We start from the raw sequence: 70,346 nt of genomic DNA, 5'->3' as shown, positions 1-70,346 counted from the left end.
CTGTAATGCTTGTAAGGTCATGTTGCAGACTTTCTGGGGAGTGGATTCTCCCCTAGTATTTGCTTGCAGAGTGCCCTGATACCTTTGAAGTACTATATAAATTATACAATAACAAAGAAGAGTGAGACTTACTGGCCTGATACGCCTTTACCCTGGTTTAAAGACCACTCCCTCTATACAGATACTCACATGCACTTCAAAAAAAGCTGGCATCCATTCATTTTTCCTACCAGGTGTGTTTTTCATCTCCTGCCTAGCTATTGTTTCTGCTAGCATATTGCAGCTCATATCCTCAGCAAACACAAAGCCTGTACAGCCCACCGTCACTCCGATGGGCTGATAGCAGCTGTCTTGCCTGTGCACAGCCGGGGAACGGGCACGGGACTCTTCTTTTGTGCTTTGCTGTAAGATAAACCACACAGACTAAGCTGCTATAACATCTGGAAACTAGCATTGAAAAGAAAATCTGAACACGCACACTTAGGTCTTTAGTAGATGGGGAGGGAAAGAGTTACTTAAACAAAACCTGACAGCCCCAACCTTTAGGCAGGAGCTGTCTGCTTGCAGTAAGTCAGGTCTGAGAGGTGCTCTGCATGCCAGAAAGGTGACCAGCAATCTTCTGAAGCAGCTCTCAACCATCCTCAGCACGAGCAAAGACAGCACTAGGGATCCCTTCACAAAAATGAATCTTCTGTTCAGCGAATCCCGGCACTCCCGGGGCAGAGATGAGCTGTGCTGCTGCTCACTGCAATGGGACAGTGCCCCTTCGGCTACAACACACCCCTGCAGCAGCGCAGCGGAGGCTTTCCAGGGCACTCTCCGCATGCTCCCTGCTCCCACCCCTGGAGGTACGAGCACCCACAGAAATCCACAGCCCCTCCCCACGTCCCCCGCAGCCTGTTGTTGCATTTGCTGTCAAAAGCAAGCCTTGGGGACAACCGCAGACAGCTCTGGGAGGCAAAGGTTACAGGTGTGCCCCGCACTCCCTCCTGGGTGAACCAACGTCGGCAGAAAGATCTCCAGGCCCCGGGGTGACAGCTTGACAAATGACAGGCCACATCAAGGCTGGCAGCTTCTCTGCCTGGGAGGAGCAGAGAGGTTCACGAGCATTTTTCTCCTCTGAAATCATTCCCCTGCCTGACTGCCATTTCTAGCCCCTGTAGCTCATTTTTTTCCCCCTAATAAACTTTTTTAAGGATAAAAGGTAACAGGAGAAGATCACTTCCTTGAGGTGAAGACGGTTGGCACACCAGAGATCTCTATGCTTCATGGCTGGTGGTTTTCCCAGTCACCTCCTGGCACAAAGGGGACAACTGCCACAGGAGACCCAGCACCATCTTCTCACCCCTTTCACAGCCGTGCAATGTGGAGAGATAGGACAGGTCCTCACCCCACAGGTCACCCCTGGTTCTTCAGAGCACTGTAGTTAGCGGGTATCTGCTTTGTCTTCTTCCCAGCTTGGACACAGGCTTTTTTTAGCTCTGAAGGGAAGTCTCAGGGGGCTGGTGACTACCTTTCTTTTCCAGAACTGGTGGGAGCAGAAAACACTGAAGCACAAGCCATTAACTCCAGTCATTGTCTTCACGCAAAGCAGAGAGATGCTGCCATAGACAGAGGTGCTCTAATGTCAGCAGGAGACTCCCCAACCACATCAGCAGCTATGGCTCAAACCCAGAGATCTGTTCTTCAGCCCGTACTGCAGCTCTACCAGTGTCGGATCCTGCCCTGAGTGTAGTGCAGTGCCATCACAAGTACCACACACCACCACCGTGCAGCCTCACAGCTCCTCACCTCAGCTCCCCTGCTCAGGGAAAAATTTGCAGAAAAAGCCAAGTCCATGTAGAAAAATATCTTTTTTTTTTTTTTTTTTAAACTGAAGATGTAAAGTAAGCGAGAGTGCAGAATTCTTTTTACTAAAGGAAAGTAGACAAGGCAGGAAACACCAAGAAAGAGCCTAGACACCTGAAGCTACAGGCATCATGCAGATGGCTGTATTATAGCATGGACACCAAATGGATGGGAAAGTACAGCCTGCAGCTCCACCACATCCAGGAAGGGCCAAGACCCATCCCCCTCTGTTTTGGCAGTTTCAAGTGACATATCCGAGCATGGCTCATAAATCTCAGCTAACCAGGGCATTTCCTTAGGCCCCCCCTATCTTTAATCACTTTCTCTAGACCATGCTGACTTTCCAGATCTTGCATGCAATAGCTCAGCAGTTCCAGCAAGTGACAGGAACGAATGCGCTGGCCCAATATACCACCCCCACAGCTCGTGCTGCTGCTGCCTTCGCTCATGCGCAAGAACAGACATCTGCAACCACCCTTCGAGCTTCAGTAGGGCTATTTCACAGCAGTGCCCCACACCAAGAGCTGGCCTGGACAAAGGTTTACTGTTAGATATGTCCGCTTGTGGAGTTTAACATGCATCATCTACCATGCTGGCAAAGATTAAATGAGTCATCCTTTAGCAAGTGTTCAGCTGGCCAAACTCAATCTCATGGGGATCTTTGACTGTAACTCAAGCTACTTAAATCTGTTCTACATTAGACTCCTGTCAGCCAAAATGGCTTAATTTAAAACATATGTTGGGGTGTAATCGCACCTTTCAAAGCAGACTTAAAACCCAAAGGTGCTTGAAAACCCAGTGCAGTAGTACAAATTACTTTTCATGAAAAGCTCCTAAATACGTAAGCCAAGCAGTCTGCTCTTCTGAGAGAGCAGGAATCTGACTCAAAATGTACCTCGGTTAGATCATGTCTCCATCTGATACTGATCCATGGGAAAAAGTTGGTATTAGTACAAGACACAGTAGCAAAGGGTTTAAATTGTCCATGTCTGGGGACTGTTCTTTGAGTTTTCAGTGAACTCCTGCTATTAAAATCCTTGTGCTGTAAATAGTCCAAAATCAACTATAATTTTAGCCTGTGACTCAAGCAGAATTAAAAAAAAAATGTTTTAAAAGCAAAACAAAAGATGCTTCACTTTCATTTCTGAGTTACAAACCAGCTGAGTTTGGATTGGGGGAGGGGACACTAATTCACCTACAGAAATAATGAGTGAGACAGTGAGTGATATTTCACGGAGTTTTAAATGTATTGGCCACGAAACTCCAGGGAATACAATGTCCCATGCATCCTGGCACTTTCCATCATTGGAAGACTCTAGCCTAACATTTAAAAATTAGAGGTTGGTGTTTGCATGGGATAATAATTTAATCTTTATAACAATAAAACTGCCTGGCTGGCAGAGGTGGTGAGGATTAGGTATTAAGATGCTTTTTTTATAAATGGGACAATCCGTCAGAGCTGTCAGGATGGTTTTCGTTAGGCTTACCAAGGTGATATCCAGGAGTGAAGGTGTTCAATGGAAACCAGGTACCAAACACAGCAGTGTTTTGCATTGCAGCAATTAGCAAACAGGTGAAGACTCATTACAAAAGAGACTCACGGTGTGCACACACAGACACGCACATATTTGCAAACAGCAAAAAAAACTTCATGGAATATACTGTCTTAATGACACTTTCAGATAGCATCTAGTATAGATCTCACACTTGTCCCAATCCCACTGGTTACCCTAAACCCATGCTGAATATTCACACCAACATAAACCCATTAAAAATTATGCCCTGTGTGTTAATGAACACCACACTATGATGTGATGAGCTACTTCTGCATGCAAAGGACTTCTGTTTGGGCAATAAACTCCATAGGCAGTTGTACCACGTTTGCTTCCACACTTGCTCTTCCCTTGAGTGAATGTGCTTGGAAGGGGTTGAGCAATCCCAGCTAAGACACAGCCATACCAAGATGAGGTGGAAAAGCTTTTGGACTCTTGATTTCTGAATGGTGTCTCCTAGATCAGTTCCTGAAGCTGGCATGAATTCCTGCGGGCATCTCTCCATTCAGTTCAAAGACATCACACTTGTCTGAGCACAAGTTAATCTTTCAGAACACTTGGGGAAACAAAAACACCACAGATGGTGCAAAAAGGGTATTCTCACTTGCCTCCATACCAAACACTGCAGCAAAAAACATAGAAACACATGAATGGGGTGAAGTCAGCACACACAGGCAGCCACCGTCTGTCATCAGCAGAGCAAATGGCCCCTACAACTAAGAGGACAGGCTCTGTCTGGTTTTGGCATCATTCATTTCTAATGGCTGCCGCCATATAATATACAGATGCTGTAGGTGAAATTAAACCTGGAACACCACGACAATATATCATTTTTATCCCAATCACTGATGTGAAAGGTATGCTCATGCTGGAATGCGACAATTTAAGTGTTGTTCCTGTCAATCTTCAAAAGCATTTGCAGTTAAATTGAGCTGGCCAAACTACTTTACTCTGTTTGAAAAATTATGAGTAATAAAAATAGTGTTAGATGATGAACAGATGAAACAGGTGGTGCTGAAATGAATTAGTGTGTAAAGTCTCGGGGACTCATCTCTATCTCCTCATCCTGCAAGAGGCTGATCCTTGTAATATTTTGATATATGTGTTCTTGGTCCAGAACAGAAGCAAGTGAAAACAGTAGGAAAAAAGCAGTGTCTGAGCAAGTCTGTGTCTAAACAGTGGGAAACACTGAGGTAGAGGCAGGGAAGAGAACAGTTTTTGTACAGGAGAACCTGATCCCTGGGGGGGCTTCCCCAATGGGTGGCATGCAGAGCCTCTCCTCCACAGCTGTGGTAGCCGAGCAATTCCCGTTACACAGGCGACTGACTTTTCCTTCCCTCACCGCTGCCCGGATTAGCCTGGGTGATGCAAGCAGCAGAGAGCACACTGTGTTCACAGCCTTATACACTCCCATCCCCACACACCCTTTTTCCACGTGGGAAGCCTGAGGGAGGGCAAACAAAGGGATTTTTCAAATTTCAAGCATGTACTGTTAGTACCACAGCTACAAACAGCATAAAACCAGAAGCCAGCCTCTCCTTCCACTCAAAAAACACTACTACAGAAGCACTGCTTGTGCCAATACAGTTGCACATCCTTTATCTTTGCAAACAGCGTCCTCATCTCCCCGTTTAGCCTGTTACATCTAACACAGGATTTAGTTAATCATATACGGCAAGAACACAGCCCTCTTTGTCAGAGCCCTGCAAGTGTAAAAGACCATTCAGGCAATGGATGGGCATCACTTGAAATTATGACACTAACGAGGGTCAAACACTCCTCGTTTCCCTTCGATTAGTCACATCGAGCCTGTGTAACACAGCAGAAAACCTGCATCTGCCCAGCGCCGGGCGCTGAGCCGGCCAGTGTCCATAGAGGGGTCCCTGGGCTGGTCTGCAGACATGGCAGGCTGGAAGCAGCGGTGCGTGCCTGAGCACACGGTGGCTACGGCTCCCTTCCCCAGCAAGGGACACCCGCACATGGCACCAGCAGGCTGGGAGAGGGCTACTGGCCCATCAGTCACATCCAGTACATTTGGTTTGGAAAGTAACTTGATGCATTTGTCACCAATGCTACCAGACTGGCTGTCACTGAAGCTGGTGCCTCAGGCGTAGGAAAGTCTATTATGTGCCTGTGCCTGGCAGCACCCCTCCAGCACAGAGGAGATGAAGCAATTTGGATTCCTACTGTCATACAAACTGCCGTGTTATTTCATCCCTCACCTTCCCACTGTATGTATGTATGGCCTCCCTGCCTTTGGGATGGGGCTTGAATGCTTCAGCCACATAAAGTGGGTAAACTCCACCCACCTCCTCTCAACCAACTACATCATGACATCTCAGCTCCTTAGCTCAATCTCTGCTTGAAAGCTTAATGGATTTGGTCTGCCCGAGTGGCGGCAATTCAAGCAGCAGTTTCTAGAAATGCCTCTGTTGGGACTGTACCTCAAAACAGCCAAAACCACTCCACAGATGCACCTCACACTTACTTGTGCTCAACCACAAAGCTTATGGGGAAAGCCCAAGTCATGGTTGCCTGAGGTAAGCCCAAAGTGGACATGGTGACCCAAAAGTTGCGTTCCTTACACTCCCATAATGGTGTTTTCAAATAAAAAATTAGTAATGAGCTTATGTTGGCTTGGGTTGGTAAATGGCCACAGGCTGCCCTGTGTGGGCCAGCCTACTGTCATCCCAGAACCTACAACGGCCACAAGAAATATGTGTGGGCAGAGTTCCTGAGTCCACAACTGGCCTCAAAAATCAGATAATATCATGGGAAAACACAGGGATGACTCCTGGGGGAAGCAATCCTGTATCCTCAGCAGCCTTCTTGAGAGCGACTCTAAAGCTGTCTTCACTGCACATAATGCCATTAGTTTCTGTAGCTGCAGTAATGCCTAGTTGTTTGAGAGCTGACTACCAAACATACTGCCTGGATCTGAGCAATTAAAAAAGTATATTCTACCAGCCAACTGCTTATTTATCAAGGGTATTAAGCACAGCATGCAACTAATAGAAAAGCTTTAGATTTTCAGAACAAGCTATTCTCTCTGCTTTTTATTGGAAAGAATCAGAGTACATAACGGGACGTGAGCGTGATTCATTCCCGTCGGTACCACCCATACTGTGGGCTGCAATGGAAATGCCACAGGTCGGGATACATGCTCTTTGGTATGGCTCCCAAGGGAAAAAAATAGACTGAACTCCTTTTAAGAATCAGGCAAGATTCCCATTATGGAGAGAATTCCCTTGGTAGGTTTGTACTATCCTGTTACCATAGTTGGCTTTATATCATCTCTCTGACCCCCCTGCTCTGCAGAGGAGAGTTTTTGGTGGTTTGGAAGAGGGCAGTGCTGAGCTCTACCATTTCTGGGAGATCTCACACTCCTCGGGCACTGGAAGCTCTCCAGGGAGATAATGCTGTCACTGAGCGATGAGCCCACTAGGACTGCTGACACAGCATTTCTTTTCAAATGTAAACAGTTGTTCATGGTCCAAGAAAGCATGTCACACTGCCCAGCCCAAACAGTTAAAAGCCCCCTCCTCTCCCCAAGTCTGGTTTAAGAATCTCAATTTAATTTTCATTAAGTTAATGAACTCTGGTGTTTTTCATCTGCCTTTTGATTTCTGGACCATCTTTGGGGCGTACTTCAAGTTTTTTCCTACAGATTTCATGAGCAGAAATGCCGTTTTTTTAAAAAAATGCGAGCAGAAAAGGAAGCTGCAAGTAAAACATCTGATATTGCAAGACATCATAAAATCACAGGAGCTGGCAGAACTGGCAGGCTGCCCTCTCCTCCTCCATCCGTGGCCTATGTCCCTTTGTGAATTGGCCTTTGTTTGCTACAGATTCACTCTAGCGGTTTCTCACACCAGAAATTAAGCCCTATTTTATCCAAACCTGGCCCAGAGGGCCTTTGGCTCCTAGCCAGAACATACATAGCATTTCTTTTTATTTGTTCTTCCTTTCTCAGTCTCTCTCCCTTCAGGGTACTGTTATTATTTAAAAAAAAAAGTAAAAAATCCTGGATTTTACTGATTAAAGTGCTTACTTTCATGTTGATACATTTGTTTTATACTGCCTTTGGGGTCATAAGGAAGTACAAATTATTTTGGATTTAAAGGGAGCTGGGAGAAAGCTGAGGAGAAAAAGGAATATTATTGAGCATTCCTTTGATACTGACACACAGGCACTGATATTAGCCTGGTGATGATTCAGGACAGGGAAATGGTATTTGGATAAAATGAGATGGCCTGTGATGTGCCTGCATGGGCTGAGGGAACACGCTGTTATCAGCGGGGCCATGCCAAAGGACGTGCTGTGAGTGTGGTGGGACATCGGGCCCTATCACAGCTGCTGCTGAACAGGCATCCGAGACAGGGTGCATCACAGTCCAGTGACTCAGCCAGGGCTGCGTTTCCTGAGCCCACCACAATACACGCTGCTGTTTCCCTTAGTGCAATAGCTCTAAAATTAGAGGAAAAATAGCACCCAACAAGCTGGTCTCAGCACAAGCCTTGCATTCCAGAAGGCAGACAGATGCCTGACACCAGGGACAGTCACTCCAGACCATACCTCTGCCAGATGTAGTTGCCTGCATCTGGCAGACATGTGCAGCCAATCTGGGCCAGACTTCTTGTCCTACCTCGATGCGTCCGTGCCGTAAGCTGCTTCCCACAGCACTGCTCCTCTCCTGCTGCAGAATGTTGGTTTCTTAGCTTTCCTCCCAGCAAACTTCTAGGCTGCTGCTGCACACCACCACCTTCCCAGAGGCAGGCACAGAGTCCTTTGCTGTTTTGCTGCTGCCCTGAGAGTTAAGAAAACACCAGGTGAGGAATCTCTAAATGGAGACTGTCTGGAAAAAGCTAAACCAACCTTCTCAGCTGGGTATAAATCTAAGTGGCTTCACAGTGGGATGGAAATCTGCATCTGAGCGCCAACAAATTCTGCCCCTCTTCCAAGTGTGGAGGTCAGATCAGAGACCTTTCTGGTGCGCAGCTCACAGATGCTGCCACCTTCCCAATTCCCAAGGTTGGGGGAACACTGTGGCAGTGGAGTCATGAGCATCCCAGAAGTCACTTACTGTCCCCCGCACACTCACCCTGTGCAAGCATCTGCGCTTCGCAGGGATGCCAGCACCTTGCTCTGGCTCTGTCCTATCTTTCTGGCTCTGGTTGCTCTCAGAGACCCCAAGACATAGGGTAGAATTTCTGAGGGGGGAGAATGACTAGAATCAAATGAGGAAATATTAGAGGACTGTAGGACAAGAAAGGCTTTCTTGAAGACTTACAGGTCTTCCTTCCCATCCTCCTCTTATCTGCTCAGTTCCTCCTTCATATGTAGTTACCATTTCCATCTTCAAGTTCTCTTTCCTGATCCTAGAGATCTGACTGTGTGCAGGCTGCTACCAACAGACAACTAGCTCCTATCTAACCCTAACCTAGCCCATTTCCTTCCTTCTGCCTGTGAGATGAGACCTTGTGCAATTGTCTATTTGCTCCCCCCTAAGGGCAGGCTGTACCACCTTGCCTTTGTCTGATAAGACTGGACCCTGTAAGCATTTGCTGAAAAGCATGGGAAAAAATACCTATATCTACAAAGACCTCAAGTGGACTAGACAATGGTATCTTCATTCAAATTTGGAGTAAACTGTCTTTTAAAATCAATTTAAAATGAAATAAGATCCATTCCTTCCCTGTTCCCTCTCCAAAAATCAGCTGTAATCACAGGGCACTCTCAGTCTCGCAAAGGCTGGAGATCAGAATGTACTTCTGACACAAGTGCTGGGCAATTTATCACAGGAGATTACACCCAGGGAGTGTGCTCATGTGATCCGGATTTAACAGTCAATTAAATAACACTGACATTTCTAACAAAGAAGCTGGGATTAAGGAAGGACTCCAAAATGACTCCTTTTCCTTCCCGACTCCAATGCCAACCTTGGGATCTCCCTACTATTAACTCAGATGTTCAATTAAAGCAAACCGGAACAAATAAAATTGCTTCTGAAATTTCACTACAATGGGAATCAGATGGTCAGGTCTGCCCTCAAGGCGGCCAGGCCTTAGGAAAACGTGTATAGGAAGCTGTCCTGTGTCTTGGACTTTATTACAAGGATTCCAGCCATGTGGTTAGCGCAAGTGATTACGCTGTTGCTGCTCAGGTCATTTCTAACAAGCAGACAGGGAAGTACTACTACTCCTCAAGATTAGCCACTACCAGACAGCGCAGATGAATGCAGCGCTGCTGGTTAGAAAATACACATTCAGCTGTGATTGCCCACACATTTACAAAGAACACGTAGCAGTGCAGTGCTTGCACAGTGATCCAAATGTCTGGGCCGCACATAGCGTATAAATATACAAAAACTCTCCCTTCCCAAACTCTTTCAGCAGGCAGCGTTACCTCCCTCCAGATCTCAGTGCAACTTTCCTCGAAATTTCCCCCAGGTCATGAGCTGCCTTGCCAGCTGCTCACTCCGTCCTCACCCACTCCTCCTGCCTGAATTTCTCCTGCATTTGTCCTGCTTTATCCCTCCTTACAGGCAGGGCAGACCAGGCATGGGGAATCAACAGACCCACTCCAGATGCTCAGCAGATCTCCTGTTCTGGTGGCACCAGCTCCAGATTTGTGGCTTCCCTGCTCTTTATCTAACTACCAAGCCACTCTGTCTCTCTTCACATCTCACTTCTTGTTTTCTGTCATGGTCCATTTGCCCTCCCTTCTTGGCCCTGAGAAAGGGTTGCATCCAGCTGTAAACCATCTCATTCACCTAGTGCAATGCATTTCAAAACAATGCAGGAAGAAATCCATATCACTGTACTGTCTCTTCCATACTGTGTGAGGCTGTATTGGGATGGTTTTTAAAGCAAGATCACAGACTCAGCATTTAGGTAAGCAGCTTGTTTCAGGACAGTAAGAAGAGCTTGCTGCCCAACCGGTATTCACCGTTCACTACAACACAAAACATTTCCATCTGCTCTTTTCTTTCAATGGCATTTTACAACAGTAAAAAAAAAAAAAAAAAAAAAAAAGATGATTGTGTCACTATTTTCCCATTTTATCAATCTCTTGATTGAGATTGAGGTCCCCAGAGCTGTTTTTTGGGAATACCAGTTTGCATTGTGTCATCCCTGGTGCCAAAGCTGTTACAGCACTGGTCTCAGCATACAGCTACTATTCTACTTAGGTACAAACAACCTATTTAGGAGTTACCTGGATAAACAGAAGGGCACAGCTTTTGTGACCCAAGTTTCCTCACCACAGAAGTCAGGGACATGATATTACACACTTGTGAAGGTAGCCAAGATGCTGAACCTTTTCGTATGGCAGAAGAAAAAACCTTCCCCTCTCCGTACCCCGCTTACACTGCAGGCTGCCACAGAGATGTGATGCAACAGCTCGATTGACACCAAGTCCCACAGGTTCATACCTCTCTCTCCACTTTGTGGGGTGAGTCCAGAGTCTTGTTTTACAGATTCATCCAAAATGTCAGAGTTATTCCCAGCATCCTGTCCTGGACAATTCATCCCATGTGTATGACATGGTGTTTTCCTAAAAGTGTTTTATGAGGTCACTTCATCATCTAGTCTTGTTCTGTGAGGTCATTCAAAAGTCATCACAGCGGAGGCAAAAATCCCCTTATGCTCTTGTGTATTGGAAACTACAGAACTGTTTGCTGGAAGAGAAAAAATGTGGCTGAAATAAATCCACAGATTTTCCCCTAATAGAGTTGCTAGAATAATAGCAAGGTCATGACTCCCTCTCACTCCTAGTAATTGTAGCGGCATATCCCTAAAAGGGATGGCTGACCACAATACAATTTTTTTTTTTCCTTTCATGTAGCAGGAAGGAGTTGTTGAGAAATCACTTGGAGCACATGAAAGCTCTTGTGACCAACTACTTGCCAGGGATGCTCATGTTCTCACATCTGCATGGTTCTTTAACAGCAAATCCATAGTTTTCCATAACAAAGCTGCAGGGTTTTTTCCAAACAGTAAATGTAAATTTTCTCCCAAAGGTATGCCTCACTTATTTTAGCCGTAGTACCTCAAAACAAACGCTGGAGGCAAAAACCAGAATCAAGATACATTGATTACCATGGTGTGGTCTCATGTCCTTTCTCCTCAAGTAATCCTCATCTATCAAGATACAGGGTAGCTCTGCAACTGCAGTGATGACACCAAAAAGGTGACAGTGACGCAGCAAAGGTGTTGCTATCAGTGCGTTCATGCTTCAAGGAGCATGAGGCTATTAGGTGTCCAATTACAAGTCCTAGGAGAGACATCGTCACTGTTTCTTCATGGAGACTTTTCTTGTTCCAACAGACACTTTGGATTAGAAAATCAGATCCCAAAGTCAACATTTAAACAACCTCCATACTTCTGGCAAGTTGTTTTTGCCAATATATGTTGTTTTACTTATTAGTGCATTTCCCAGCCACCCAAGTGACAGCCATACCATAATTTGGGGCTTTTTATTGGAACAGTAACACTTTCTGCTCCTTCTCCCTGAGGCCATGCAGACACTCAGAACTAGCACCCCCACAAACATTTTCCAGGAAGTAGCGACTTTTGGGAACTCGAAAGATAGAGTGGAAGTTGTTGATCAGAACAAGCAGCTGTAGATCCCTTGAGGCGACACACAATGCAAAACGGGATGCTGCCTGACACTCTGTTTAAATTGGGTGGATTTATGAGTTTCTCTGATAACAACTGTTATCTGGAGCTAGAATCAGTTACCGCCCACTTTGCTGGAATTTCTCTTGGGTTGTTCTGTTCCCAGCTCTGAGCACTTCTGGAGAACGTTTGGTGTAGCTTGTCATTGTCTTTTGCAAAATTCTTGAAGATGGGAATCTAAGTCTGATGGTATCCTGTGAATTTGCATTAAAGGCTCCATTGACCTCAAAGGTCCAAAAAGTCTTTAGACTGGGCCAGAGCAGTAGGAGCAAACATGGCAGCTACAACTGTGAAGCAATTGGAGCAGCAGCAGATTGCACTATGATCAGTCCTTTGTGCCATTTGTGATTCCTGGGTCCCAGCTACTGATACAAGAAAGGGGTGACCAAGAACAGGCTCCCCATGAGCATTGCTTTTTGCATTTTGGAGTCCCCAGATACCAGAGGCATTATCTCAAGCTGCAGAGCATTGTAAATCAGAGTCACTCTTTCCAGCAGTCAACTTTGATATGACCCTCTCTCTCATTGCACACACCCTAAAGGAAGAAAAAATACTCGAAATGTCCTACCCCCATAAATGGTACTGGCTTCAAAAAGAGAAAAAAAGAATACCTGCAGTATTTTATTTGCATGTCCAGAAAATTGATGGTGTAAAATTTCCCTGCTGAATAAAGGATAAAACCAGTGGTTAAAAGAATAAATTAGGACACCTGCCTCTGGTTCAACTCTACTGAGCTTTCTGCAGATGTATGTATTCATTGTATAACAGTTATTTAAATAGCTGTGCCACCTCATACTGAATTTTCTGAGCACCCCTCAAATCTATTCAAAGCTTTCTGCCTTTTTCATCATGTTAATTTTAGAGATGGGTAAATGATAGTATAGGATGTACCAGTTGACAGGTCTTGCTCAAAACAAACATCACTCTCAGAAGTAGAAAGTAGGTCTCCTGAGCCTTGGCCCCAGTGCTCTAGTTTTTCTGAATGCCTGTGATGCACACTTCATGGGCAGCATGCCAGGAACAGCCCTCTGCTCAGCAGAAATGAACAGCACTTTTTTTTTTTTTTAAGTCACTGAAATCAATGAGTATTGAGTAACAGAACAGACATGAGCCTCAAGATACCTGATGAAGTGACATAGTTAAAGATTTTTACATAACTGCATGGAAAGCTGTTGTACATATGTGTATGAGACTTTCCTGAATATTTAAAATTTTCACTGCTTCCAGCAGTGAGTCAGCACCGATTCCAACTGAAGCGAGGATTAACTCTGCTGTCAGGATAGTCTCAAACCAGCTTGAAAAAGAAAACCCACAGAGATACGCGACAAACAATACATTTTGGAAAATAAGAAATTTGCATTTGGGGCCTTAAGACCAAACCAGGTCTGATATCAACCATTCAGTAGCCAAGATCAGAAGTGAACGCTGGCCGCAGTGTCACTGGCAGGCAGGTACGGTCCCACCTGTCCCACTCCTGCAAAGCCTCCCGTTCCCTAGACAAGTGCAGCATTTGGAAGAAGGTCAGAAAAATCTCATCAAATTGCCTCCCTTTACCCTGAAAGGGTTTGTGCCTAACATGGTCACACTAGCATCACTCAGCAAGAAGGTGACTGCTGAGACATCAGTTTCCTCTGCAATCAGAAGACCCAAGGCTTGGTGCTGTTCTCTTCTGCAGGAGGATGCAGGCTCTCCAAAGGCAGTGCTGTGTCAAGATGTGCTGGGTTTCCAGAAATACGAGCTCTGTGCTACAATGATCAAGCTCCCCCTCAGGTAATATACTTTGCAGCCTGAAAGCTGCTTCCTTAATCTGCCTTTTGTAGTTCACGTTTTAATCAGCACCATCTGGGATTAGCTTCCTTTTATTTACTTATTTTTGTGTACACGCAGTCTTAGTTCCTCAGATTTTGGTCAGCCTGACTGGAAACTTTTCCAGGTTTGAGATTACCAGCTAACATACTGAACTCTGGGATGATGGTTTCCGGCACTTTAGAGCAGACACAAGGCAGCCGCAAAAGTGACCCATCAGCAGACACTGAATGTAACTGCAGTGTCAACTTTTTAAGGTCGTTATTTCCTCAGCACAGCTGGCCTGTGGGCTGTACAGTCAACAGATCCGGCTCCTGCACTTGGCCGAGTGATCCAGCACAAATGACCCGATTTGCCCAGGAATGGAGAGGGTGTTCGCTGCGAGCATGGCTCCATTGGCCAGAGCAGAAGTCAGGTGTGTAAATCCCTTCCTTTTAGCACCAAACTAGTCAAAGGCAGACTTAAATCGCCAGCCTTCCTAGCACTTGCAGAGAAAAGAACTGAATGAACCAGGGACAAGCTGCAAGTAATGATCTCCTGCCAATTTATTTCAAAGTGCTGTTTTTATTCAGCCTCAGACATTTGGAACACTTTGCCTAGAGCACCATCACATTTCCCAGCTCAAAGAGCAACCTGTATAGAGTTGTGCTAAACACTTAGGAAAGCAGTTTGTGAAATAAAACACACAGTACTTTAGCATTTTTGCTCAGCCTTACTTACCTGACAGGCACTGTAACTCCTGAGAGCGGGCAATGGAGTAATCTCACATCAGGACGCCAGCACATTTCCATTTGATACGCATTGACAGATGGATCAAGGTGCTTCTCAGGACTCTGGTGCTCTATGAAAGCAGTGAAAAGATTATTGCATTTAGAGCCAGATAAGCAACAGCTTAATTTTGATGTACGTAGCATGTCCTAATGCACAGCTTACAATTGGCTCATCAAAATGCAAAGCGTGACTTTTACTCCCACCCCTGCAATAATCCCCACTCGACACCCAGCCTGCACAAGGATCATCCTCCATCCTCTCAGAACAACAGCTGCCATGGGTTAACAGATAATATATGTACAGCTCTGGATTTGCATTTTAGTCCTGGCACTATCAGAAGACTGACAGATGACTATACCTCACTTTTGGAGCACCACCATTTTCTCAGGTGCGAAACACGGATAAAAATACATGTCCCCATAAAGCTGGTGGAGATTTGCCACAGGAGAAGCGAGACACAAAACCAAGGTGTTGCTGAAGCCCATCACCAGTGGTAGCACAAAAGGTTTTTAGTTTTTGATCAGGATGAGAGTTGTGGGTGCCCAGGTGTCAGCAGGGCGGCCTCTGTGAGGAAAAGCAGGGCCGCCTCATGCAGGACACAGCCAGTGCCGGCCGGCTCCAACCGCCCCACCCCTGGGCAGAGCTGGGCCCCTCAGCAATGCTGCGGCCACAGCTGGGAAAATGTGTGTAAGAACGGGCAAAACGGGTGAGGTAGGAAGAATAATTGTAAGAGGCAGCTGTATGAGCACTGGGGCCAGGGGGGAGGACGGGGAGCTCCAGGCACCAGTGCGGACGTTCCCCTGAAGCTGAGCCTAGGAAAAGGGGGTGGTAGGGGTTTCTCACTATCCAGCTGTGTTTTGATAAGCAGTAAATTAATTTTCCAGTTTTACTCATGATGGTAATTGTTAAGTGATCTCCCTGCCTTCACCCATGAGCTTTTCCATCTCATTTCCTGTCCTGTGGAGAAGGGGAGCAAGGGAGCGGCTGGGTGGGCGCCTGGCAGCCAGCCATGGTCGACCCGCCACAGGACTGCGAAGATCAGCTAACGCACTGCTCCGGCACAGAGCGTCCCGAATCCTCAGCAGAAGCGGTGTGTATCTGCTTTTCTTCACAGCCCCAGTCCAGGAGAAAGAAACCACAGAACAGGATTATTTAACAGACTAAAGCTCAGGTTTGTACACTGCAGAATAATATACTTGGTTCAGCCCAGCCACGTTTGTTTTACTTGCTATCAGCTGAGAATGGATGTTAAAATAATACCCTTTTCATCATAATACATTAAAAAAAAAATCTCACATTGACCTTATTAATTGTTCTTAATTCTTAAAAGCTCAGTACCTGCAGTTCCTATTGAGGACTTAGTCAAGGAGAACTCCTGTCTGCTATTAAACAATAGTGTATTTCCCAGCATGAAAAAACACCTAATTAGTTTTCTGTGTTTTTTCCATGGCTGATTAATCCAACGTATATATGGGGAAGCTGCCTGCCCTGGGATGCCTCAATGCAAATGGTCATCAATGAATTAACTAAAATCCAAACCTCCCTTAACCCGTTCAAAGTAATATTTGCAGCAGAGGTGTTTTTATCTCTGTGTATCACTAAGAGTGACAGCAACTGAACAAAACAAGACATGGGAATAGACAGCCCTCCCTAACATCCAACTGAAAAACAAAATTGCTGCCAAATCTGGCAAAACAGTTTTGCTCAACCCTCTAGGTAGGCTTCAGCAGCCTCCAGCATCACTGCATGCTTTAGGAAAATAAACTATATCCTTCCCAAGCTGTCCCAGCTTCCTTTCTGTAGGGAGCACTAGCGAGACAGCCTCTGCTCCACACTCTCCTTGGGAGCTTGAGCCAGAAAGCAGAGCGGCAGCGATGGATACACATGAAGGCAAAAGACATTCTTGGCCCCATTTATTCCTCTTCTGACTCACAGCACTCCTTTCTGCAGCGAAGCATAAACGATGCCAGGGAAGCACGTTGCCTCTTGTCTTCTCCCAGCCTTGGCAGCATTTTGCCTGTTTGGCACCTTGCAAGCAAAGCTGATGTTATCAAAGCTGCTAATTCTGTGCCCCCAGCAGCAGCAGATGCAGTGGCCTCCTACCCCCAGACCTCTGATCACAACACACAGCTGAGATTGACTTAAGCAGCTTTTCAACACCATGTTGTTCATTAAAAGAATGTCAAGGCTTGAAAGAAACCAGATCAGCATCGAGACATCTACACGCTCCTACCAACAAACAAGGTGTTTTAAGGAGTAGACGGGCTCTGCCCAAGCAGCAAAATTTTGACCAAAGACACTAAAATAGCCCCAGTTAAATCAGATGGCTTTAGGATGCCACTGCCAAGTCCTCGTAAGTAACAGAAAAGAATGTCACGACTTGGTGCAATGTAACCATGTAAGGGCAACTCTGTCCATCCTGTACACTACAAGTACAGTTCATTCCCTTTCATGGCTCTAGAGGATCCGAACTATTCCTGTCCCAGGAAAACAAAGAGCATTTTACATCACAATACTAGAAAACACAACTCAAAATTGATTTTTAAAGGGACACATGTCCTCCCTTGTTAGGATTCTGCAGAAGTTTTTATAAGACCTCACGTCCTATGCAGTCTCGCTGGTGAAGACGGTGTGAACTTCAAGAAGCCTTTAAACACAGCTCTAATCCATTTCCAGTTGAACTAGGTTTTAGGATATGGCACCGTAACGTGTCATTACCTTATTTTGACAAGAAAATAAGGGAAAAAAAATTCGTTTCAATGTTTTAAAATTCTGAAAAACAAACAGCAACAATCAGTATTACAAGGCAAAAAAAGTTTTAAATTGCTACATAATTCTTAAATACTTAATCAATACAGAAGTGTAAATTCGGTATAGCAGGATGCTAACGGAGTGTTATTGCTTACATCTGAGAGACCTCAAGTTCATCTTGAACTTTTAAGCTGTCAGTTCACTTTGCCTTATGGAGGAATTCCACTGAAATCCTCATGGATGAACAGAGGCCCAGGGGATTCGAAACAAGTCAACAATATTTAAACTTTGGTAAACGAAGCATTTATCAGCAGTAAACAGTTACTGGTTTTATTTAAAGTTCTGCCTAACGCCAAGGCAGAAGCAGCTAATTTAAGATATGTCAGAAAGAAACATCAAGTCCAATTAAAACTTATCTCCTTTTACTGTATACAAAGGAAAGTAATGAGGATTGGACATAAGCCAAGCTGAAATCTCTCCAGTTTGGAGACTGGTATTTATCTTTCCAGAAAGTGTTTTCAGAGATTTATCTGCTGGAAAAATGAATTATTTCCAGGAGAATCACAACTATCAGTGTCCCACCTCCCTCTCTTTTTTTTTTTTTAATGCATCTTTCATGGTTGACTTAGATGTCAGAAGAAAATACCTCAAAAATAAAGTGTGGGTTCACTTGTTTTTCTGCTTGTGGTATTTAAAAGATATCTCTCTCGCATGCTTTCTGTATTAAGTTCAATATGAATTCAACATGAAGCCTTTTTTTGGTCTTTTTAGCTGAGTTCCCCCTTACTTGAAACATCCAGGAGTTTATCTTTTAAAAGTTCTATCAGCTTGGAGGAGGACTAGTAAATTCAAGCGTTATCAGTGGGAAGACAGAATGTGCAACCAAAGATGTTTTAGTTGATAGCCATGCTCAGATGTGGTAACAGCCTGATCTGTCTTCTCTGCTCAAACGGCTCCTGAAACAAAGGTTGAGTTACGTACTTCATTATATCCACACTTAAAATCCTAATTCACTTTATTTTTTTTTTTTTAAAAAAAATCTGATTCAAATTTAAAAAAACCACACCATACTGCAACAACACATTAATGTGGGCTGATCTGCTCTGCTTAGAATCAAGTTATCCATCGTGTCAAGACAGGATTTTCCAAAGAAATACACTGCATTTTGACATGTCTGAGAAGTAAGAAAAAACATAGATAAGGAGAGAGATACTACACTTGAGTAGTTCAGCCATCCTCCTCCTTAGTTCAGAAGTGATAGCTCTCATGAAAGAATTTCTGACGCTTAAGTTTCCCACACCACATGCATCCGCAGCAAACAAGTCAGAAGTAAGCCACATGGAAACCAGCTCTACATGGAGACAGCTTAGAGCATCAACAGGAAAGCATCACCAAAACAGTTTCTACCACTTGAGAAAACATTGAGAGAGGGCCTATGCAGATTTGAGTAAGGACAATTGCAAACATTGTCCTAGAGATGATCATGCAGGAGTGAACACGGTGTAATCTGGATGTAACCTCTCCCAGCAATTCTTGAGAATGCATGGTCTGAAGGACAGCCTGTATAGTTGTAGATATTAAGTTGGTAAAATGCAGCTGACCACGGAAATTTTCAATACTAGTCACAGCATGCTGGCATATCTTAAAACTACCAAAACCATATATGAGATTCTATTTAAGTGATAAGCACCAACTGACAAGTAAACCTGCTGTGTGCAAACAAAATCTAGAAAAGCAGCACCTGAAATGAAGGTATAGCCTTTTCTTGTATCCCTCCTGCAAAACAAAAACCTGAGATATTACACCACTGGAGAGGACATCATGCTTTTAAGTCCTTGTGGAATTATAGCCAAAGGAAATCAGAAATCTCTTTTCCTAATAGAGGTGTCAAGGCTTTTAATTAGACACAAGACACAAGTATTTTCCCTGAACACCCTTCCCTTTCTCGTACCCGTATCTTAGTGCCAAGTGGCTTCTCGCTTAGCACTTACTCCAATTCTGTTTCTCGATTTCTGCAGACAGTATAGGAAAATATACATGCAGAGCAGAAGAGAGAAAAACCAACCAGTTCATATTAAAACTAAACACCTGACATTCAACATCTTGAAAATGTAAAATCTTGAAGCAACTCTTTCAAACTACATTGTGAAAACTTGTGTGTTAGGCCAGAAGGGCAAAGGGATGGAAATTAGCCAGAGAGAGGGAACTGACAGGTAAGAGGCAACGTCAGCAGATATAGGATCATTCAAACCACTTGTGTCCTCCCGTTTCTGCTAGCAAAACAGCTAAAAAATATAACACATCAGCAGGTAGAAAGTCTATCTAGCCATTAAAGGGCTACTAAGTAGTTCATTAAAGTATTGCCAAATATTCAGAGTTATTTCTCCTTATTTTCCTGCTTTTCATCATCAAGGTAAAAAAGTAAAACTTTAGGAGTCTCTCTCACATGGCAATCAATCTGCTACCGTGCAAAGAAGTATTTCTGGTAAGACAGTTTTCCGTGAATTCCAGTTTATAGTAAGTTTTAATAATTCGCTTAAAGAATGTGTCAGTACCCTTTGACAGAACAAATATTGTGAGCCTCTACCAGCAGAAAAAACACTAAACTTTGACATCATAACCAAAACAATTCCTGTATTTTTTTCCAGTGAAAAAGCAGCAAGCTGAATTAGATTCCTGCATTGCAAAAAGTTCCATTACAGATCAAAAAAGGAGTTGAGCTACAATTGCAAAACTTATTAAATCTGGAAAAGAAAGATGGTAATGAACCAAAGAGTGAAGTGGAAATTCTTAATTTTCACTTGGCACTGTTTTACAAGCCAATTTGTTTTAAGAATTCGTAATCAGAATCTGTATATCTTTTGAAGACACACATTTCTAAGTCTTTTAAGACTAGCTGTAATAAATCCACCAATGTTTATGACTTGAACAAAAGACACAGCACAATATAGGTTTGAATTGTTTATTTTACATCAGATGTTCCATACCAGAGGTTCTTCACTTAGAAGTTCCTAGAAGAAAATGAAACAAATATTGTTACAAAGTAGTAAATATTTTTGACCAACTATGTAATCATCCTATAAATACAGTGTATACATTTTCATCCTAAAAGTTGGATTTGGGTATGGAAGTTACCCCTGCAAGAGTTAGAGGATAACATAAACAGACGTACTTGGAAACAATTCCATCATTTTTTGCCAGACGCAGAATGGAGTCATCTGATTCACCCTTTAAAAAAAAAAAAGATGATTCTGAAGTGACCAAATAATTGCTGATACACATTAAAAAGAGGCAGCTGCAGCATTTAATGTTGGTAGTGAAATGCACAATACTTTCCACAGATCACTACATTTTATCTGCACAGATTAGCTTTTTCAAAACAAGCTGTTAAATTATGTCATCCTTTAGGATTAGGAATAGTTTTAACGATAAAATATACACTTGCATAAACGAGATATATTTCTGTGTTAGCAGACTTCTGAAGAACTCTTAAGAAGCTTCACGTCATGTTTAACAAATTTAAGTTATGGTAGTATAATCTTGCATAATCATAAACAACAGATGAAAGCCAGATATTAGTAGGTTGATACATTCTTAAAAGAAAGAAATCCACTTGCATCCTTCACTGATCTAAAAAAACCCTCAAAACACAGGTAATTCTACAAACCAAAGACTGAGGGGGAAAAAAAAAAAAAAAAGAAATTGATTCTTGCAAGTGAATTTGTTCATGTCTTCACTATCCCCACAAAAGCTCTTCCTTTAGGAGAACAAGCTGAAGGCACATTGTGTTTTCAGGGACAGATACAAATCTAAAAAATGACTAATCGATATAAAAAGAAGCACGATCATACTGTGGCTGAAGAAAATTCTTACCATTCTACGAATTGCTCCACAAATGGCATACGTTTTGAACTGGCCATTTACTCTGCCTGTTACCTTGTCAACCTGTAATTACAAGCAAGTTAGTCCATACAGACTCTTCTAAAATTTTATACTCTTACATCGCACTTGCCAAGCACCCAAAGGTAAAAATTACTTGTTAAATTCTGCAAGTATTTTTCCGCAAACTACAAAAATCCAAGCCAAACATTGAAGTCAGAAAGACAACTATAGAGTGTCTTTTCACAGCAAATGTATAGTTTATTACATTGTGCAGCTATAAAAATTAATGCATCAGACAGCATAACAAGAACACCCTAGAAAATGGTAGCTAAAAGAAGATGATGATAGAGTTCTCAAGAAGTGGACAAGTTCAAAGTAAAGTTTACTTGTGGATTTTACTGCCTTTGTTATTATTTTTTTCATGTTTCATTTCAAAAAGGTCAGTATTAAGGATAATTGAAGTGAAAGGAGGAAGGGAACAGTCTTGTTACACAGGTAGAAAAATGCCCAAGTTGAGGGACACAAATTGTCTCACTTCCTCCATTTGCTGAGAAATTTAACAGGAAAAAGATTCAACAATAGAAATCATGAAATTAAACAATATGGTTGAACCCTGTAATACCACGTGGGTTTGTTTTCGAGTTCTGCTAATCTCTGATCCTTTGAAAATAAGAAATAGGGATCGCTGAAGGACTAAAACACAGTGAGCAAGAAAAGTATTTGCCTTAACATTTACAGCAAATCGCAAACAGAGCATTTTTAAAAATGATTTCTTAAGTCAGACAGATAACACAAGAGGCTCAGTTTAAAAATAAGGGAATGTAGTCCTGTGCTCTTCCATTCCAGAAGAAATAAGTCAAGCTACATAGCTCATAAGCTATAGGAACATTGTGTCCATGGAATTCTGCAAGGTGAATACCAATGAACAAATGGGGGGAAAAAAGTGTGCTAAAAGGAGTTTAAATTAACTGAAGCCCTGCAGGAACCAAGGGCTTTCTCAGCATACATGTTAAGCTTGGAGGGATTCGCAATAATGCTACCTCGAGAAGATGAAATTAAACTTAGACAAGAACAAATTCCTTATGTTATAGAAAGAAAACTAAATGTACGACATGAAGTCAATACAAATAATGAGCATGCCTTGGGAAAACTTCTAAGCATATAATGCCCCAAGCACTAAGTTAATGAAATGATAATGCTGCACACAAAACACACAAGCAACCTCATTTGTCACCTATCAAGGGCAGCAGTATCAAGTATTCACAGAAATGATTCAGGCAAAACACAGAAGATGGCATTTCAGTTAAGCAAAGCAGAACAAAAATAGAGTTCTGTTCTGGAAACTATCCTTCTTAAAGTTTGGAAAAAACTAGAAAAAGCACAAAGAAGACCAAGAATAAAAAATTAAAAACCAGGGTGCACAAGGACAGACCGAAGAACAGTACATTCTTACAGACTGGTGAAGGTAGAAGGGATAAGAATCTCCCAGAAGCAAGTATTTCTTCTCCTTGTTTCCTTCAGGACAAGGAATTCCCTAATTTATAACTCTAAATGTCTAAACATTAGAAAGTTGTATTTAGTCAAACAGTTCAGTGCTGGAACAGACTGTACAGAGCTTTATAAAATTCCCTCTACTGAATATTTTCCAATAGGTTGAAGAATAACCAGGGGTGACATAGTAAAATACGCTTGAAAGCACTCTAGATCTACACTTATGTGATTTCTAGTGAATTATTTGGAGATGCATCACAAGCTGTTGTATTTCTTAACTTCTATCAAAAGTTTAAAAGTGTAGCTCTCTCATCACATAGTTCTGTTACAAAACTTACCTCAGAAATATTTATCTGAATAGAAGCATGATCCTTAGCACCAATTATTCGGTTGCTAGCAGAGCTAAAGAATAAAATAAGATATATTTAAGCAAAAGGAAACAGACAGTGACAGTGGAAAAAAAACAACTATTAAAGCCAAATCTACATGCAAATTAAGGCTGCACAGTAAGTTTAGACAGTAACAGTTTAAGCTTTCAGCGCTCAGAAAATTAAAATGCAGTTTTAAGTACATTTAAAGGAGACTTTCACTTGGTAGCACCATGCTAAGTTGCCAACCACCCCTTGGCCAGCTCACCCCTATAGAGCGCACAGAGCAGCACAGGTCTTCAAAACAAACAGAGTATCAAGGCTTTCTTTTCTAAAGTGCAAAAAAAATACAGCAATCAAGATAATTCGTGAAAATGCAGTTTCTATGCCTTTTTCATCAGGAGCCATTACAGGTGTCAACAGACACACAGGTTGCAAACTCACAGAAATCACAGGTTGTGAAAAACATTGGACTTAAACCTAATAAAATGCATACAAATTGTTCATTTTTAGAGATTTTTTCTTAACAAACACGTTTACAAAAAGCTTCTCACTGTCTATTTACCAAAATCTCAAAATTGTACTTAAGATGTGCTATCAAGGCAACAAACAATCCCTTAAGAGGTTCACTACGACAGCTTGTAGCCCTGAAATGCTAGCGTAACATAACTGTGAGGCTGACAGTTACACAACGGGAGATGCACAGTATCCTCTTCAACGTTAGCCTCTGCTTCAGATGTCACGTAAAATATTTAAAAATACAGAAACAGGGAAAAATTGATTTTTTTTTTTCCTCCCACAGACATTCGCTCCTACAAACAAACCCCCTGCTTTTGCATAGCCTGCATCGGCCCAGCTCCCCGGGGACAGGCGCTGCAGTCCCGCCATGCCCACCGGCGCCCTCCCCGCTGAAGGGACCCGCTCACCATTTCCGAGGGACGTAGAGGTCCACAAACTCCCCGGCGTCGTTCTGCATCTCGCTCGGGTTGCCGCTAAGGCAGGGGCACTGAGCGGTAATACCTAGAAGGAGCAAGGCAGGGCTCACGGGCCGTCCCCACAAGGCCTGGCCGGCGCAGACTGCTACCCCCGGTCCCCACAACCAACCGGCCCCGCGGGGAGCGGGCAGTCGCCTCCCCCGGCCTCAGGGCAGCCCGGAAACGGCGGAAAGAGCCGCCCCCCAGCCCCCTGGGCCCCGCCCGGTGCCCCCACGCCGCCGGCCGGCCCGGCCCACAGCTCCCTCCGGAGCAGCACCGCGACCGCGCTCCTACCTCGCGTGCGCCGCGGCGGAAAAGAAAGCGCGGCAGCGGAAGCGGAAACGCGCCAGAGAGAGAGAGAGGAGTGTTTCCGGCGTGGCGGCAGGACGTCACCAGCGCGGGGGCGCGGCCGTTAAACGTCCGTTAAACGGTCGCGATGGGAGCGCCGGGCCGCCCTCCCTCCCCCGCTGAGGCGGGCCCGGCGGACGGGCAGCAGCGCCGCCGCCGCTGAGGGGGGGTGGGGGTGGGGGTGTCCCCGGGTGCCGTTCGCCGCCGCGGGCCGCCATTGGGTGAGGGAGGGTGATGGCGCCGAGGGGCCTGGCGGGAACAACCCTCACGGAAAGCGAAAGACCATTCCGAAACAAGACGTTTGGTTACAAAACACGTATCAAAACAGGTTTTATTTCACAGCATCTTAATTTCACAAGTTCATGGGGAAAACGGGAAAAAAAAAATGGTACAGGCTACAACTGATTTTTTAAATAATGGAGTAAGACAAAACCAGAACAGTATTGTTTACATAAAAATGTACAGCCTCTTATCAAGAGAGTTCTCCGTGCTGAGTCAGCCCAGCAGCATCTTTACACGCTCCACAGCGTCTGACCACCCCTCGGCGTAAACCAGCGTTTCTCTGCAAAGCAAGAGGAGTTGGGCTGTGACAAGGTAAAGCCGGCAGATCCACGTAGTACTGTAGGTCTCACTGTCAGTTTATTAATTGGTAACGTAGTAATAGTCCTTTGCCACATGGTGGCAGCTTTTAGGTGAAGAGAGAAATATTCCCACACGGGGCTGCAAGCTACACTCTAGAAATAGAAAAATCAACACAAACACACACAAGTATCCATATCTCTGCAGAAGGACTATTTCTGCACAGATACCACAACAGCGGTACCGATGTACAAGCCACAGACTGCGCCTCCAGACGGCATCGGCCCCAAACCCATGCTCTACCAGAGACATCAGGGCAGCGTTCGCTCCACCAAGTTGTTTTTGGCCCGTGCTCCAAACAGCTTTTGAGCTGGAGAACGCTGCATATGCCCCAAGCCAACATTTAGAGCAACTTGTAGACAACATTCAGCATTCTGTAATTTAATGCTCCTTATCGTAATTTGTTCTTCTGAAAAAGGAAACAAAAGCTTGCTGGTTTATGACGAGAAACCAACCGCAGCTTCTGGGAGTGCAACTCCAGCCCAAATGCCCGCTGCAACCAGACAAACTTCCACTGAATAGAGACTGCAAAGTGTTGCAAACCAAAGTGCGTTTTTTTCCTTAGATGGCAAGAAAGGAAAGTTAATTTTGTTACAGAAAACACTTTTATACACTAAACAAAAGAAGTGCCCAGAGAAAGCCATTTTCTCGTTTCATTCATACTAACTGAAGTGTTTTACTAGTTCTGGAGATACCGCGTGAGAAATTTCTTTGCTCAGTTCTATCCCTCTCCCCTCCCCTCATGAGCTTAGGTGGTGGACCACTTCAGTTGTCTTCATCACTGTTTGCTAATTTGAAGACTCGTTATACACTAGATGTTTAGTACATCACTATTTCTTGCATGCAAGGTCAGTTATATTCAGTAGAGAGTTTAACTAGTAGGCAATTTTTTAAACCTGGTGAAAGATAACTGGCAAGCTTATTGTCTAACTTATTAGCTACCATCTCACTTATGGAGGCTGGAAAGTCCTTCTGTATTACAGAGAAGTCACAAGCATATTAAATTTTACACAAATAACTTGAAGCTACATACAGCTGAATACAGTTACAAAAGATTTGATAGTCACTGTAATTAATATATATGAAAAATACATTTTGAGCCCTACTTAAAGAGAAAGGGGCTCTGGTAAAGTTTGCTGCAATTCTAATGAAGCCAAATTAGCTTCAAACAAATACACAGCTGAAGTTCAAAGATTCAGCTTTGGTTTTGGCTACAACCAACATTTAATACAAGGAACAGGAATTTACATTACTTTACATATTAGATAGCAGGTCCCTTACCTCAGTACAAGGTCTAGTATTTCATTTAAGAGTCAAACTTAAATGGCAAATTTCTCAGTTGTAATAGCCAAGCATCAGTTTTGTTCCTTGCAAATGGATATGGTTACTTGTATCATAATATTGCTTCAGAAAATAAACCCAAGAGCCAGTATCATAGAAGATTCCACATATAATCAGAGTTCATTCCCAACCCGGATATTTTAAAAACAAATGAAGGAATAGCCAATGGTCAGAGAAGTTATTTAACCTCTGCACAAGCATCATAGTGCTGCTGGGCACCAGCCATTAGGTGGCTGTTCAGATGTGCAACAAATGCCAGTTTCATGAGGACTATCACAGTGACGCAATGCTTGGAAGAACGGAGTACAAAAAGTAGCATTTTAAATATCGAACATGCTTTGTTTCATTGGCTTAGTTTGGCAGCAGTAGCTGTACTGACTGAAGTATTTGCTCAGAGCACGTAAGACCATATTTAATACAGTCGTACTAAAAAGGTGCTTATTTCAGACTACAGAACACTGAAACAAATAAGAACCATAAACGATACATTTGACAGCAAATTGCTCTTAGTCAAGGGCTCATGTTCTGCTGAGGAGTGAACTAGGATGGCAATCATTTGCTGCAGCTACCTTGTTCAACACGTGGTATTTCATGACAGACTTTCCTCTTTAAATAAAATATATATTCTTAAAGGTATTAATAGTTAACTAAATTGGAAGGGAGTACTTGCAATCTTGCTGCTTATAGATCTATAGTATAGACTAGATGCCCTGTGTATCATTAGTGCAGATATACTGAAATTGGTTTTCCTTGTATGCAAGGCCAATGCAGGTAAAGAATAAATGGCTATACAAATTCAGGATTCCCCACTAAATAACATAACTAACTTAAAAAGCACTGGTACCAGACCAGCCAGTTTTAGGCACATCTTTAAAAAAATAAAAGTATGCATTTCATTAATGTAAAAATGCAAGAAGATTCTTAGAAACATCTGAACTTTATGGTGCATTGGAATGGAAGTGATGCTTCCTTTAGTTTCAAGGAATATAATAAAGGCTTAAAAAAACCCCAAACAATGCAATAGTATTCTTCATAGGGAAGAACAGTTTTAGTAAAACTGAAAAGATAAATAACGAATAATAAGCAGCCATGACAGCTGACTGGTGAATATTTGTGCTTTAAATGTCCAAAAGAAAATAAAGTTCAATAACTCTTCTCGTACCATCCCCGAAGACTTGGCATACGTGTCCATAATGCACACCTCGACACTTTAATAACACACCGCAGGCTTCAAAACTAGCTGCAGCCACGGCACGATGCGCACAGCGGCACAGAAAAGCCAGTGGCAACTTCACCAGCAGCGTTTGGTGATGTGATCCCCAGCGCCACTGGCCATCAGCTGGAACGTAGCTTTGGTTAAGACTGTTGTGTGAGCCGTCTGTAATGAGGTAAAACTTGGTTTTCAGGAAGATAGAGAGCCAGTTCCAAAGCTACAAGGACGGTGAATTCAAAACCGATGAGATCTCTTCTGTTGAATCTGAATCTTTCTTCTAGTTTCTATAATAGTAATAGGAAAAAAAAAAAGAGGAGAAAGAATCAGTTAATCCACAAGATACCAAAGCACTGTTAGATTAAGTCAGCATAAAACAGGAGTTGGCGATGCGTGGCCTGAGCTGTACCTACAGAATCAAAAGTGTTGCCAGGGATCAGACAAGTAAACCAGCTTATCAGCTCAGCTGTGACACCCACACAACAGTTACATACATTTGCCTGAAAAACGCTAAGTGCAATAATAACCTCACTGTAGGATCAGCAGGACATTAGACTGCACCAGTCAGGTAGTTTTAATGAATTAAAAAAAAATCAAGGAAGAGCCCTAATGAGACATAAAACTGACTGAAAGAGCTGGTCTTAAATGCAAGCATGCACTGCTGAAAATCTTGGCTTTACTCTTTGTCTTGTTCCATGGAATAGAGGGTTTTGACAGCACCTGAAACAAGTCCCATAGTACTTACGTCTATAAGGTGTTTAACTTCATGTTTCCTGAGATCACTGCTGATCTTGGCTGCAAGCAGAACGCAAGCACCAGCACACAGTTTGCGGTTCTGTTTGTTGAGTTTGCCTTGGAGGACGAGCTTCTCAAAGTAAACATAAGCCATGGAGACAGTAACTGGCTCCAGATTGCACTCTTCACTCAGGTTCCGCATCTCTCTCTTTAAACTGGGAATAGGAAAAAAGAAACCCTCTGAAACACCACAGCTTTTATGAAATGCTCTAGAAACACTGCTGCTCTAGAAACACTGCAGCATGGGAACTTGGAAGAGCATATGGGCAAGACTCCTATTTGGAAAACCATGATGAGTATTATGCCAGACTGGAGAAGCCCAGCTGGCAGCACGCTGGAGCTGATGCAGAAACTGATTTAACCTGGCTGACAACATCTACTGGGGAAGAACAGTTCCTCATCTGCCCATAAACACCCGGCGCTCAGCTGCATCACGGACACCCAGGCTATTGCTGTATGACTCCTTCTGGGCTTCCAAACTGGTTTGTGATTCATATTACAAGAATGAACCACCCTGATCTATAGAATACCACATCAAAGCTGTGCAGATCACAGCAGTTCCTGCACAAAGACAGGTCTACTACACACCTCGTGGAAGAATCAGGTCCGAGAAGGAAGGCAGACTAGTTTACACCCTTCCCACAACAGCTAACCCTTCACTTCAGCATTAAGGCTGACTTTATGGTGGATGCTACCTCTCATGGCTGCCATCCCTACTACACCTGAAGGAAGATTTCTGCGTGAACACACTTCTTGAAACATCTACGAAGAAGAGCATGCAGGATGCTGGCAGAACACAGGCTCTGCCTGAGCAAACCTTCCACTTGGAGCGGAGTTATGCATAGCCCTGGTGATTCAGCAGAATCGTGTCCTAAGCCGACTATTTCAGAAGGCTCTGGTTGCATTAACTGCTGTGTAATACCAGCAAGATTACAGCTCTCGGAAGGTGCAACAGTGCATCTCGCTGATGAGTGGCCAGATGCATTTCCTGGAAGGTGAGGCATAGTGCTGCCTTCACAAAATGCTTTTCTTTACTGACACTCCCCAGACCTAACACTTTTCTTTATCCTAGAATCTTGTTAGAGTCCACAGCCAGAGAGTCTTGTAATTGAAAGGCGAAAACAGCCAGCGGGTCTAGAAAGACAATCTATTTAGAGGAGGAGTGCACTACAGCCAAACAATCAGGTTACAAGTATTTGTTTCAAGGCTAATGCTGTTTCACTGCTAACTGGCTGTTAATGTTACTCCACCACAGTTGGTGAAACAAAACCCTTTTAGGCTGAACTATGAAAACCAACTGCTACCCTTTCTCAGCACCCTAAACATTCCTGTACAGGACTGTCATCCTACAGTCAGCTCAAGTGGCAACAAAAGATTAGTGTTTAATCATATATACTATTAATAGATCTAGTATTTGCTCCATACAAGTGGAAGATAAAAGCAGCCTTGTACAGCATAGGAGATGTTCTCATTATTCAACGCTTGTTTCTTACCTCCTAATTTTGCTCAGTGTCAACTTGATATGAGGAAACTTCTCTCTAAAGGTTTCATTCATATCTTTTTTAAGGTCCGAAGGTTTCACATATTCTATGACTGTGGTCTGAAACACAAGAGGCAAAATTTGTCATTTCTCTTGTGAACAGTACTGACAGCCAAACAAGTCTTCCAAAGACACTAATGCAAAGGCAAACCTGAGTTTTATTATTCACAATTTAACATTTCTATAATGTCCTAAGTAATACACCATGTTGAATCTCAACCACAGACAAAGACTTAAAAAACTATATGCAAATGGTTACAAGAAGTCAATGACTACATGGAGATACATGGCAGGTTGGTCCTCAAACTGAGTGTACAAACACAAGTATTCACATTTTTCCTAATCAGTTCTCAAAAAGCTACAACTTTCTTCCTAGAGGAAGTTTTCTTCCTTGAGGAAGTTCTTTATAGGAGGATCTTCCAGGCACTCACTCACTTTTCTGTTCATGTATGCCAGTCACTCACCATGTATGAGGCAAAGATGAGAACACGTTTATGTTTCCCACAGGGCCATTGAGGATCATCCAGAAGATTTGGATCATACTCTGTGGCTTCCCCAGCTTCACTTCCTGAGTGGAATGAGGAAAGCACTATGCTGGGTCACAAGATACAGAGCTTTAAAATTCCCTGTTTCCTCTTTAAAAATGTTTTCAAACAGCAAACATTAAAAGCGTTGGCAGACCCCATAGTACAGGCGAACTGCAGCTACAGTCACCTGTTTGCATTCCATGAATGCACCAGTCAGGTATTACAATTATTAAAAAACCCACACAAGCTCTTTCTCCAGCATATGCCTGACACACCATCTTAGACTTACTGCAAACTAACAGTTTATCCTCTACAAATATGCACAGAAAACAATTGCACAAGACTGAATTCTTTTGCCTATACTCTCATCCAGCAGACAGCAGAGCTGTCACGTTTGCTGTTTTACACAAGAGGAGGGATTCTTGTCACAAACTCTTTGGCTTATGCATTGTTACTGTGCTAGAAGGCAAGGAGGACCACCTGTACCTACGTACACCAGATGTTTCTTGTTGAGCAACATAAAACTTCACATTTCCAAGGAAACGGCTTTGCACTCCTTGAATTGCATAAACAGAACTAGGCCAGATATACAGAGGACGTAAGGAATGTGTGCAAGTCTCAGTCTTGAGGCTTATCATTTATACTTCACTAACAAGCCATCTTTGCTAGGCTGTGCTAAAAAAAGTCTCCTAGCTGCAGCACATCCTTTCTAATAAAGCACTTTACTATTGGCAATTGTTTCAGACAAATACATTCCTTTTATGTTTTTCTGCTGTGTGCACAAATGGTGACAAAGCTGTCGGCTGTCCTTACCAATGTCTGTTCCTGCTGGTATCGTTTTTGCTGTCACAGGTTTATATCTTGATCCAGGAAGACTCCGTGAAGCACTAGCTCGACATGAGGAAACAGCACTATGGCTGTCGGCTTTGCGAACAACTAGGGCATTGGTTGGATACAAGAATTTTGCATAGGACACAACCTTAAGGAAGGGAAAGTTGTAATAGTTATAGGACAAAAAATATTGAAAAGCTTATTTCCAGATATCTAGGATTTTACAACTCAGACACTCCTGCAGTTTGTATTTGGGAGTGGCAACCTTGAAATTGTGGAACAGGAGGAAAGGGAAAAGTTGGAAGAGGAACTTCTTGTTTCCATGGCTTCAGTATGGAAGTGCTGTAGAAGATTTGGTGGGGTGGCAAAGGAAAGGGGACATCAGTAAAATTCTAGCAGTATATAAATTTAACTAAAGAGATATAAGTTTCACCCATATTTCTATCAAAACATCACTCACATGTTGCCTGAGATACCAGAGTCAAATAGATTCTCTAGAAATGGAGGCAGAAGTGATCACAGGCTTCAACAACCTCCTCAGAAGAAGCTTTATCACAAGCCAAACATTTCAAACTTTAAGGATCAAAACAAACTTCCGCTGCTCTGAACAGTTACAGCTCTCAATTTATGCAGTGCTTTGCCATCCATAAAGTGATTTGTCCCAGGGTGAAAGCAGCCAGCTTATCCACCCGCTCTCCTCAGCTCTACTCAGTGGTTTGGTCATTGGCATTGCAGATCAAGAGACTACAGAGAAAAAAAAAAAAAAGAAAAAGAAAGAAAAAAATTCCTTACCTTGCCATCAGCACCCAGCTCTACTCCTTCCAGGCCAAGCACCATCTCAGTGGAGACTGAAACTCCACCAGAAGGATGTCGTTGCTTCTGTCCTTCCATTTTTAAATCACTAAATGCAGATAAGAAAATGCACTATTGGAAAATGCAGCACAAGCCCAGCTTTGTCTATGGTAAATACCAGATGCAGCCCCTAGCTACAGCCAACACCACCAGGTCAGAGTTCTACGTGAGAACAGTGCAATCCCTCAATCCCATCTCCAAGAAAGCATTAGTTTTTAAGTACTCTTTTCAGAATGTAGAGATGTTAATTAACTGAAGAAGCAGATTTCATCTCATGTTAACTCAAATCCGTACCAATATACTTATGAAAAGTAACCAGGGTTTTTTTGTTGGTGTTTTTTTTTTTAAATATGGTCTTTCTGCATAAGACCATACCACTTGTAATACACTAATGCTCAAACACTTAACAACAAACATGATTTATATAACTAGTTTTCCAGGATTAGAAACTTGCCTTTCAATTGCAATTTTCCAACCACTGTGCACACAAGGTCAAATTAAGAATTAGGGCTGCTAGCAGAACTGCTTCAGCAATGGCAGCATGCAGCTTTGTCACCTATATTCCAACGCAAAAAAGCAGCTTTCAGTTGAAGAATTGCATTGCCAGCTTACAAGCAGAACGACAGTGCTCAGAAGTGCTCTAAAATAGCTCCAGTGACCTTGCTGCTTTTCTATTAAGTGAGAGAATATTTTCCCATCAACTATTTTTATGGCAAGGGTATTTGCATACAATACAATTCCTACCACTAAACATCCGTTTCCTTCATCCATAAGTTACGCACAGGACAGAAGTGACAACACAATTGTTTTGCCAAAAGTGGATTAGAATAAAATTAGTATTTTCTATGGCATAACTGTAGATCACAGACCTTCACAGAATCAACTTGGACTCCACAAAAGACTGAGCAAAGTTGCAGGGAAATCCAGTTAGCACGTTTTGTTTCTTATAAGTAGTCATATTGACAGTTATATAGAAAAACGTAGTACAAACACTAAAAGCAGTATCAAGTCTAAACTGCTTCTGTTTTTCTTAGATTGCAAATAGTGACATTTGTGGCTTAGGAGAGCTAAAAAACCAGAAAAGCATCTTAAATTTACTTAGATGTAACTTCACTATAAAACCTTGAAAGGTTTCCAGTAAAGGCAGCTGGATCCCGCCTTTCCCTGACGCTCTGTATGCTTTTTTGCTGACACAATTGTTTGTTTCACTACAGACAGTTGATTTCTGACCACTTTAAGAACATAGGAAATCCTGCACAGCAACAAATCACATCACCTGTTCGAAGCTGGTTTCAGGGATTTCACAGGACTGGAGTGCTTTAAAATGTGAATAAACACTGGAAAAGTTTACCTCTTCCTCTATTTTTCTCCTGGAGTTTGAATGAACACTTTGACACTGTGGCAATGTCTGATTTTACTGCTCTGATAGCAAGTGCTTGTCCTTACACATAAATGGTAAGTTAAAAAGGTTCACCTGCTTCAAAACAGGAAACATACACCAACCACACTCATTTAAAAAGACCTTTTACAAACAATAGACCACACATTTCACAAAGCAGTTAAAGTCCACTCACCTGATCCGTAAACTCTCCCCGTAAGGTAGGATAGAAAAAGCTACACACAGTGTTCGTTTAGCACAGATTAACACTATCCTGTAAGCAGACAGGAAAAGATCAGCATAAGAATTAAGACTCAGAAGTTACAAAGCAGCTTTTTTTATGGAACATAAACCCAGAACTCCCCTTAAATTGCTCTCTAAGTTACATATCCTGCTATGGATTGTATGTTTTCAGAAAGCAGCACAAAAGCAGAGGTTTCATTCTGACCCTGTAGGTCTTTAAAGCCAAGCTGTATCAAACCCCAGCGTTCACTATCTGCCATCACCCTGGGAGGTCCTCAAAGGAGACCCCAGTCTTTAAATATATATTTATGTAATTTTTACATAAACCTTGTGAAAAGATGTAGATAGTATTTTACATTTAGATGAAGTCTCACACCTCTATTAATAATAAATACAAATGCAGCCCCCTCCTGCCTAGGAACTATGAGCTAAGAATTTGGCTAAACCAAGCCATTCTCCTTACATCCTCCTCAGCTCTAACCTCTCTGTGTGCTAGAGATAAAGAGAGTGTTAGAGGGGAATGCTTTAACCTCCTCAGAGCAGGATGGCAGAACCATCAGAATATTGATTGGTGCAGACATAGCAGATATGAGCACCTACTGCCTTCGATAAAGTATGTATAAAATTGAGACCCCAAGGACATCACCTTATTCCCACTGACATTAAATTGCTAACTGCACTGAATTAGAGTCTATGTCTGACCACATCCTATTTCACCTGAGTACAGAAGTTACCTGCTGTTCTTGGTGTCATACTGCCTCATGTTCTTGATGAAGTGCATCTTCTTCAAACTCTTGTGTCTTGGAGACCCAGATATATGCTTGGTTCTGCAATTATATAAAAAACCCCAAACCCATTAAGTGCTCTGAAAAAAAGTCATGCCAGTTTTATGATCAGATGGCAGCACTAGCATGCAGGACCTCAGATATTGGCGTGGAAGAGGGTGGAGGGAGGAGAGGACTGCATGCAACGAGTTGAGATTAATGCTGCTTTTGAAAAAAGTACCTTCGTACACTGGCATATTCCACTATGTCTTCTAAAAAGTCTAGAGAGCAGCGCTGGGAGATAAAACGCCTTCTGTAAAATGTACAACACCATGAAGAGTGAACAATATTAGTTCATGGCCTCTGAGTTTATGAACTGCAACAGATCTATGAGCTCTTAGGACAAGTGACAGGGGTTTTTTTGGATTTTTTTTTTTTTTTTTTTTTTTTTTTTTTGTGGTGGAAGAGTGCTTAACTAAGTTTCAAGTTCCTAAAAAGGCCAAGAACTTGTCCGCCCCTCCAGGACCCTTGAAGTACATAGTTACACAAACTTCACTAACAAGACCATTCACTATCTTCAACACATAAGAACACCTACCTATAAGTTAACACACCTAAAAAACTTTGAAGTATTCATTTAAAATATTACAAGAAATATTGCAAAAAGCCTCCCCTCTCGGCAAGGGAATAAGTAATTTTATATCAATCTATGGACAGATACAGATATATCTGTATGATGTGTGAACATCTGTGTGCATTCCCGATTCAGAACACAGTTGTCTCCAGCAGCAGGAGTCAGCAGACCGAGAGTCTACGACGGTAGCTCAATAAAATTGACAGATCTCTCCAGAAAACAATAGAGAGGGCTATTAGAGGAAGTAAAGAGTATTCAGTACCCATCTGAAATCCCAGAGTGGAAGATGAAGGAGAATAATAGTAGGAATCATGTGAGTTAGTGTAACAGTAATAGGATATTACATTTAAGCAAAAAAATAGACTTTGCCAAAGTAAGATACATTGCTATTGTCAAAGTCAAGTCATTCTTTGTAGGTAGAGATTTACAAATGAATTGTGAAACTATGACTGCAATTTCCATAGGAACAATGCACTCGGATTCAACTGCCACCAGCAAAACACTGATACTACAGCTATCGGATTCCATATTTTCTGCTTTTGTTTAAGCATACGTTGTGTGGCATTTTTTAGCATAAGCCACATGCATTCAAGTTCAAGGTTTTCTTCCAAAGTGACATAGTAACTCAATGAACAATACCGCCATGGAAGTCAACGTAGAAGCAGTGCATGAGACAAAAGTTGCAGGACTCTGGTTTGACAAGATTTACTTTTGGAAAAAATTCAAACTAAGTCGCATCAGAGCTCTGGCACCCACGAGCAGACAAACTGCTCAGACCAAGGCCAGGCTCTTGGGCCTGAAAGTTAATACCCAGAGCAAAAACGTGGTGCCTTGGGCTGGTTCAGGGGGGGAAAAAAAAGGTCAAGAAAAATGTGATGTATTAACAGCTATGGAAAAGTTTTTACACAAAGCCATTTACAGCTTCAGTTGACTCAAAGTAAAGATCAAAAAAAAGCTACTTGGAATTTAAGTCTGGTCTTGAAGTCCAGCACTACAGGATTTTGAAACAGCCTGACAATCTGCTAGTGCCAGTGACTTTGCCTTTCCTCCTCTCCAGCCTGAGCTGGGTGAGAAACCAAACCACGCTATTTGGTTGCTACAGAAGAGATCCACCAGAGTTCTGGACATGAACAAAATCTGACTGCTTTTTCTTAAGCATAGCATCTAGAAATGCAAATTTTTTGAGTGACAAACCAGGTGCTTTCACCTCTTTTCCCTCTTCTTGCAAATTATTTCTTTTCTTCTGAGCTACTTGGAGGTATTGCCAGAGCTGCCTGCCAAAAACTGTGCCAGCGAGACGTGGCAGTTTCACTACGCACAGCACATCGCTGTTAAGGGCAGTGTCCCTGTTGTACCAGACTTGCTATAAAATTATGGATTTCCACAAGCAGCAGGTTATCAGCAACAGGAGCATTTGCCCATCTTGCTTCAAGCTCTACCAGGAACATGAAAAACAGCACTTTAGAAAAGATGGTGTTCTGGTATTCTTCCTTACACGTTGACATGAATGTTACTTAAAAATACCGATTCGCAGGCAAGCCCCTCCAATAAGGTCTCTGAAGTTATTGCTGTAGTTTAATGTACCAACACTTATCTACAGGTTTTGCAAAAAGACACTTCAATCTGAGTATTCCTGAAACCAGGTTAGCTCCTCATCTTCACCACATGCTCAAGAGAAACAAGTCACCATTTTCTCTGTGTCCTCAAGTACATAAAGAGAATGAATGCCGACCTAAAGAACATTTTCCTTTTCTTCCCAACGTCTGCTTACAATTTCCTTAATACAATACCATTAGTGGCCTTTTTCAGTGAATTCGTAATAATTTATACTCCCATGTAAAACTTTATTTTTTCTCTTAGAAGGAGATTGTCTTCAGGTTCCCAGCAGCACTGCCCAGGCATTCTTAAAAGAAAAAAAAAAAAGACCATAATTCAAACAGGTAGGAGGATGAAAAATTAACGCCCCTTTCTGTAAACACAAGAGAGGTAAATCCTCCCACAGGACTAACACCCTCAGCATTGCTAGAGACTGCCTCCCACAAATCAACAGCTATTAAGGGTACTACTGAAGAATGTTTCTGGCACAGCTTCAACACCCTTCACCAGCACTTCAGTTCAAAATTTTTTTATTTTTTTTTCAGTGAGAACTGCACAGGAAAGTTTAATGCTTTCACATACACATGGTTCTCCAGTCTACTTTGGCATCTAACCTGCAATAAAAAACCCCTTCATGAAACATGGAGGCCAATCTCAAGCCTCCTGGCATGAATGCAGTTGGTAATATCCACAGTCTTCCTCCCCTCCTAGGGGAGACCTGGCTGGATGCAGACAGAAAGACGCCATGAGCAGCGAGCAAAGGGAAAACACAGCTAAGGCCAATGACAATAGGCATTGGTACAAAAAACCCCACGTGGTTCTGTAAAAGGATACTGACGTAAGTAACTGGATGGATTGAGCGAGCCACGGCTAGACCCTCACCAGTAACCTCACAGTGCTGTAGGTCCGACTGCCCACAGGGTCAACGAGCATGTGCTCACTGCCATGGTGGAGACCATCCAAAATATCGCCTCGTTTTCTCAGTAGCAACAAGAGTGCCAAACACCTGAACCTGCTGCTCTGTAAGAGCATAGCTGGAAGTAAAAACCTGCTGCAGTGAAGGGAAGATCCTGCCCCTTGACTCAAAACCACCATGACTCATCCCCACTCTGCCAACAGGAAACTTCATTTTTAGCTACGCTTATAAATAATATTTTCTGTCCTCAAGTGAAGCTGTCGCCTTGGAAGAATTCAAGATGCTAAGCAAGATGCTCTCCTGCAAATCTTAAAACAGGGTGTACCTAAGAAGGTCTCACTAATTCAGTTAGAGTCCCCAAAATTGTTTGTATGGTCAAGCCAACGTTTTAGAGCAACACAGCTCCCTCGCTGCAGTCCAAGAGAGACTCGCTAGATTCCTCAGTACCACTAATCAGCAGAAGTTCCTTATTAGGTAGGGGAGTATGCTGGAAAATTTAACACTTTAAGTTGCCTGCACTTATCATATATATATATATATGCTTTAGTTTGAGTGCTCTTCTCATGCAGCCAATCCACACTTCAACAACAGGCAGCACAGGATCACTTCAGCAGCTGCTGGCTTTGAGGAAAAAACATTGAGTCACATACCCTGTCCTAAGCAGCTTCACTAGGATAACACTGCTTGTGGTCTGATCCACTGGAATTCAAAGGATTTTAAGTAGTTTACATAGAACATTTGTTGCCAAATGCAAACTATAAATATATATATTTGTTTCCAAATGCAAAATACCAAAACAGAATAGCAAAATCTCTGCACGCACTGTAAGTTACCTTACACACATTCTTACTGACACACTACCTGACAATTAGAAATTGAAATATCCAATATTAAGATGTTCATGAGTTCTGTGGAGCAGGCTGTAATTTCAACAGTATCCTAAAGAACGTTCAGACATGCTCGTTCACCAATACCAACTATTTCCTTGAGAAACACCAGCTATTTCTAGTGGAGGGTGTCCCTGCCTGCAGCAGGGGGGTTGGAACCAGATGATCTTTAAGGTCCCTTCCAACCCAAACCATTCTGTGATTCTATGGAACTATGGAGAGTTTGCTCTTTTGTACGTCCTTGGCCAGGAGCTCCCTTTTGGGTGCTTCCCAGACACTATTTCTGGAGCCAATAAAGCAGGACCCTCCCAGAACTTCAACATAAAAACGGCAACTGTGTTTACACAGCCAGCACCTCTGAGGGGACCCACCAAGAGAGAAAACACATGCAGCACACGCTCAGAGATAAGGGGCTATCAGGCAGAGGAATTCTGGATTACGTCTTGGCTTGTTATCGCCATGTGCACACACGGACGCACACAATCCAACACTGCTGCCGAATCCCTGATGAGCTAAACGCGCACTTAAAAAGCCAACACAAAACCCCCTCGTGTTCCGATAAAAAACCCAATCACATTAAGTCCAGAAGTGCATTTACTGGGAAGCAGTAGCCAGCCCACACATTTATTCTTTCTGATGGATTTCCCACTGAGAAAACCCAACTTCAGAGTGCCACCAGCTTCAGAGTTGTCCTCTCCTATTCCTGCCAGTACCCACGGAGTGCTGGCAGAGAAACCCTCTGCAGAGGGTGAACAACGGACAAGCAGCACGCAGGATCCCCAGCCCCGAGGTTGACACAGCTCTTAAGTGTTCCCAGCAGAACAGGACACAGCTAAGAGCAAGCTATGTATAGCACCGGTAATCCCTACGCGTCCCGTCTTATGAATTGAGAGGAAAAAGCTGGTTAAGTCACAGCTCCCGATTAAAGAGCTGTGACCTTTCCAACGGCTTGCCAAGAGTATTTTCCCCTCTCCCACCCAGGGGCTGGGCTACCTGCAGACACCCAAGAGGACAACGGTAAAGTTTCAGGATGTTGCTGTGGTTGGAAGTATCCAAGTTGACCGTGCTTTGGCAGATATGGTTGAACGCAAAAGAGATACCAACCCTGTGCTATCAGACATGACTTCAGGCACAAGGAAGTCTCTTGCACGCCTGCTCCTGGGCCACTGTGTCAGCTCTTTGGGCATCCATGTCCCCGCTCAGCACTTCCAGGTACCGCTTCCAGGCTTGGAAATAAACAGCCCTCATTAATCTCATTTTAGCCCCTAATATCGGGCCTTACAGTGGCCAGTGATCTTACTTAAGCCCATGTGCTGCCGCCATTTGGCGATTTGGAAGCTTCTCTCTGTTCTGCCCCTTCTGCCACAGCAGGTGAACGGACCGGCTGGTCTCACTCCTTCCTGAATGGCTAAATCAGAAGTTTCTAAAGTCTTACTGGGATTCTCCTCCCACCCCAATTAACCCCTCATCTCTCATGGACAGGTTTGCACTCTGAGCTAACCGCACAGCCAGAGTTCAATCAGCATTCAGCTATTTTCACCAACGCCGCACCCTGAGTTCATCTTCTGCCATCACTTCTCACCACTTCCAGGATTGCCAAGCCCTGCGACACAAGCATCAAAGATGCTGCAAAAGCCAGACAGTAACATGACTTGAGAACTCCTCCAGCCACAGGGACCAGCGGGGCAGATTCGTTTCAGATGGAGTCACATCCATCGCCCTCGTGCTGGGGAAAGGATGCCGTGCTCACACCCCCCAGGCACCGGGCTGAAATTAGCCGCAAGGCTTATATCTTCTGTGGCTCTTTAGCCATGTGTACTGCTGATAGATGGGTGGAATGGAGGAGGTCAAGGATTTTTAATTACTGTGTAAAATTAGGGCCTAATAGAATTTGGTTTCCTATTTCTCACTTGAAAGAGTTTTATTTTAACATGGATGTCCCTTTGTAAGGTCCTTTACAGGCCTCAGTGTAATCACAGCTGTCAGGGGACTGAGTTATAAATATAACAAGGACAAAAATCATTTATTGGTTTTTGGAAGCACTAGCTTAGTAACAACTGTCAGAGGTAATATGCACAAGAATCCAGATTCCCAAATCCTTTTTGCAATAGGAAGACATACCTATTTGTCAGATTTTTTCTGCCAAGACATATTTTAAAGATTAAGCTGTATTGTTTTCCTTCCTTACAGGCAAGCCAACAACCCGATACGAACCGTGCTTTGGTTTGACTAGGCAAAATACTGGCATCAAGGGATTAAGAAAGCCAGTTCCAATTTTTAAGCTGAATTTTTCACAACTGCTGTTACTTATGCAGCCCAGGAGACATTTACTGTTTTCAGGCTTGCATTTCAGTACCAGTACTACCATTTCAGTACCCACTCCCGTACCAGTGCCCCACGCCTTACCACCCTCGGCGCTTACATTAATGAGTTTCCAGCTCAAAAGCAGATTGAGTACAGCTCACCAGTAGCAACAAGTTCTCAGTAATTAAAGCCAAAAGAAGTCAGAGAGCACATTTATACTGAATCACTTTCAAACCCACATATGTGGTGAAATAAATGACTTTAATGAAGAATCTACACCATGAAGTGCCCAGCACCGAGCAAGCCATTTTCATGGCTAGATGGTTTCAGCTCTGATGTTCAATGGGAGGCAGCAGCAGGGAACACACCCTGCATGACCCGTAGTAAGCATACAGCTAAGTACTCCTCCTTTACAAAGTCAGCTACTCGCTGTTTTATGGCACCACAAGCGCGCAGTTTGGATTGCCCACCACTGTCCCAGGAGCTCGTTCTGACATTTAAGTATCAGACTGCCAGAGAATAAATGCAAGTCTCACAGCAGGGCTAGTTTAAGTTATTCCTCTGGCAATCTTCATTTTAAAGAGTAAAACCAAATGAGCCACATGAGCATGGAAGTACTTTTATGCTTCAGAGCAGGTCCCTCTGAGACCTCAGGATGAGGGGGAAGCCCAATTCCTTCCCCTTTGTGTTCTTATTCAAGGTTTGTTTGCAAAACTGAAGGGGCACCAGGGGCTTTCCTGCTGGTCCCAAACAGCCAAGAGAAAACCCTGCACTCCTCAAACACCTGTAACGCACATGCAAGGAAAAGAATGTCATGCAGCCTACGGGACAGGCAAGAAGGAACAAAAAATAAGTATAATTTGAATGAAGGTGGAGGCAGAGTAAATAGGAAGCTCACTAAGTCTGGAGAGTTTTAAATACTAACAAGGAAAGAAATTAGATACTCTTCACAGTGGCTGCTACTTCACTGCTGATTCTCAACCACATATGATTAAGACCTAATGCTACTAAGAAACGAGCTTTGTATTCATTGCATTTCATAAATCACATTGTTTTAGTGCTAAGAGTGTTTAGACAACCCAAGGATAAAATAATGCCTTCCAATAAGTATTATGAAAGCCATCTGTTGCAACAGAACCACAAAACCAGATGCAAGGTTTGCCGTGCCCGGAGTCCACTTCTACAGCCCGCTCCTAAAGATCCCTGCAGCTTCTAACAACACAAACTGGATGTGCTGGCCAGAATATAACCAGTAACTGTATTTCTCCAAATTTCTACCAGTTTCCAGAGGCGTTCCTAGTTCACCACCCTGGTTCCCTCTGTGCTTTGTACTCTGCTCACTAAGCATTGAACCACTGACCAAAACAGGCAAGTGAAATGCAAAGTGTGTCCTTGATAACACTGTGGGCATTATGCTAGAAATATTCATGCACTTCCCTGAGATGATGCTGTTGTTTCATCACATGCCTTGTTAAAATAAAAGCCTTCAGCGCAATAAAACTCCCATGCATCATGGTTTAACCTGGCAGGCAGCTAGAACCACCACAGTCCCACCCACCCACTCCCCACCCCCTCGATGGGTGGGATGGGGGAGAGAATTGGAAAGAAAAGAGTAAAACTCATGGGTTGAAAAAAAAGACAGATTAATAGGACAGAAAAGGAAGAGATAACAGAATATACAAAACAAGTGATGCACAGCACAACTGCTCACCACCCAGAACCGATGCCCAGCTGTTCCTGAGCCACACTGCCTCCTGCCCAACCCCCAGTTATATACTGAGCATGACATCATATGGTATGGAATATCCCTTTGGCCAGTTTGGGTCACCTGTCCTGGCCGTGTCCCCTCCCAGCTTCTTGTGCACACACATCCCCCCCGCCCCCCCTTCTCCTTGGCAGGGCAGTATGAGAAGCTGAAAAGTCCCTGACTGCTTGGCAACGGCTAAAATATTAGTGTGTTACCAACATTATTCTCATCCTAAATCCAAAACACAGCACTATACCAGCTGCTAGTAAGAGAATTAACTCTATCCCAGCTGAAACCAGGACACCATGTTAAAAAAAAAAGATTTTAACAGTGAAGGAGAAGAAAATTCAAAACAGGCAACCGGAGGAAACCCAGTCAAAGAAAGTTTAGAGTGGTCTCGCAGTGTTTTTATGGGCACTTGGTTCTTCCCACCGCAACATCTGTCATCCCCTCCAACCCACAATCAAGAGCTTGCAGCCTCACCAGGGCAAAATTTTCTGCTTAAATTGCAGCAGCCACAACAGAACAAGTGCAAGTCTGCCCGTGCTGTAGAGCAAGCAGCTTTGCCTGGCAGCAGTTCAGCCCATGCTGTGGCTGGCTAGCAAACAAAATGGCTACCCAGCTCTGAAACAGGTCTGCAGGCTATGCTGAGCCAGGGTACCACCACACGGAGCGAGAGCTGGCACAAGAGGAGCGTTCCCCGAAGGTGGCTGCACGCAGTCGGGGCGTTTGGAGCTGCCAGGGGAAACGGTGGGGTCAGCCGGCTGCAAGCTTTTCATTTTAAACTCGGTACGGCTTGTGAATCAGAGGGCTACCTGGTGAAACACTGTGCTTTGCTTGCACTGGTGAGCTCAGTTAGAGGTTCTTCATTTAACACCTTTTTCAGAGGTTAAACTATAATAATTTACAGTAAGTTATGTATATAACAGCTATAAACCAAAGGTTAGGAGTTTAAAGCTCTGCATGTGAAGTGTGACAGAGCGGCTTTAGCTGAGCACCCTCCATCTGCAGTCACCTGCTTTATCAACGATACCTCGTGCTCATTAAAGAATCCAAATTTCATTATGCTCATGTGCACATCAGATTGTGCATTTTTTTAAAATTCAAACTACAGAGCCAGAAGACTTCAGAACAATCTTCAAAAGAAAGCTCAAAAGCATCTCCAAGCTGGCTCAGCCTGACAGCCTCACAGCTTTAACTGCTTGACAGATGGAAAAAAGGAGGAACACAGGACAGCTGAAGTTCAGTCTGCAAGATTTAATGTAAGTAAAAAACACATACTGCAGGAAAAAAAATTAATAGAGAATTTTGTAAGAGTCACTTCCTCTCCTTCCACCTTTTTTTTCCCCCTTCTAAACCAAAGAAACCATACCCAAACCCAGAGCAGAAGAGCTTGTCTGTAGCTCAGAACTACTCTTTAAAAGGGAAAGCAAAGATCCTTCCCTCTCTGCCTCATCCCACAGCTCATAGTGAATTACAAAACAAAGAACCACCACTGGTAGCTCTCCTGAACCGGTTCAGTCATGGTGCCAAGAGCACACGACAGCCCCGACGAAGCAGCTTGGCCCACGGCTAGGCACGATAGCCGTTCAGTCGGCTGGCAAAGGAGATGCAAGTTTGGGCAGCCCATGTCTCTGCAGTTATCAAGGACTTTGGGGCTAAGCAAAGTCACAGAAAAGAGCACCGACAACCTGAACACGTCCTTCTCACCGGCACCCGCAGCGCTCAGCGTACAGCTGCTGCTCAACGTGAGCTTTGGGAGCTCCGAGTGCTCAGGCTGAGAAGGTGGCACTTGTTCACTGGCTGAGATCTGGGGGTAGGAAGGCAAGGAGGAGAGTAGAGATAACTATTTTAGACTGTGGATCAAAGAAACAACGTTTTAAGCCAGTACTCTGAGATCCTGCAGACTTCAGAGTCAAGAGTTACATTTGAAAATAATGGTCCAATAGAGCTTGCGTTATTTTTCCTAACTCAAAGTAAGCTTGTAAAATAAATCTTGCAAGTGAGCCGTTAGAAAACAGCCATGAACGCCGTGTTGCCACACAAGGTTTTGGCAGTATGTTCAAGTCCGTGGCAGAGGAGCACCAGGATAAGAAGCTCTGGCTGTAACGCTCCTACAGGACTTGCTTACTGGAGGTCTGAAACGAGGCCCCACCGATTCCTCCTCAAAGTTAAGCTATTCAGCTTTTTACATTTAGTTTGGGAGCATTTTCCCTCTCAGGTGACTTGTTGACTCTAAGCAAGACAAAACATCATTCCGACCACCCTCACGGCCTCCTGCAGAGAGGAGCTGTGAGCTGCAGCGAGGGAAAAGGAAAGGTGGAACCGGTGCTTCCAGAGCATCCCCCTTCCTGCAGCATCCCAAAACCCGCTGCCGGGGCTCCTGCACAATCCCTTTGAAAAGCTACAGAATCTGTCCACGGGTAAAATCAGCTGCAAGTACAGTTAATTCTGATCTCCAGGCAGGAGCAGCCTGTACAAAGTTATTTTAAAAGCCTCTGGACTCTTTTAAATGAAGAGGTCAAATAACCTTGGTGTTAAAAGTGTCTACAATTGTTTGACCCAGACCCATCTGCAGAGGTGCGCAGGACACAAGGACGTGGATTTTTTGATCTCCAAGTTTCCTGCTAGGCATACAACTTCTAATTAATATACCTGGCTGGGAATGTCAGATAATAAGTACTACAGGCAGTTATAATTTATAACATTTAACATTGGACACATGAAATTCACCTGCAATTGCAAATATGAGAGAAAGCTGTCAAAACAAATTGCGCTTGCTGAGAAGCCCGCAGCCTTAACATTTCAGCTGACTTTTAAATAAAGTTCAGGTTTAGAATGTGTTCATTTTCAGCCCCAAGCAGCACATCCCAGTCTACTATTCATGCCTGAAAGGTCAAAGCTCGCCGGCTCTGACAGATCTTGCTGCTTCCTGAAAAGCACCCTGTGTGCTCAGGTTATCCAAAATAAGGCTCAAAATTAAAACTAAGACTTTTAAACATTATATTTTGTCCATCTCAACAAAATCTGTTTACTATCAGAAGGATTTTAAAAAAATATTTATGTTTCTTGAAGTGAAAACAGCAGCTAAGCTGCCAGTAGGACAAAACAACACATTAACCATCATAAGCATAAAAGCCTGACCAAGCATTCTGCCATTCTACTCAAGGAACTAATTTGATCACACCTATGTCAGCAATCTGGCATACAATTAACACTTAAAAGCAGAGTTGGTCCAAATTGCTGCTCTTATCAACTACTGTTTAAACGCCCACCCTTAAAATGACCTAAATTAGCTCAGTCATTTCTGATTTATCAGCAACCGTGAACATTCAGTTCAGCTCCCTGACCACTGAGCGCCAAGGACATTAAAGCATCAGTTGCAAATAATTTAGTCTCCGTATTTATCCTTAGGCCCAGCAAAATGCAGCGAATATATGGCAAAATCAGCTGCTTTACAATATACTGAAACCTCAGAAGCACAAGAAGCAATGACATTCAGGGCTGTTTTTCCCATTCTTCATGCTTTCATAACCTGGCTATTTTCAGGGCTCTCTTATCTGTGTTTCCCCAGAAAGCTCTGCTGGTTTCAGACACAGCTGCAGAAATTCATTAAAAATCTGTGAATGCCGATTTGTTCGCTGTTTGCTGCCTCCCTCCACTGCTTTTTGTGAGGCTTGTTCTTTGAAAGAACAAAAGAACAGAGCAAGATGCAAAAGGAGAAGGGAGGAGGGATAGCAAGCAGATTAAGCAAGCTAGTATAACACAGCATTGCAAGTAAGATCCTGTAAACAGAAGATTCCTTAAGAAAACAAAAATGAAAGGTTGAAGTCATTAAGTTTATAGTGCTCAGCCAGCAGCACAATGAAACCAAGCATCCAGATTGAGCAGCGCACCGCTGGAGTTTCCATCCTAAAGGAGCTGACTGCTACTGAGCCAACTTCAAGAAACTCCACGTTACATCAGCTGAGCAGATCACTTATTCCTTCGGCTGTACCGAAGATCCTGCCTGTTGCTAATAAATAATCACCAACTCTAGCAGAGGTACCGTCACAACCTGCACTGACCTATGCTGGCCGGCCTCATCGGCTTCTTGCAACTTCTCAATCAAGTCAAACAAGATCAAGTTTTGTAATAAAAGTCTGCCCAGTGAAACTGCCGGTTCTAGATAAAGTGATCTCCACAGATTGGGGCAAGCCCCAGTGTGATGAAATCCCTGGGCATGGCACAGGACTGCAGCCACACCGGTCACCAAACATGGACAGAGGAGGTCTAGAGACCTTTCAGCCCATGCTCCGGGTGGGTTTAAGGGAGGCTCCAACTCAAAGCAGCTCTTGACAGTGACTAAAAAAGGACTCCGAGGAGAGCAGCTGCCTTAAGTGGGCACCAAAGACGAGACGTCCAGAGCCGCAGCACAGATTCCACCTCCCCCTTCCCTCTGATGACTTCGTACGCCTGTACGTTTGCACGATACACGCAGTTAACCTATCCAGAGAAGCAACATTACTCTACGGCAAAAAGATACCCAGATTCCGAAGTCCCAATAAAAGGAAATCCATTTTGCAATTGTTTGTTGATTTCTGAATCTTATTTTGCCACCAGAGACAGAAGGGGAAGCAGCATAACTACCACCGTCCCGCAGCAAAGGAAGTCCCTGTGTATTTACAACAAGAAGAGACGCTGCCGTTCTGCAGGGATGAAGGGATGCTCTGTCACAGAGCAAACCACGGAACCGTCCAGCGAAGCACTAGTGCTCCAAGTCTCTCACCCTGCAAGTCGCAGGTAAAAACGTTATTACAGAGGGATGGTCCATCGCACTCGCTCCTGTGCCCAACGTGAGTGGGAGTAGACACGTTGGGTCTAACACATCCCCACAGGCAGCGTAAACCTGTCCTTTTGTCAGAAGATGTGTGTATCTCCAGGTAAAGGTGTGGATCTTCCACCTGATAAATTTCAGCAGATGTTCTCCACTCTTCTTTAAAGACAAAAATAGATGAATTCTCACTCCAAATCACTCTCAAAAGTAGTATACAAAATGATTAATGGAATACAATATACCCTTTCAGCCATCCCTTCCAAGCTGAAAAATCATGGCCTGTTTTGTCACTACTCACACAAAAGCCCCTTCATTCCTCTGAATATCTTCCTTGCACTTCTCTCTACCTTTTATTTCCAACTTATCATTGTTTTCAGGTGGATTGTTTAGAATTATGATGGTGGAACATAACATCTAAAATCAGATGCCAAGGAAAGAGGCAGGAAGGACATGGAATGAGAAGATCTCAGGCATATGGATTCAAGAGTGTTTTCTCTTGACTTGGCGTGGGAAAGGGAAGGATTGAACCATTTACATGAACTCCAGCAGCCCAGAACTCAGCACGCACAGGCACACGGAATGCACACCCACAGAGGTAACTGTGCTTTTAAAGCTCCTGATGAAAAACTCACCCTGAAGAACTTTACCTATGATATTAAAACAATGAAATGAATAGCACAGCACCTAGCGCGCTGGCTTTTGTGGACCAGGAGCGCTAGGAAGGAGCTGTGCCACAGCAACACGCTTACTTGGGGCTTTCCTGCACAACAAGCTGAATACAACAGCGCAACCTGTGCATACAGGACATCCATCTAGCAGGCCCAGCTTCAATTTCTCCAAGAACTGAAGAAAGAAAGGTCCCTTCCATTAAAAGGAGGAAAGCAACAAGTAGTAAATGACAGTTCAAGAAGGGAAAAACCCAGGAGGAATGGCACACAAGAGGACCCCCCCACCTCACAAACAGCTACTTTTCTTTATATTCACTCAAACCTCCAAGTAGCCATTTCCTGGGGCTCAAGCAGACACCTCCATTGCAAGATGTATGCTGAAAGAGAACACTGAGCAACTGCATTAGCAAAGCTCCCCAGCTTTAAAGCACGGACAACATCTCGGTTTCAGCTCACTAACAAAGCTCTGGAAGCCAGCATAAAGACCACGGAGACTTAAAGACTTTGATACTGCTTTGCCTATCTGCAGGCTCAGAGGGCCAGCTCACTTTACAAAGTTGTTTATGCAAGAAATGCCCTAAAAAGAGTTCCTTCAGAGCTCAAATCCCCAAGATCTGAGCAAGAGCCCGCCTTCCAGTAGCTTAGAAAACCAACGCTTTTGGGCTCACAGAAGTCCCTTGAAAATGCAATGGTAATCCTGCACTGAAGGCCAGAACATCCTCCCCTGAGGCTGACTCAAAGTTCCCAGCATAGAAGCATTTATTAATATACGGCGTCACTGCATAGACAAGCAGCAGAGATTAGAAGGCACTACATCAGCGGCGCGGCCGTTGCACCGAGGAGAAGTCCTACCTACCAATGACTCTGTAAGCTTCATCTGGAAACAGAAAAATGCAAAAATTGGGCTAGAGAAAAAGCAGGAGGCAGGGTTCAGGATACCGCAGAACTGCAGCCAGAGACTCAGCGAGGGAAATACTCCGCAAATCCCCCTCACCAGACGCTCCCGCACGCTGGGGCATCCTCCGCACAAGCGGCCGCACATCCCCCGGGCTGACGCGCACTCGGCGCTTCCAGAGCAGCGGGCTGAGCCGGGCAGAGCCGGCAGCGCTCCCCGGCTGTCTGCGAGGCTGAATCTCACCCCCTCGGCCCCCGGGACACCTCCGGCGGGGTCGCCCCGGGGCAGGTGCTCCCTCCCGGGGCCCGGAGACAGCGGGGCCGGCGCCGCCTCCCACGACCGCTCTCCCTGGGGGCGGCCGTTTCCCATGCCCCGTTCCCCACCCCCCGGGCGGGCGAGGGCCCTGAGAAAGTCCGGCTCTTCCCAGGGCCACGGGGGGTCCCGCCGCTTCCCACGCCCCGCGGGGTCAGGGCGGCCCCGCCGCCGGGAGGGGGGGGTGGTGGTGGGGGGGTGTGCGGGCTGCCCCGGCGTGCCCCGTCCCCTCACTCACCTCTGCCGCTGCGCCTCCAGCGCGAAGCCGCCGCCCGCCGCGCTCTGCGTGGGGCTCAGCAGCCCCGGGGCGCCCGGCTTGGCGGCCGCCAGCATCCCCGGCAGGGCGGGCGGCGCCGGGGGCGGCGGGCAGAGCGGGCCGCCCAGCAGCAGCTGCGGCAGGAAGATGCCCCCGCGGGGGGGGTCCGCCTCCCCCTTGGCTCCGGCGGCGATGGGGGGGACGCCGGGCAGCAGCAGGGCGGGCGGCGGCTGGCAAGCGGGCGGCGGGGACAGCAGGCGCGGTGGGGCTCCGGCCGGCTCCGCCGCCGCCGCCTCCTCCCCCTCACCCGGGCCGGCGGTCGTCGCCGTCGGTTTCTCGGCGGGCGGGCAGGGCGGTCGGCCATCCAGGGAGATGTTGTTGAGGAAGAAGAGGGCGGCCTGCCGCCGCCGGGAGTCGCCCCGCTTCCGCGGCGGCGGCTGCTGCTGCTGCTGCTGCTGCTGCTCACGGGGCGGGCGGGGAGGCGGGGAGCCGCACGCCGTGGCCGCGGCCATTCTCCGAATGAGCCGCGACCGCCTCGGCCGCCCGGGCGGGGCGGCTGGAAGCGCAGCGCGCCCGGCAACTCGCACGCTCATTGGGTGCGTCGCGCCGGGATGTAAATGAGCCCGGCCGCGGCTCCGCGCTCATTGGCTAGGCTCTCCTCACGGGTAACTCCGCCCTTTCTGCGCCGGCCGGCGAGGCTCTGCCGGGTCCTAGCGCCGGCATTCAACGGCTCTGTCGGTCCGGGCAGCTCGGTGGAGCCCCCGCCGGGCGGGCAGACACTGCCCCGGCGGCCGGAGTGGCCGTGGCCCGGCACGGCCCGTCCCTGGCCCTCTCCCCGGGGCCGTTACGCAGGCAGCCCCTTCCTCCCTCAGATATACCCCCCGTGTCCCCACGCAAACACCTGCCGCGTCCCTTTGTATGATTTTTTTAAACCTTCTCCTTCCCCCATCTCCCCGCCCAAACCCCCAGCGATTCTGGTGGTGGCCCGTTCCCAAGGTGTCCTGGCCTTGCTGCAGACATGGAGCACGCATCTACTAAAACCATCGGCAGGCGGCTGTGTACATCAAACCTCTTCTACAAAAGCAGATGAAGGCAGTTTCTCCTCTTGCTCCAGCCCGGCAGCCTGGGACCCGGCCCTCCAGCCTGTGGGGCTGGGTTGGACCCACCATCCCCGAGGGCACGGATCCCTGTGCATGGCCTGGATACCTGTGCACCGTGCTGAGACTCATGGGCGATCCCCAAAACCCATGTGGGAGGGATGAATCCCCACGCCTCCCTGCCCCTGAGGCAAAGCTGAGGCAGCACTGATGGTGAGCTCTATATGGGCAAGGCAGACCTGGATCTGGGAGAGCATAAACTTGGTATTTATCTCCACAAAGTGACTTGAGGCATTTCTGCCTAGCACGCCACTTCCCAGACAGGTGTATTTATCCTACACAGTATAAACATACCCCTTAGGCACTTGAACGGGATATCTGCTGCATCCCAGCATGATGCTCTGACCAAGCAAGAAAGATGCTTGCCAAATAAGAAAGCTCTGCCCTTACCGCCGTCCTCAGAGGACGTTAATGTGCACTGATGATGTCATGTGATTGGGCCTGGCAGAGGAGGTTCGGGAGATTTGCTGGGCATGACGAAGCCTCTGGCACGTTGAGCACCAGGGTGTGGGTGCTGGTGGCCTCTGTGTTCCCCTGCACCCGAAACGGCTCTTGCAGGCTCCCGTGCTTCCCACCTCGCACGCTCCAAAGCAGCTTGTGCCCCCAAGTGGGATTTTGCCCATAGACATGGACATATCAGACCAAATTTGCCACTAATGAGGGATTACTGAGATGTTTACAATTAAGCAGGTATTCATGTATTTGCAACAGCGGACCCTTAGAATGGTAAATGCTTTTGCCAAACATGTTAAGGAAGCTACATGACAACTCTTAATATTGTTTGCAGTTTACATGAGCAATCAAACTGATGCTGATGATATGACCTGATATGTAGGCACTAAATAAAAGATAGATTTTGAAACTGTCCTATAAAACACATACAGATACTAAGTCTTTTCATATGGCTGTTTCACAAGATCCTTTTCTGTATACTGTTGGAAGCAAGACATCAACATTTGTCTTACAATATTAATAGTACTTAATAATAATAAAATAATAATAGTATCAGTACAGGGAACATAAGACAATATTTTCTTGTAGACTTCCATAAAAAGCTCTTAAAATAATACAGTGCAATATAAACTCTCCCCTTAAAATCCCAAGAACATCCTCAGTATCTTATGATATTCAATATAGGTCAAATTTTGAGCCTAAATTATTTGGCAGAATCATCTCATATCACAGCTGTGGAAAAAATAATTTGGGATAAAAAGGAATTAAAATCCTTCCCGCTGGCAGGCTCATCAAATAAGCCAAGGGATAAAAGGGCATGGAAACCTAGCTAGGCTTGCTGCAAACAATTCTCTAGAACCCAAGATTGGATTTAAAAAAAAATATTTTTTTTTTTCTTTCTTTCCTTGTAAAAACAGCTGTAGGATGTAAATCGTCCCACTGAGTCAGCGCAGGATGAAGCAGAAAGAAGCCAGCCTCCATAGCTTAGTGGGTTGCTAACTTCAAAGCTGAATTTAGCGGTTTGAATGTTGCTGCTGTTAACGCCAGGGAGCTTTCATCTACATCTGACAAGCAAACTAGCTCACAGTGTATAAGTACAGTGGGCATGTTGCTGTGTTTCAAGGAACCTGCTGCTAAAACAGACGGGCAGCACATCAGCATCGTTTCCACAAATGGCAGGGGCTGGGTACAACCCTGAGCAACCTTTGCTCCCTGCTCCCTGCAACGAGGGAATCTCCGCAGCGGGCGGGCGGAGGGAGCCCGAGCTCTGTTTTGACTGAAGATGCTCCTCATCCATACACAAGGATGCTCTTCTGGGGAAAGGCTGAACTTGTCATGGTGTTGCTGCACAGCAGCTTCACGGTCTGGGCTGAAGCTTGCTCCAATCTTCACTTCTGCAAAGCCCCCGGACAAACGGGAAGGCAGGTAGTTTTGCATTTACAGCAGCGTTACTGCACAAATGCAAAGCGTTACTCTGAATCACCAATACTTAACTCATGCTCATTTTGCTCCTGGAGCTCCTGCTGTTCCTTAAAGGAAGCCCTGGACTATGTGGATACATGTCTGAGCAGTCAGGGGTTGCTGGAATAAGGAGCTGGTCTGGAGTGGGCCACGCCTGCGAGTCCTTATCCCAACATTATGGGGGGAATAGAGCCACCAAAGTCACCGAGATTTTTCTACATGCAAGAACTGCAGGACTTGGTTTAAGCATCTGAGACAACATTTTAAAGTACATATGTGGGCTGGGTGTTATATTTTTTTGCAAAATCATGGCCCAAAATCAAGAAAGATAAACAGGTCAGGAATATATTTAGACTGGGAACCAGAAGAACAGCCTTCCAGTTGGAGGAACTGCTAGTTCCTAGATAAAGCACCATAAATTTCTGTACATGTTTTTCCAGCCTAAGCGGGCTGTGGATGGGGATTCAAGAAGCTTCAGTGGGGACCAGGGTGGCCTCCGGAAGCCTGGGAGGATGATGAGTAAGTACAGCATGCATCCAGAGCTTACCATCCCCTCTCTCCTGAACAGGCTCCAATCCAAGGTCCTTGTCCCAAGGATCCTATCACAGCTCACCCCTGTTAAATCCTCTCCTTGAATCGGCACACCCAGGGGACCAGCGCTCTTTGGAGCTAAGCTTCACACTCACCACATCCATCTAAAGACCAGCCACCATGGTTTTGGGACTATGCATTCTCCTGAGCACGTCCTCCCCCTCCTATTTAGTATGTCTCAGAAAATCCCCGGAGGTTCCATTCCCTACACGTGTTATGTATGTAAGAAATTACGAAACCCTTCCTAACCGCACTCACACGTTGGATCACTCTGCTCTCCGCTGGCACATCCATCTCCGTCGCTCTCCTCCTGCATCCCAAACCCACGAGCAGGGTTGGCCCCACCAGTACGTTAGCCGTGCAACCTGCAATGGTTTTAATCTGCCTCCAGTCAGTTCCACTTGGGAATCCTGGGTTCTCCTGGCCGCTGCTGGAGCGGAGCAGCCGTGTCCCCTGGATTCCCGGCTGCTCACCCGCTGCGGGTGACGCAATCCTCTGCTCTCGCTGCAGATTTCGTTACAGCAAAATAACACGCTGAGCCCCGGGAGGCAAGCGTTGCCAACAGACCTCTGTGCCGATAACTGTGTGCCTTGAAAAATGACTCAGGCTCTCCTGCGTGACACAAAGTTTTTAAAAAACGCGGAGCTGATTGATTTAATCATATAGCTCTGCACTCGGGAGGGCCGTGTGCTCGCATCATGAAAAATGTATGTGATGTTTACATGAGGATTTCTGAATGAATGAATCAAACCCTCTCCCCTGGACCACGTGGCGCTGCACTAAATGCTGTTATTAATAGAGCAATAATTTTCATGGGAGGATCTTGTAAAATGTGTTTTCTGGAGAGATCCCACTGGTGATCAGCACATCTAGCAGCGAGTTTGGTAGGAGCAGGGTGTGCAGCACAGACCTGCCAGAGAAAGAGGAGCAGAAAGCCATGATGCCCAAGCGATGCGGGACGGACATGCACTTTAGCTCAAAAATTCCTGCAATAAACTTTGCTCGAGGTAAAGGAGCAAAGGAACTCCCCAAATCTCTCCCTTCCAAGGACCACCACTGCATGCTGGACTTGCTAAACCTATCCACAACTTCGCAGCCTCCTTTCAAAAGTGTAAAGCCTTGCCCTTGCGCTCTGTTCTCAACACCCGAGTTGTCCCTGTCCCCTCCGAGCTCCCGGCTGTGCACCGCAGAGCTGCGTGCGAGGCTGCCTGGGTGCGTCCTGCCTTCTTCACACATGCAGGGCGCATCTGACCTTGGGAAGGACCTGCACAAAATGCCCAGCCCACTTAAATCCCCAAAACGGGACTTAAGCAAGGCTTCAGTAATGCCTGGAATGAGTTTTCCTGTGGCAAACCGAGGAGTGAGGCTGTGTTTCCAAAGCCAGCACTATAAATGGGCATTACTTACTGATCAGGTCTCGGTTAAAAGCACTTCACTACAGAGAAGGTGGTGATCACTCTCATGAAAAAGACATCAATTAAGAGACCTTTAAAATACCCATCGCCACAGAGACAATACCACCGCAGAAGATTGTAAGGGGGAACAACCTGATAGGCATTTCTCTATTTTTGGTGCTTTTGGTTCCTGCATTGCAGCCAGCCGCGTCCCCAGCACAGTTCCCTTTTGCTTCAAGCTCGTAGGGCTTCCCACTTCCCTGCCCAGCACTGTCTCCATTACACATGCAACAGAGGAACCTTTGTGCAGTGCAAATTTTTTTTTTTTTTCCGAGATGGAGATTTATACTCACAGCTAGACTTGCACAAACTTATTTCTTATAAAATTTTACAAATCAAATCTAGATAGTAGCTGAAAGTGTCAGTTTAGTGGGAGGCTGATGCACAGGGAGGACTGGCAGGGGGTCTGCAAGCTGAGAGCAACGATCTGTGCTGTGAGAATGATTCAGCATGTACAGACGCTTAAGCATCAGCAAGCAAAAGAGTTGCGATGGTCTGTTATCGGAATTGTTTTGTATGATGGGCAACAAGGGAGCCAGACATTGCTATTTTGCAAGGACTAAAAGCGAACAGAAATGCTTACATTGTTGCTCTTCCAGATTTGTGTGGGATTTCAAATCCAGCCCCTGACCGGAGCAAACCCAAGCTGTGCTCTGAACCTATTCCTCTGGGAAATCAGTTCTCGGCCCAGGCATCCTACCTATATCACGTCACTGATGACATCAGAGCTATAATTTGTTTGAACAAAACAAATGGGAGCTGCCAGCCTCTCAGAAGGACTGGTCTGTTCACAGGACACCTTCTCTTCTACTGCTTTATTGCTCTGTGTGTTGTAACTCTAAGGGTAATTTCAGTGACTTTTTTGAGATCATTATGCAAAACAGTCCTTCTTGTGCTGAACACAAATGTGGCAACAAAAGCGGTTTAACTCTGCAGAAAGCATCGATTGCCGTGTCTGGTACACAGATGCCCCTTAGAGTCATTAGCCAAATTCCAGTGAAGTTATTAAGAGGCTGCCGTGCTCTCAGGGAGGGCAGGATCAGCCCGTCGGGCTGAACGCTGCCCAGTGCGGTCCTGCAAACACGTTACCTTCAGCAGAACTGAACCTGTGTCTGGAAAACCTCTGCGAAGCTGCAGGGTTCCTCGCAGGTCTCAGATTTCTTCCTTACAGCAGAATAGTTCAAGTCTGAGGCTGCCTGCATATCACCAAATCAATACATACATTTATCTGTCAAGAAAGGCTTGAACAAGAGATTGACAGGCATAATTATGAGAATTAATGGACTTCAGCAATTATCTGTGTTTCTGCAACATGGTGGTGGGGTAACAGCAATCCAGGGACTGGGAAGGAGCGGAGTTTCCGGGGCTGGATCAAGTGCAGCGTATAAAGTTTTATTTCGCTTCAGCAACTTGCTCAGAGGAGCACTTTGCTCAGAGCTGACAAAACTATTTTTTGTTTTTATAGTTATGGGATTGCCCTAACTATGAAATAGATGTCCCTGCCAGCCCCTCAAACACATCCTGTGTGGAGATACAGGGCATCAGTTGAAAATGCCTGCTGGAAGAAGAAGCAATATAAAAGAAAATAAAAGTCTGATAAATGAAGGTGAATTCTGTGGTGGTCTTGTGCAATGGGAGAAAAAAAAAATTCTGTGGAAAAAAAAAGAAATTAAGGACTTCATTATTTTTGGCAGGACTTCTGCACATTTTGCTTATCAACGAATCGTCATAGGGAGGGGATTATTTTATAGTTGCATAAAAGTTCCCTCCTTCCTTCAGTTCTCCTGATCCCAAAGTGCCTCCCTGCAGTCTGAGGGGCCTCTTTATGGGATTACATTTCAACTTATTTTCTTTTTTTTTTTTTTTTCTGGATGGGGCATTTTTAAAAGACAGATTTATCCAGTTCACCATGCGCGTTCAGTGCTGCTCTGGGTCTTGCTGCCCCCTGCAAGTCAGCCTGAGCAAGGGACCGACACAGCGCTGGCTCCAGGGGTGGGACGGGGAAGGTGTCGGTTGTGGCCCCGATCCAGTTTCCACGGCCGTGATCCAACGAACGCTTTGAGCTGGGATAAATCCGCCCTGCAACCCTGCACCCCCCGGCTGCCCGTCCCCTCCTTGTGTCCACGTCACAGCACTGAAATGCAAAATGAGAGATGGACGTTACCTGGGCTGAGCTGGTCCCCAGAAGGGGGAAGTGCCGTGTCAGTTGGGGTCTGCCCATCGGGTCGTGGTGTGACGAGAGCCCCAGGCTCGCTCCTGCGCTGCCTGGAGCCTGCGGACACGAGGCATCGCCAGTGCCGCTTTCTCCGTTAGAGCCGTTACCAGTTTATAACCTGAACGTCTCAAGCATTTCTGAGCACAGACCTCCGGGACATTGATTCCCAGAATATCCACTGCCAGCGGTAACTCACAAGCTGGGATTTTGCTCCTCGACGCAGAGCATGACTAAAGGGTTGAGCTCAAAGGAGCTTCTCCTGCTGAGCACAGCCTCCAACTGCATGGTTTTTTCTGGGGGAACCGGTTGCCACGACAGTGCAAATGAGATACAAATTCCTGCTGCAACTCCAACCTGTCAGCTCTCGCTCTGCTTTTCGGGGCCTGGCCTGGGTTTGATGCGAGAGGGTTGTCTGGAGGCTGTGCTGCCACAGCCAGCCTGCTGCTAATGGCGATACCCCGTGGCATCCAACGAGCTCTGCAAAACTGCGGAGATGGAAGATGAGAGCCACCGAAATAATGTTTCAGCTTGGGAAGTTTAGCTCTGAAATATTCTGGCAGCATCTGCTCCACAGCCATCAGCCACCCAGCCCGGGGCAGACCCTGCCGTGCATCCCCGGGGGACCAAACCGCATCCCCCCGCCCCGGAGGGCCCCGGCACTGCCCGCCGCACCGCCCGCCACCCGCAACCCCTCCTGCGCGGCTGAGCCCATCTCCCTCGGAACAAACGTCCTTCTCCCTGGGTGGGTGCGGGGCCGACATCCCCCAGCCCTGCTCCCCTGAAGCTGGGGCTTTTTGGGGTGGGTTTGTTTTTTGGTTTTTTCCACTGCCTGCTCGCTCTGAGGAGGTGGGAACACGCTGCCTGGGGTGCAGAAAGGATGCTCTTGACGGGCCGGGCACTTGGCTTGCTGCACCTTGCCCTTTGCTCTTGTGAATGGGCAAGTAAAACCAGGTTTAAATAGAAATGACTGCAGGTAAAGGTACATCAGACAGGGCAGGTACTGCCTCTGGCACTTCTCCGCTGGTCTCCCTCTGTTTCGGCCCTGTTCTCTGCACATGTGCTAGGAACAACCCAGCCCAGCTCCTGGTGCAAAGCTGCGGCTGCAGAGATGCTTGCTGCAGCCCTCCTCATCCCATCCCCGGCTAGAGAGCCCTGTCACTTGACGCTGAAGGAAAACTTGCCCGTGCTTAACACATCAGAAAAAATTGTTTAAGAGCAGTTTATCCAGGTGAAAACAAGCTCCCAGCAATCCTGCCAAGGTCACTGTGAACTGCTGAGCTGGTGCTCTGCTGTGAGCCACAGCTGGGTCCCACTCACCTGCCTTTTCCAGGCATGCAGGACACCTTTGGGAGAGGGAGCACACAAACCCTCCCTTCCCATGGTTTTCTCCCTGCCCTCTCCAGGGACATGTCCCACCTGCCCACCCACATGCTTGCTCCTCACTTAACTAGAAAAGAAAACCATGGGCTTTCTCCAGGGCAAAAAAGATCTACACATGTACGAAACCTGGGTAGGGATTTAATCAATGCAGGTTTGTGCATGGGTGTTCAGCTTGGTCACCACCCTTCAGCCAGCCACCGGGACATCGTACATGGGGAGCGGGGTCTGGGGTAGTCTGTTCTCCTTGCATGAAATCCCAGGAGTAACACGGTCCTGATCCAGGGTGAGTGTTGCAAAAAGGCCATCTCCTCTTCCTAGCATCAGTCTGAGGGTCTGCTCTGGCACAGGGCTGGGGGTCACTGAATGCGCTGCTCCACCAGCAGTGACCTGGCTGCTCCAGGTATCACCTGCACGGCTCTTCCTTGCCTAGCCTCTCCCGGGGCACCGATCGAGAATTTTCAGGGTGCTCTGTTCATTAATGAGTCCTTACGAATTCCCCACTGCCTGGCCCAGCATGGCAGGAGGAGTTGCTCTCCCAGCACGGGTGGGATGCTGAGGTCTCCGAGCCCTCTCCTTTGGTCTGCAGCGTCTGTGTCACTTCTCATCCTGCCCTGCTGTTAGCTCTCCTTGGAGATATTGTTGTGGGAAGCAGAGCAGTTCTCCGGTTCCTTCGTGATCCCTGCTGAGCACTGCTCCACTTTGGCTTTCTTTCTTCCTCTCATTGACTTCTTAGCTCCTGTAAACAGCAAGATGACCCCAGGAGTTAACCACAGAACAATGGATTTACATGTACGAGGTCAGCATGGCCTCGTCCCAAAATAGGGACAGCGCAGGAGGAAGCAAAGCTCAACAGAGATGAAGAGAAACCCCTCTCGCACGTGAGATTCGTGGGTACTTGGGGGAGGATGTTGTGACCCTAAAAACAGAAATAACATGCGAAGCAGAAATAGGCAGACAACTGACCTGGTGCAGGAGTGTACCTAAAAGGGTACCCGGACCAGCGGGATGCATTTATTGGATTTCTCCCCCTTCCAATGTGGTACATGGCACACATCACATGCTGCGAGAGGGGTTATGCCTCTCCATCACCCCATTCCTGCCACAACTGCATCCAGCCCTCACTCAGGACATCCCCAGTCCCGGAGGGTTGGATGGTGTCCACCCTGGGGAGCACAGGGCAGCTCCCTCCCCATTGCTCCGAGCAGCTGGTTTTGTAGAGCAAATCCTCTTCTCACTCAGCTGGGTGGTGTCCCCTGAGAGAGCCGGCACCTCCGAACGCTGGGCACAGAGCAAAGGGCAGCGCTGGCCTGTTGAACGAGCTGCCTTGGTGCTTAAGCACAGCCCTCTCTACATTTATAACTGGGTCAACGCTTCCCTGTCTTTACCAACAGCACGAAGGGGGTGAGTAGCGGGGTATTTCTGACAGAGCACTTTTTAAGGCTTGACAGGCACACTGCCTTATCCTCGCTCTTATCAGGAGCAGTTTTCTGCTTATTCACCTGTAGGAAACACGGGTACAACACATTCCTCTGTCAGCAGGGAAACCTCCACAGCCACACTGGGAGATCAACAGAGTTGGCAGGAACCTTTCTCTGAATGTCAATAACTCACCCCTGGGAATTTGGCCTTCTCCAATCATCACCTCCCCATCCGGCTAAGCAAACACAAGGGACTTAGCCCTGTTAGCTTAGGTGCTCGGGAATGCTCTCCCAGCCACCCTGTCCAGGCTCCCCTGGCTAACCATTAGCAGGGCTCCTCTGGCTGGAGATACAACCATTGCCAAAACACTGTGCAGCATGTTTTATCACAGGGAAATAGAACACTCCACTGTATCATCACCTTGAGCAAACATTTGTTTGCAGGGTGGCATGCACTCAGCAGAGAAGCACCCTCCTCTCCGTTGCAGGGAAGGTGCCCTCAGGTATTTCTCACAGGAGTCCCTTGGGAAGCAGCAGAAGCTGTAGCCCTGAGCTGACGCCACCAGGAATTCCTCCTTCCTACCTTTTGTCCAGGGATCCTGTCCTCTTTTTCTCTTCTTCTGCAATGCATGAGCTTTGTCTTTGGTGCAAAAATATTTCCCTTCAGCCTGAGCTTCTCGTAGGGTATCATCTTCATATGGGGCAGCCACCTACACCAACAAGAAGAGCGGTCAGTCTACAAACTACTCTGCTTTCCCAGGTAGCTGATGGTCCAGTGGCGTTGCTGGGGACCTTTGTGACCACTGCTACAGTGGGGACAAATGCTGTTGTTCATAAACCCTCTTGACTAGCTGAAAGGGTGATATCTCCATCCCTCAGCAACAAGTTGGGTAACAATGTGGGAAAGGGATTTTGCTCCTCATGTAGAAAGTGCCATCGCCCCCCCGAGTGAGACCAGGTGGGGACAACCCATCTTACACCTCTTGGACCTGACAGCCTAAGCTAATGGCTGAGGAGAGCAACACACCTCACTGTCTGTTGTGTCTGGCTCATCAGACTCCTGCTTCTCAGACTCAGCATCATCGTCATCTAAGGAAAGACAAAAGGAGGAGGTTGATGGGGGGCTGATGGGGGGCCGGACAAGCTCACAAGCAGATGCAGACCCACCAGTCCAGGCTCTGAGAACCATCGAGGCAGAAAACAGATTCAGCAATAAACTGTGTTGCAAAGCAGAGGCACTCCGAGCTATGTGGCTTGAAATGAATGTTTATGGGAGATCCAACAGGACTCTGCTGGGGAACCAGCTCCCAATAAAACTCTATCCATAGAACTTTGCTACCCCAAGGTAGCAAGTGCTGCCCTGAAGTCCATGGGCCTGTGCAGGTCGGGAAGCTGAGGAGTATTTAAAATCCCAGACTGTGCCTTCCCGTTTGAGACCCGTGTGGAGAGAAATATGTCTGGGTAAAGAGGCCAAAATGAATGATCCTGAAGTTTGCCGATGGTCCCGGTCGGTGACTCTTGGCCGGGAATGTGTGCTGAGGAGCAGAGGAAGGAAAGGCGGGGGAGCTGCTTCCCTGCCCAGCAAAAGGATTTTGCTGCACACAGGCCCTGAGGCTACACAACCCCAGACACGTACCTGCACGCACCAGACACGCACCCAACCTTTGCACAGAGCAAAGCTGCCCGGGCCAGCGACCGAGCCTTGCCGGCGGTGGCATCACCCTGTCTGCACCCGCAGCGGCACACCCGTGCTGGCCGTGGAGGGGACGGAGCTGTGCCCTGTGCGGGGCCGGAGCATCGCAGGACCTCAACACTTGTTGGTGTAACTCTGCCGCTGACACCCAGGTCTGGCTGGGGTGGGACTGTTGGCAGGGCAGCCTCCCTTACTGCTCCTGCCCAGGTGGGAGAGCAGAGGGTGCTGCTTTCAGGCACTCCTAGAGCCCCTGTAGTCTGATCCTCTCCTCACCTTATCCTTCTGTGGGTCAAGGTTCACTAGAAAGTGCAGAAGTATTTGTGTATTGTTTCCTGGGCTTTGTGTCAACCTTAAGGTGAGAACTAAAGAAAGTCCTGTATTCCCACACCCAGAATGTAATCAGCTGAAATTCTTCTGCTATGATGATATCTCCTTAGCATGTAAATCACAGAGGACTCCCCTTTTTTTTTTTTCTTTCTCTCCACCGTGCAAAATCCTGCTCCGGAGAGTGTTCCCAAACCGCTCCGACACGCCCAGACCAACTAATCCAGGCGAGCTCAACTTTCTGGCCGAGCCAGTAAGGCTGGTACCAAGCAGCTCTCAGCAGACGTGCTTCCCGCTCCGCTCCCCATGGCTGCTGCCTCCCACCTGCCTGAGCAAACCTGGCACCCACGTCCCACCGCGGTCAGGCAGGGAGAAAGCACTGCGTGCCCCCAGACTAAGGGAACCGCTGGTTTTGGGAATTGAAAAGGGCTTTTACAGGGGATGGAGCAGGGAAAGGGAGGAGAGCATCCTGTCCTACCTGCTGCAGGTACCAGCATCCCTCGCTCCATGCTCAACCCTAGGTGCTGTGCCAGCACAGGACATGCTTTGGAGCAAGGGGGCACAGACAGGGATGGTTTTTCCAGCGCTAGTCCTGCAAACATTTTGCGTTTTCCCCATCTCTGCTGGGGAAACTTCTGAGCTTCTGCTTCCCTGAGAGGGGCAGCCAATGCTGGAATAGCAATGTCTTGTCACAGCTCACCATGGAGTGGGTTTTGCCAATGGGGCAGTGCTAAACTGATCTCTTTTGTTCCTGGAGAACTCTGTACCACCCAGAAGCTGAGTGCAGGGTGCAGGATGCTCTGCAGGGTGTGCAAGGGCACCCCGTGGGTAGCTCCTGGTCTGTGCTGGGCAGAGACACGGGGCTCTTCTCCAGAACAGCTGGGGTTATTTTCTCCCTATAGATACTGAGCCTGAATTTTGGGCACCCCTACGGTTGAAAATTGAGCCCTCAAGGATGGAAATGTGAAACCCAAAGGTCCCCCAGTGGCCAAAAAGAGCTGGGAGCCAGGAGCACCCGGGTCCCTGGATGTCCCGTGCTGGTTAGCTACTGCTTTGGTTGGTGGGGATTGCAGGTGCCTGCAGAGCCCAGCACAGAGAGCTCCCGGCTGTAAGATACCTTCACCAAAAGGCACCTTTTGCTCTTGCCTTCTCAAATGTCACGTTTGCCTGGGGCTTTTTACCTGCTTCTCCCTTCTGCGCACTGACATCCAGTCTCACCCTGGTCTCTGGAAGGGCTTCTGGGTTGCTCGGTGTGGAGTTGTTTGCCAGATGTGCCTCTGAGAGCGTGAGCTGTAGGACACAGGGAGCACAAATGCTGCCTTCGCCAGGCAGGACCAAAGGGCCGTCCCCAGCCCCTGTGCACTGACTGTGACACCCGTGGGGATGAGCACGCGTGCTGCCTGGCCTTGGACTTGGATGGAAACCCCACAGGCGCCAGAGGGGAGGGGGGCTGGGGAACGAGATCCAGGGCTGAGTGGCTGTGGCTTTGCCATGTGTGAACATGTCCCCATTGCCTTCACACACAGCACAGCCATCCTCCCACGGTATGTTAATGGGGGTCATAACAGTGCCAGAACCAGTGCCGGACACCCTGGGGAGGGGAAGGGGCCATGGCTGATGCCAACATGAGCTGTACTCACCACAGCTGCATCCTCCTCCTCCTCCTCCTCGACAGCACGAGGCTGTGCCCGGGCGGCATTGGGCCAGCGGTAGGGGAAGCGCAAGTCGTCCTGCTCTGCGCCATGTCCCCTGCAGAGGCTGCGGGCTGCTGGCACAGGGGGAGTCTCCCTGGGACTCAGCTGTGGGCTGCTGGCCCCCCGCGGCTCCCGACAGTTGTGCCAGCCTGTTTCCTTGCCACGGCCGGAGTCTGACAGATCCAGCGGTGCATCTGCACCATCATCGCTCGCCACCTTCACCTTTTCTCGGAGCTCAGAGCTGTCCCGCCTCAGCCAAAGCTCCTCTTCCTTCCCATCTGCAGCATCCTCCAGGAAGGACCTTTCCTCCTTGCATCCTGGCACGATGCTCTGCCATGGGGAGAGGGGCCGCTCCTCAGGCATGAGCTTTGGGTCTCCATCTGCCCGCTGGCCTGGCTGGCACTGCTGCGTGAGGAAATGCTGCAGTCGTTCCCTGTGCTTGAGGAGGTGCAGCTTCTCTTCCAGGTGCTGATCCCTCACGTACACCATGGCGGCAGGGAGCTTCAGCAAGGCTGCGCGATCTTCCCAGCTATCATGTGACCGTGTCCTGCTGTCGGTGTCTTTAGCCTGGAGCAAATGGCTGGAGAAGCTGCTGCCGTCCCGGTCAGCCGAGGTACAGTTGCTCACCAACCCCAGGTGGTGCAGGGAAAGGTGTTTGTGGAGGAGGCAGAGCTGCTCTCTCCGGGTGGTCAGTTTTAGGTTTTCGTAGGATGGAGCAACCTTGGGGGAGTCCGGTTTGCTTGCTGTTAAATAACTAAAATAAGCAGAAAAAAATAATCACATTAATTAGAGAATTTTCATGTGATTTCCCAGCTCATGCAGGTGATGTGTATGGTCTTTCTTGGTCTTTCTGTGTGCACTGTTCCCTCTTGCAGCTCTTGGCCTGAGCATCATGCTTCCCTCCAAGTGCTGTGCTGGGGAGGAGAGTCCTGGAGGCTGCAGGGGTCAGGCAGCTGGCAGCGGGTCTCAGCACTGCACACACCGCAGTAAGCCATCACCATCCCACCATCCAACAGTGCTCTCCTGTCCCTGGGCCACCGCAGCTCTGGGCAGGGGCTTGAGCGAGTGGGGGGATGCAGTGACTGCTCCTGTCACCACTGCTGCTGAGAAGTCCCTTGTCAAACTATGCCTTACAGCCAGAAGCATCCTAACTACCCCCCCTTGGGCTTTCTTAGTGCCTTGATAGGCCTGAAGACCTCCAGGACTGAGGAACAGCCCACCTTCCCCTAATGTCACTCAGTGGGAGATTTTTACAGCTGTGCTAAGGTCGGTATGGTGAATGAACCCGCCCTGCAAACCAAGTCCCTGCTGTCGCTGGTTATTTGGTAGCTTCCGTGTGTGCGAGCTTTTCCTGGGAATGTTCGGGAGACCTACTCCCACTCTGGGAAACTCAGTCTCTACAGATGAACTCACTGGCTTTGCGCAGCCCTCTGTGCTTCTGAAATCAATGGGGAGGATAAGCCCAGGGAAGTGCTGAGCCCTGCAGAAAAGCCCATTAGAACAGATAAGGAGGAGCAGGGATTGCTGCCTCCCGTGAGACAAGTCCTTCTCCTCCCGGCTGGAGGTGGGGGCACCCGGTTCACTTTATGGGTCTGTCTGACAAAGCTGGAGTAACGAGAAGCTGATCTCGTCATGCTGGATTCCAGTCATTTTTTGCTGGTGTAAACTGGGAGACCCCCTCCTCCCCAAGGCTGTGGGACAAGTCTGGAGAAGAAGGTGGGCAGATACAGCAAATACGGGCCATCTCATGGCAGTCTGTCTGGTGGGACAGCTGCAACGGGCCATGGATCGGGCCCACACCGTGACCCAAGAGCACGTAACTCACGCCTCAAGGCTGGGGCTGTGCTCGCGCTCTGGCGGGAGAGGAGTCTTCCTTGCCGGTGGGGACACTGCTGCCCCCGAAGGACTTTTCTCCAGGAGGCAGGATCTGGAGCCAGGTCTCACCAGGGCGATGGTTCCATGCAGCTGGTTGGCGATCCTCTGGGACGCCTGTGGCAGGGGTAAGAAAGTCCCAGTGAGATGTTTTGCTCTGCACCCCAGGCAGTGCGTGGCTAAGGGGAGCCTTACCGAGACGCAGCTCTTCACCAGCGTGAGCAAGACAGACAGACATCTCCTTAGTGCTCTGATACAATTCTGGGCTACAACTCAACCGTATTTTTATTGGTTTTCCCAGGAAATTTCCCCTTCATGTTTTCTAGCGGGATCTACAGTAGTCTTTATTTTCTGGCTGCATGGATTTGTAGCCCAGGCGGTCTTGTGCCTCCTCTCAAGTCAAGCCATGATTCAGTGGCTTAACCAAGATAAGACTCTGCAGATTCCCCGACCCCTAGTCAGGCCACTAGACTTTATTCATGCAAGCTCCTGGCATGCCCTGATTTGATGGGTGTATTTCCAGTGGAGTACCTGGCTGTGAGGCCAGTACATCATCATCCCCATCTGCTGTCATCAAAGGCTCACCACATGTTCTGACTTGACTTTCCCCTGCCCACCTGGAGATGTCACCAACCCTTCCTGCGATCCCTATTAATTATCCTCATAGCCTGCCTGCAGCCTTACCAAAACCCCTTTTCACCTGCTCTTTAATTTTTCTTGGGAGTTCAGGTAAGCGAAGCCTGTGCCAAAACAGAAGCATCTATGTGGGTGTGTATGTGGGCTTGAGTTCCCACGACCAGGAACAGGGCTCCAGGTCCTGCAGTCTCATCTCCCAGTGCCCAGTATCACCATATCACACAGCATCCCTAGGCTGACACATATTCTCTGTGTTTTAAAGGCATGGCAGGCTTGCATCAACGCACAAAACGGCAACCGCTGAATGCCAGGCCTTCTGAAAGTACCAATATTCATTATGCTGCAGATGGAGAGACATCTGTGATGCTCTTGGGCAGGGCTGCTGTGATGTATTTATTCTCAGTACCCACAACTCCCACGGTTAATATGTTCTCCAGACTTTTCCATCATTCATAGTGCTCCAGCTTCTTGTTTGCCCAGATAATGGAGAGCTGATTGTATAACTCAGGATAAGCTACACCGAAACGTGGCTCAGCACGATCTCCCTGGGTCCCTCACTCCTCAGAGCTTTCCCCAGCAAGACATCCGAGAGAGGAACCAGCATGATGGGCAGAGGACTTAAGGACGCTAGACATGTTGTCATGGAGGATAAACAAGGGAGTAAAGATGTGCATGCTCACAGCAGAGACAGGAGCCTGTGCCAAACTCCGATTGCTTTGCTTGTAGTGAGTGGCAATTTCTGCAGAGAGGGTGCTTCTGGCATTTGGTAGCTGCCCTCCTTGGCTCTGGCAATAGCAAACTGCCCAAATGCAGCTAATTATTTTACCCCCTAAGTGCTTTCTACTCATTCACTATCATAGTCCACCCCCCTTGATCCAGTTCAGATGACCACAGTGGTGGGGAGAAGGCCTGAGGACATCAGGCTACCTCTGGCAACTCACAATTTCTGCGAGGCTGACTTCTTGGAGAACAGTGCTTGGGGAAGTCCTACTGCTTGGAGAGCGTTTCTGTCCTGCAGGCTTTTCTGCAAAAAAAAGACACAACCAGCCACTGTGATGCTCCCGCAGAGCTGTTGCAGGCTGCCCTGTCCTGCCCTGTCGTGTGCCGGAGTCCTGCAGCCTCCCAAGGACACCACTGGCCGGCACCAACCACCTCCTATTGAGGATTTTGAGCCAAAATTTCTGTCTGGCTCAAGCCACCACCAGAACACATGCACCCTCCATTGCATGTGTGGGTGGCAGCAAGGCGATGACATATAGTCTCTGCATGAAATGGGTGGCGGGTCCACACCTGCACAGCACTCATCTTACAGTGAGGGCACCCAAGCAGTCTTTTGCTCTAACGCAGAGCAGCGTGCTTCTTCCTTGGCACGCAGTTCTCCCCCCAGCAGCAATTCTGGCCATGGCAATGTCTATCTGAGCTGCCAACATCTTGGTCTTTGCCTGCCAGACCCTTTCCCAGAGCAGCTTTGCACCACGGCTCAGTCACTCTTCCCATCCCCAGGTCCCTCGAGGGCAGTGGAAGCCAGCAGCACCCACCTTCTCCCAGCTCGAGGCCTAGCACATCATGGTGGGCTTCTTCTGCTCCCCTGTGAGCTGCTTTATCGCTGCTGGCGTTCCTGCTCACTGGGGACAGTAAAGCCAAGGGGGAGCTGGAAGCTGAGCTGCTTTCTCTGGAGGTGATTCCTGGGGGCTTTGTCCTGTCCCTGGTGAAAGGAGAAGGACACGAACAAATGAGAAGGGGCAGGAGAAGGAAATCACCAGTTTGAGAGCCACTGTACCAGGAGTTCTGAGTTACAGAGCCCAATATATAAATATACACATTTATACATATATGTATGTGGATATACCGGATCCTCAGACTCACCTCCTTCCACTGCAGCTTATCGCTAGCTCAGCTGCAGTCTGGAGCATGGGACAGAGCCAGCACAGCTCAAGGTCTGATTTCCCCACTTGCCCGTGGGTAATGTCGCAGGAAGCCATGACGTTGGGTAAGCCAAAATCCAACTGTGGCTATTGCAAAAGCTCTGTGAGAACCTGTAGGTCCCTGGCTAGGCTTTCAGCCTGATGTAGGGGTGGATTCAGGATGGGGATGTGACAGTTGTCATCCTTCACCGTACTGAGCTGGTGGGGCTGATGCTCTTGGCCACTACGAGGGAGTCACTGAGTCTCGGAGCTTTGTGCTTATGTCATGGACAAAGTCCTGGCTGAACCCTGACGCTGAGCCATGGGTGTTTGGCTGGAAATCTTCCTGTACAGCAGCCCAGGAGCACTCGGTGCTCAGCAAACCCAGCCTGACCTACAGCTCCAAAACTCCTCAGGCCTTGGGAAGCATCAGGGTGTAAAAACGAGAGTTTCTCTTTAAGCGGGTGGTGCTTCTGTGCTCCAAAGAAAACACATTTCTAAACTAATCCCTTGGTGCTAATTCCTCTGGACTTTAAACCCTTGAGGAATGAGCTGATTTGTGTATATTGGCCAGCGTGGCAGGTTACTTGGCTTTCAGCACAGCACTCTGCTGGGATATGAACTTGTTGGAGCAGATTGCTTCTCTCTTGTAACCCCGAGTCCCTTGCGTGTCACCATCCTCCCCCCCCTTACTGCAGACCCCCTCTGGCTGCTGCAGGAGGGAAGCTGGTGCTGTGGAAAAGCCATGGAAGCCCAGGTTGAGGTCCATAGCCAAGGCAAGCAGCCCAGGGCTTTCCTTCCCATGAGCGGTCCCCTGTGGGGCGGGGGGGGGGGTTGAATACTGTGTTCCCCCAAACTGAATCCTTGGATGCAGGTGAACAGGGAAGTGAGCAAAGGTCAACAAGGACTTAGAGACCATTACAGGTTCTAACATCTACAGGAATCTGTGGGAATTAGATGCTAAAATACCCCTGAGGATGCTGCAGCCTTGATGTAGCCCTGCTCAGCTGGGGGGTTGCCTCTGTCCTTACCGACACCCCTCGCAATGAATGAAAGCCAGGAGAGCACTTACTCCAGGCTCCGCAGCCTCTTCAGTTCTTCCTTGAGAGTTTTGTTCTCTTCCCTCAGGCGGTTCGTCTCATTAGCTGCAGGGACACAAGTTGTGCCGTGGATTCAGGTGCTGCAAGGAGAGAGCTGATGCTCCTCGCAGCTTGCTGGGGTGCACAGGGGAGGAGGAGGGAACGGCACCAGGTTTGGGAGGGATGCCGAATTTCCTTCCTTCTCTGAAAACACACCAGGGGCTGAAGGGTAAAAAGGAGCAACTTTCCAACTGGGGTTTGGTCAGGACTGGGGGGGCTGCTTGCAGCTCGTCCAGCTCGGGGAGAGAGCACGACCCAGATGGGGTGGTGGCTGTGGCATGGTGGGATGGACACAGCAAGCATCCTGCCTGTGAGCACTGTGGCTGCCCCCGATGAGCAGGTGCTGTGTTAGGGGGAGGGCTGGGGGCCTTGGGGGGATCGGACAGAGATCCAGAGGGAGCTGTGAGCACCCAGCAGCCGGGCACTGCAGTGAGGAGGCAGCGAGCGAGAGCAGGCAGGCTCCGGGGCAGGGTGGGCTGTCGCCTCAGCTTGATTCTGCTCGAAAGCAGCACTCGGGAAGCAATGGCATAACAGGGGAGATAAACCAAGGGCTGCTGGCACTTCTCCATTCCTCCTAATGCCTTATCTCCTCTAGCCCCACGACCCTCCCTGGGCCAGCCAAAATTCCCAGAGGAAAAAGCCCTGAGCTCTGCCAAAGGCTCAGAAGATCCATCACACGTGTTGCTTGATTTTCATATACCCGTGCTGAGCTGCTGCTGTGACTTTCCTGTCTTTGCCAGAGTGCTGCTTCTGTGGTGCCAAATGCATCTTTTCTCTAGGCAGCTGACATGGCCTGGCCAGCTCGGGGTGCTCTTGGCGTGAGCATCTCTCATTTTTCTGGAGATGCGGAGGGCTGCAACCCCCCAGGTCTGCTGCTTTGCATGAGTGGTTACATCTGCTTGGGGGGGGGACGTGGGCTGCCATCCACAGTCCTGGTCAGATCTGATTTTTCAAAGCCCCCACACTCACATTTACTCCCTCCCTTCTTCCCATCCCATCCCATCCCCTCCTGGGTGCCCGGTCACCAGGAGGGCTCATGTGCAAGTATCTGGGAGAAGCATTAACTGAGCAAAGCCTCAGCCAGCCGAAGCCGAGCTTACAGCAGGCGGCAGTACGTACTGAGGATGAAGATGTGCTGCAGGCTCTGGAAATGGGAAGTCTCGTACTCATTCTGCTTCTTTTTCGCCAGCTCCTGGGTGACCATGCATCTGTCGCAGAGACCCGCTCGCAGCCTGGAGGAAAACCCATGGCCGGCAGCTTGTTACCGCACGGTTCCCATGGAGGAAATAAGCTCCTGCCCTCCCCATAGAGAAGCGTGAACACCCAGCCCACCA

The 70,346-nt window shown here is 46.8% G+C and overlaps 3 protein-coding genes across 7 annotated transcripts in view; all 3 read right to left on the bottom strand.

The window, feature by feature from the left end:
- Positions 1-20,355: 20,355 nt before the first annotated feature.
- RPS21 (ribosomal protein S21) lies at positions 20,356-24,541 on the bottom strand. 2 transcript variants are annotated; one of them, XM_075768640.1, is made up of 6 exons: positions 24,417-24,541; positions 24,075-24,168; positions 23,119-23,182; positions 21,281-21,352; positions 20,580-20,635; positions 20,356-20,418 (listed from the first exon to the last, which is right to left on the bottom strand). In XM_075768640.1, exons 2-6 carry the CDS (start codon positions 24,122-24,124, stop codon positions 20,409-20,411), a joined length of 252 nt encoding a protein of 83 aa, XP_075624755.1. In that variant the 5' UTR covers positions 24,125-24,168; positions 24,417-24,541; the 3' UTR covers positions 20,356-20,408. The 2 variants fall into 2 exon arrangements, with proteins under 2 accessions (XP_075624755.1, XP_075624754.1); XM_075768639.1 differs by having other exon boundaries at positions 20,356-20,635.
- Positions 24,542-24,770: 229 nt separating this feature from the next.
- CABLES2 (Cdk5 and Abl enzyme substrate 2) lies at positions 24,771-50,168 on the bottom strand. 4 transcript variants are annotated; one of them, XM_075768327.1, is made up of 10 exons: positions 49,604-50,168; positions 34,832-34,903; positions 34,561-34,653; positions 33,780-33,857; positions 32,146-32,254; positions 31,336-31,501; positions 30,460-30,563; positions 29,949-30,055; positions 28,406-28,610; positions 24,771-27,947 (listed from the first exon to the last, which is right to left on the bottom strand). In XM_075768327.1, the coding sequence occupies exons 1-10, from the start codon at positions 50,131-50,133 to the stop codon at positions 27,807-27,809; spliced, it is 1,605 nt and encodes a 534-aa protein (XP_075624442.1). In that variant the 5' UTR covers positions 50,134-50,168; the 3' UTR covers positions 24,771-27,806. The 4 variants fall into 4 exon arrangements, with proteins under 4 accessions (XP_075624442.1, XP_075624443.1, XP_075624445.1 ...); XM_075768328.1 differs by lacking the exon at positions 34,832-34,903; XM_075768330.1 differs by lacking the exons at positions 34,832-34,903; positions 49,604-50,168 and adding an exon at positions 49,015-49,036.
- An 8,335-nt stretch (positions 50,169-58,503) lies between these two features.
- The window catches only part of RBBP8NL (RBBP8 N-terminal like), a 14,151-nt gene continuing 2,308 nt past the window's right edge, over positions 58,504-70,346 (bottom strand). The window contains exons 4-13 of the mRNA XM_010311549.2: positions 70,132-70,244; positions 68,946-69,018; positions 67,508-67,674; positions 66,911-66,993; positions 65,287-65,450; positions 63,408-64,215; positions 62,949-63,057; positions 60,778-60,839; positions 60,334-60,460; positions 58,504-59,068 (exon numbers count right to left, since the gene is read on the bottom strand). Coding sequence (XP_010309851.2) covers positions 58,950-59,068; positions 60,334-60,460; positions 60,778-60,839; positions 62,949-63,057; positions 63,408-64,215; positions 65,287-65,450; positions 66,911-66,993; positions 67,508-67,674; positions 68,946-69,018; positions 70,132-70,244 — 1,825 coding nt within the window. The 3' untranslated portion in view covers positions 58,504-58,949. The remainder of the gene's footprint in view (positions 59,069-60,333; positions 60,461-60,777; positions 60,840-62,948; positions 63,058-63,407; positions 64,216-65,286; positions 65,451-66,910; positions 66,994-67,507; positions 67,675-68,945; positions 69,019-70,131; positions 70,245-70,346) is intronic.

Source organism: Balearica regulorum, chromosome 16, assembly GCF_011004875.1.
Source record: "Balearica regulorum gibbericeps isolate bBalReg1 chromosome 16, bBalReg1.pri, whole genome shotgun sequence".
Lineage (NCBI taxonomy): Eukaryota > Metazoa > Chordata > Aves > Gruiformes > Gruidae > Balearica > Balearica regulorum.
The sequence above is the reverse complement of the archived record's forward strand: the minus strand, read 5'-3'. Positions and strand labels throughout refer to the sequence as shown.

Excerpts from the sequence above, each read along its gene's own strand:
- RPS21 (XM_075768639.1), bottom strand. The coding sequence starts at position 24,124 with ATGCAGAACGACGCCGGGGAGTTTGTGGACCTCTACGTCCCTCGGAAA. Across the intron at positions 23,183-24,074 it reads CTCTACGTCCCTCGGAAATG|CTCTGCTAGCAACCGAATAA; the intron begins GTGAGCGGGTCC and ends TTTATTCTTTAG. Across the intron at positions 20,636-21,280 it reads GTGGAGCAATTCGTAGAATG|GGTGAATCAGATGACTCCAT; the intron begins GTAAGAATTTTC and ends TTTTTTTTAAAG.
- CABLES2 (XM_075768327.1), bottom strand. The coding sequence starts at position 50,133 with ATGGCCGCGGCCACGGCGTGCGGCTCCCCGCCTCCCCGCCCGCCCCGT. Across the intron at positions 34,904-49,603 it reads CTGGAGGCGCAGCGGCAGAG|AAGGCGTTTTATCTCCCAGC; the intron begins GTGAGTGAGGGG and ends TACATTTTACAG. Across the intron at positions 30,564-31,335 it reads ACCAGCAGGAACAGACATTG|GAAGTGAAGCTGGGGAAGCC; the intron begins GTAAGGACAGCC and ends CATTCCACTCAG.